The sequence below is a fragment of the Neodiprion lecontei genome, chromosome 4 (genome assembly GCF_021901455.1).
Source record: "Neodiprion lecontei isolate iyNeoLeco1 chromosome 4, iyNeoLeco1.1, whole genome shotgun sequence".
Lineage (NCBI taxonomy): Eukaryota > Metazoa > Arthropoda > Insecta > Hymenoptera > Diprionidae > Neodiprion > Neodiprion lecontei.
In genome coordinates, this window is record NC_060263.1 from 31,804,423 (window position 1) to 31,865,370 (window position 60,948).

General features: G+C 38.7%; 7 protein-coding genes across 13 annotated transcripts; 4 read left to right on the top strand and 3 right to left on the bottom strand.

Annotated features, from left to right (window-relative positions):
• Positions 1–101: 101 nt before the first annotated feature.
• On the top strand, positions 102–4,183 carry LOC107223274 (D-altritol 5-dehydrogenase). Its single transcript, XM_015662906.2, has 5 exons — positions 102–483; positions 1,229–1,486; positions 1,721–1,958; positions 3,350–3,531; positions 3,622–4,183. Exons 1-5 carry the CDS (start codon positions 346–348, stop codon positions 3,823–3,825), a joined length of 1,020 nt encoding a protein of 339 aa, XP_015518392.1. The 5' UTR covers positions 102–345; the 3' UTR covers positions 3,826–4,183.
• Positions 4,184–8,365: 4,182 nt separating this feature from the next.
• LOC107223278 (D-arabinitol dehydrogenase 1-like) lies at positions 8,366–11,049 on the top strand. Its single transcript, XM_015662909.2, has 5 exons — positions 8,366–8,754; positions 8,942–9,196; positions 9,362–9,599; positions 10,013–10,194; positions 10,486–11,049. Exons 1-5 carry the CDS (start codon positions 8,617–8,619, stop codon positions 10,687–10,689), a joined length of 1,017 nt encoding a protein of 338 aa, XP_015518395.1. The 5' UTR covers positions 8,366–8,616; the 3' UTR covers positions 10,690–11,049.
• Positions 11,050–16,429: 5,380 nt separating this feature from the next.
• Positions 16,430–23,657, top strand: LOC107223275 (D-arabinitol dehydrogenase 1). Of its 4 annotated transcripts, none has more exons than XM_046739075.1 (8): positions 16,430–16,727; positions 17,265–17,519; positions 17,889–18,126; positions 19,209–19,390; positions 19,474–19,931; positions 20,023–20,403; positions 20,591–20,844; positions 21,030–23,657. In XM_046739075.1, the coding sequence occupies exons 1-5, from the start codon at positions 16,590–16,592 to the stop codon at positions 19,675–19,677; spliced, it is 1,017 nt and encodes a 338-aa protein (XP_046595031.1). In that variant the 5' UTR covers positions 16,430–16,589; the 3' UTR covers positions 19,678–19,931; positions 20,023–20,403; positions 20,591–20,844; positions 21,030–23,657. The 4 variants fall into 4 exon arrangements, with proteins under 4 accessions (XP_046595031.1, XP_015518393.2, XP_046595032.1 ...); XM_015662907.2 differs by having other exon boundaries at positions 20,040–20,403; XM_046739076.1 differs by having other exon boundaries at positions 19,474–20,415.
• Positions 22,885–27,349, bottom strand: LOC107223282 (lachesin). Of its 2 annotated transcripts, XM_015662914.2 has the most exons (6): positions 27,016–27,346; positions 26,100–26,329; positions 25,758–26,014; positions 25,183–25,586; positions 24,529–24,646; positions 22,885–24,025 (listed from the first exon to the last, which is right to left on the bottom strand). In XM_015662914.2, the coding sequence occupies exons 1-6, from the start codon at positions 27,059–27,061 to the stop codon at positions 24,004–24,006; spliced, it is 1,077 nt and encodes a 358-aa protein (XP_015518400.1). In that variant the 5' UTR covers positions 27,062–27,346; the 3' UTR covers positions 22,885–24,003. The 2 variants fall into 2 exon arrangements, with proteins under 2 accessions (XP_015518400.1, XP_046595029.1); XM_046739073.1 differs by lacking the exon at positions 24,529–24,646 and having other exon boundaries at positions 27,016–27,349.
• A 2,443-nt stretch (positions 27,350–29,792) lies between these two features.
• On the top strand, positions 29,793–41,063 carry LOC107223273 (anoctamin-4). Of its 2 annotated transcripts, none has more exons than XM_046739072.1 (15): positions 29,793–29,897; positions 31,910–32,095; positions 32,732–33,134; positions 34,377–34,554; positions 35,865–36,147; positions 36,245–36,396; positions 36,661–36,906; positions 37,105–37,304; positions 37,510–37,647; positions 37,751–37,968; positions 38,046–38,354; positions 38,432–38,741; positions 38,858–39,063; positions 39,181–39,468; positions 39,565–41,063. In XM_046739072.1, exons 1-15 carry the CDS (start codon positions 29,808–29,810, stop codon positions 39,871–39,873), a joined length of 3,516 nt encoding a protein of 1,171 aa, XP_046595028.1. In that variant the 5' UTR covers positions 29,793–29,807; the 3' UTR covers positions 39,874–41,063. The 2 variants fall into 2 exon arrangements, with proteins under 2 accessions (XP_046595028.1, XP_015518391.2); XM_015662905.2 differs by having other exon boundaries at positions 34,386–34,554.
• A 157-nt stretch (positions 41,064–41,220) lies between these two features.
• LOC107223279 (protein son of sevenless) lies at positions 41,221–53,034 on the bottom strand. 2 transcript variants are annotated; one of them, XM_015662910.2, is made up of 20 exons: positions 52,427–53,034; positions 51,214–51,477; positions 51,012–51,095; positions 50,795–50,875; positions 48,260–48,436; positions 47,793–48,001; positions 47,323–47,506; positions 46,354–46,600; positions 46,042–46,272; positions 45,429–45,792; positions 45,108–45,300; positions 44,744–44,980; positions 44,472–44,627; positions 44,137–44,319; positions 43,923–44,040; positions 43,541–43,830; positions 43,240–43,468; positions 42,753–43,075; positions 42,427–42,682; positions 41,221–42,191 (listed from the first exon to the last, which is right to left on the bottom strand). In XM_015662910.2, exons 1-20 carry the CDS (start codon positions 52,532–52,534, stop codon positions 42,100–42,102), a joined length of 4,026 nt encoding a protein of 1,341 aa, XP_015518396.2. In that variant the 5' UTR covers positions 52,535–53,034; the 3' UTR covers positions 41,221–42,099. The 2 variants fall into 2 exon arrangements, with proteins under 2 accessions (XP_015518396.2, XP_046595027.1); XM_046739071.1 differs by having other exon boundaries at positions 41,221–41,986; positions 48,260–48,437; positions 50,793–50,875.
• Positions 53,035–54,084: 1,050 nt separating this feature from the next.
• On the bottom strand, positions 54,085–60,735 carry LOC107223285. Its single transcript, XM_015662918.2, has 4 exons — positions 60,156–60,735; positions 58,705–58,827; positions 56,185–56,308; positions 54,085–55,257 (listed from the first exon to the last, which is right to left on the bottom strand). The coding sequence occupies exons 1-4, from the start codon at positions 60,263–60,265 to the stop codon at positions 55,207–55,209; spliced, it is 408 nt and encodes a 135-aa protein (XP_015518404.1). The 5' UTR covers positions 60,266–60,735; the 3' UTR covers positions 54,085–55,206.
• Positions 60,736–60,948: the final 213 nt, after the last annotated feature.

Genomic DNA, 60,948 nt, shown 5'->3' on the forward strand with positions numbered 1-60,948 from the left:
TCGGTCAGAGTTGTGACACTTGAGCAAATCGAGGAATACGATCGAGTGGAGGGGGTAGGGAATACTCGAGTGACGGTTGTAATTTGAACAAATAGTTTTTACGCCTTAAGTGTAGAACGTGAAGTTTAACTCCCCGCTATTGTATTTATGTATTTTATTGGTAGCTGTCTTATCGAGGCCATCGCTCAAATACCATAAACTGTGTTGAGCCAGGGCTTCTCTTATAAAGCTTGATCCTTGTCGATCCACTTGCACTTCAGTTTATTCGCTGATTGTGAGTCAACGCGTTGAGCGGACCGGTTCTGCTTTTCCTTACAAGATCAACAGACTTTTCATTTCGCTAAAATGGAGTTCCTCAGTTTCGATTCAAGAACGAAATCGTTAACATTGAAGAAGGGTGAGATCCCGGTACCAAAGCCTGACGAAGTTTTAGTCAAAGTTGCATATTCTGGTATTTGCGGAACGGATTTACACATTGTTGAGGTACTTATGAAATTCAAATAAAACGAATCCACGACCGTGATATTGTGAACTACATTCGGAAACTTGTCAAAACCTTTATTGACTTCAGACGAATATACGACGCATATTCAAAATCGCAGAATTGAGGGGTATAGTTAACAGAGACAGCAAAGTGAGAAGGTTTGGGCTTTCCAGATTTGTAGGCATATGAACATCTTCGGAATATTTAACCGATTTTTCATCTCAAACGCGAACTTCTGATTATTTCTGAATAATTCTAATCACATTTCTTCAGATCAAGTTTTTACTTACCAAACGATGTGTAGAATTTTGTTAACCTCCATCACTCGTCGAACATCAGACCTAATTACGTATGCTATATTTTAATTAAAATGATGGATTTAAAACGCGCGATACTCTATATTTTTTAATATTAATTTCGAAACCAAAAAAATTCCATCGTGGAGCAGAACGTTCAAGTACGACCGGCGTATCGGCAGTCAGAGCATATATACAAGAAGAATGGCATTGAATGAAATTTCAGTGTATTTTTACACTCCCAAATGGATAAGTATTCGTTTGTCACGAATATTTATCCGTTTCTCTACACGCCTAACAAAGAACTCGATGTAGTCACATATAGATATAATATTTTAGGACAGATTCCGAGTGATATTCAGCCGTACTTACGCGATGGATTCGATTTGGAAATTCATTGGCCATGAAGAAGCTGCGATGTAATATCGGCTCATTTTTTTCCTCACAGGGTTCATTTCCCTGTAAAAGTGACGGTCCTGTGACATTGGGTCACGAGTTCTCGGGCGTTGTTCAAGCCATTGGTTCCAAGGTGACGGTGTTTTCGGTTGGACAGAAGGTTGCCGTTGACCCAAACAGCGGATGCGACACTTGCACGTTCTGTCACAGTGGCAAATATCATTTCTGTCAAAGTGGCGGAATACACAGTACGATTGGAATATTTCGCGACGGAGGTTGGGCCTCGCATTGCGTTGTTCCAGAGTCGCAGGTACCTGAAAAACAAAGAATTTTCTTTCACTACGCCATATCCTCGCCATCCATATTGCATCAACCAATTTCATCAAGCATATGAATTTTATTTCATTTCTGTTATTCTTACCAAATGATTTTACTTGGCAGTGAAATATTCGCACTAGGCTTAGAAAGTGTCCACTATTGACAAAATTCACTCATAACCATGGCTTTTCGAATTTCTTCTTCACCCTCGGCTTGTCTTTTCAAGGTTCATTTAGTTCCGGATGGTGTCGAACTGCCTCAGGCATCACTTGCCGAGCCATTGTCCTGCTTGGTGCACGGATGGGACATAATAAATCCAGTTCACGTTGGATCCAGAGTTTTGGTAATCGGAGCTGGTATTATCGGCTCCCTTTGGTCGTGTCTTCTGCATCTTCATGGGCAACGAAAATCTGTTACTGTCAGCGAGCCGCAGGCGAAGCGAAGAGAGCTGTTTGGAAAACTGGGTGAGCGCGTAGTTTCTTATTTTTAGATGCAAGAGAGCTTGTAGACTTGACTATTTGACACGATTTTAATGTGATATGGACGAATCCGTCGTTCTAAGCTATGCGAATTCATATTTGTCCTTAGCAACGAAAACAACAATAATAATAATTATGATAATAATAGTAATAACAACACAATCGCTCCAGTACCACCATACCCTTTCGGACATGTTCCGATAAAAAAGCATTAGGTCGAAGGTGTCACAATCGCCCGAATATTGCGAATGAACCTTTTACTACATTGTGGACTAGTATCGCTACTCCAAGGTCTCCCGTACTCAATTGTTGAAGTATTTATAGACCACGAATCGATCGTACGCTTTTCTATTTAGTTAAATTGATAGTATAATGTGTAACGGCTGGTCGCGTTAACACGTACACTGTTACAGATATATTTCGGATTATGAAACCTGGTGTAATTGTGGTCATATCGCTAGTGTAACGGTTTACATTCAACTTATGCCACTTGTTGGAACGCTGGGCACGATTCTTCGAATTTGTCATTCAGTCGGAGAAAAAAATATGACACATTCTGATCTACGAGAAATTCGAAGAGCGCAATTCAGTTTCGCAGTAACGATGCCTTAAATATTAATTGTTGAACCGGAGGTTTCTTTCTCGCCAAAAAATCTTTCATAAGAATCACTAAATAGAAAAATTTACAGTATTGCATCTGAGAAAAGAATCGTTGCCACGTTTCACAGTTAGACCAATGAGAGGTGTGGAAACCGCAGACTTCAAAACACACGTCAAAATCAGTCAACTTGAAATAAAATTTAACAGCTGAATCGACTTGAATAAATTGAGTGGAAAATTTTTCACGGACGAATAAATTCAATTCAACAAATAACCGATTTTTACATACGTTAATAGAAAATATCAGCGAATTACTATACCTCTAATTAAATATTGCCATTACTGAGTTTCGCTGCCGTACATATTTAAAACGGCAAAACGTGAATAACCGGTTTAAGTTTCTTTAAGATTTCAGGATTTTTTAGAGAAACGGTAAGCCTTAAAATAAACGCAGGGTTATCGCAGTTTGATCATAGTTTCTTTAAATAATAAGGAAAGAATTTGTGAAAATATTTCCGTATCTGAGGAGCCTTAGATTATACATGTACGTATGTACGTATACATACTTACACATTTTTTATCCGATAATTTTCTTGCTCGCTAATCCTGCATATAGGCAACCCGCATGTCTAATACGAAAGGCGGCGACATGTTAAAAATTATCAAGGGGTATATAGTGAGCGGCGTGTGGCTGCGACTTTCGAAAAACGAAAGACTGAGCATTTCTCAATTGAAATATCATGTTAATTATCGCGTGTGCGTCTTTTTACCTCCAGGTCTGGATTATAAGGCGGTCAGTCCGACAGATTTGAAAGGCCGAGAGTTCGATTTGGCGATAGACTGCAGTGGTTCTGGACCTGCTATCGAGTCGGCCATACCGTTGCTGGGCAGAGGCGGTCGCCTGTGTATATTCGGAGTTGCCAGTCCTCAGGCGGAAGTGAAATTCAAGCCATTTGAGGTGGGCTGATACCGATCGTCGCAGGTTTTACCCTGAAAAAGAATTCAATCAAGCGACGAATGAAATGTCATCGAACCGTTTTGATTTCAGGCTTACATGAAGGAGCTGCAAATCGTCGCCGTTAATATCAACCCGTTCACTTTCCCAAAGGCGTTGTTATTGCTGAAGGCTATGGCCGATACCTACCTCAATTACGAAAAACTGGGAATCGGTGTCTACTCACTGTCGCAGTACCAAGATGCTCTTGATGCTCTGAAAAGTGGTGTCATCAGCAAAGCAATATTTAAGGTTTAACCCTTGGGTGTAGTTTGAAATCGCTTCCTATACTTAAATAGCGTGATGGGTACACGCACAAGTACCTTCGAAGTATAAATTTACGGAGATAATTTTACGAGTCGTGCAGGACATAGTTTGTCCAAAATTTTCATACATGTAAAACTGCGCGTAGATGAGTTACTTGCGCAACTGGCGACATCAGTGATCTTGATCTAATTTAGTAGTAAAAAATGAATTATGTGGCAATATATTACGTGCGTGTACTATAAAAGAACAGCATTTAAATTAACTATGTGGAACCGTTATTGGCGGACTTTGTTGAGACTACATGCACTTCTGACAAATTTTGATGAATAAATTATTCTGTATCCTAGAACTGGTCGGCGTTTTCTTTTAGAATGAATCACTTTTTGCAATGGAATGGATCGACAAATAAACACACGATGAATGATCTTGGAAATCGACTTACTTTAGCAGATTTTCAAAGCATATTGGTGAACTATAAAGTTACTTTGCAAACAGCTTTTATTTAACGTAATTTACATTTAAAATGAGCAGCGACGAACCGTCGTGTTATGATTAATGGAGTTAAAATTAATGCAAAGCTGATAAGGAGCTTATTTCGTGGCTGTGAAATTATGTACAGGCTCGTCACTCTGCAATAATCACTCATGGATCCATTTGTTAGGACGAGCGGAATAATTTTGAATTTTTTCACTCAAATTTTCATTCCATTCATAATCGATTGCGATAGACAGCCAGTATAACGAAGAAATTCCTTACTGATAATTATTGTGTAATAATAATCGATGCAAAGATTCGGACTCAAGTGCTCAAGCACATTAAAGATGACCATATGAATTTGGTAAAATTTAACTGCAAGGGTCCATACAATTGTTCAGAATTCATCGTACCGGAATCGAAAACATAATTTTCGAGTAGTTTTCCACTTTTTCTTATCAATAAATGTTTGATCATCTTTATCTACAATCATTTACACGTCGCGTGCTAATATTACATACTTGTAGGTAAACAACACCAGCCACTTTGTATGTTTTATTGCATACCTTATTTAAAGATAATCAGTATCAATCCTGAAAGATTAAAGTACGCACACGTTGCAATGTTTGTTTACTGCGGCGATAACAGTGATTGAGGAATCATACGGTTGTTTTACGTAAATTTGGTGAAAAAAAATTCAAACAGATTATTTCTTTCTATCTTGTGTTTGCAAAATTTGCATCCAATGTAATTTCACACTAGATGCAAGTAGCCGTAGATAGGAAGGAAGGATTTTTACGATCTAAAACGAATCTTCCTGGATTTTGGATAAGTACATCAAGATTACTTTATGATTATAATCACGCCCATTTCACCCTACTCAAACTTAACATACCACTGGCATGTCAATAGATATAGGTATGTGCGTATAATTCAACGAATTTCAGCGTTGAATATATTAAGACGTCATCCTGAATTTCACGATCAACAGAAACGCCCCATAAAGAATAGAGTGTCCACTATCTGCAAGAATAATCTTATTGTATAATTTTAGGATCAGCCGATACTTGTTTTCGCAACGAATTCTCGCCAACAGAATCACTCAAATACACCCGAAGCTCCGTACCGTTTTTTTGAATATCCTACTCGAAGGCATCACGCTGAATAAACTTGCGCGAACGAGAAAAAAACATATTTATTATAGACAATTACTTTCCATGAATCCAAAAATTTTATTCACTAAATTTCCATTTCTAAAGAAAGTTACCCGGATACGCGGTTCCAACTTCATCACTTATCTAATATCGGATGCAAAAGTCTAACTTTGCACAGGAGAAGCCTCTATACGATACAGGAGTAGCAGAAATTTGAACAAAGGTTCCTTAAACTAGATCAAGTTGTTTTAAAAAAATTAATTTTTCTTAACATCTCCATTACTTTTTGTAACATCAAGACATATTCTTTGCAGCAATTCTGAATGCAACAACAATTACCGAGCTTTAGAGGTGCCTTTGAATTTTTATACCGGTTAAATAATTCAACTCGTAACGGCAGAACTTTGGTCAAATTTTTTCTAACCACCACGTGTTGTCTGACTATTTCTCCGTGTTTGTGTAGCATTCTTCCGCCTGCCAGATGACGGCATTATTTGCACTACTGTATTCCATGTTGCTTGCTGCCAGATGAAAGCACAGCACGTGAATACGTTTAAATTTTTTTTCGGAGAATGACCCGACAGCGCACTTTTTTAAGAATAAATAACGAACTTATTGTATCGTTTATCTCCCATTCTGATCAACATGTGCATGTCACAATTACTATTGTCGTCTAGACTCAGCAATCAAATATCAACGACGAATTCTCAGTTCGCTTTTCTGTTATTGATAAAGCGCGTCGATATTCGGCATGAATTTTTTTTAGCAATCTTTAGTGTTACATAAAATTGAAGACTTTACAGTAAAGGCCTGTCAATCAACCGCGATGTTACTGATACTGAAGACTCTCACGCGATGAAAATACACCGGGACTAAATGTAGCAACGCAGCGTAGAACCTGCAGGACATACTGTCTTTGCAAGTATAATATTTCATAAAAGACGTGCATTGGCCCGTGAATTTGGCCGATTTGGGACGTAAACGACGTAAAATATCATTCGCATTTTCTGTTTAGAATCAATATTGGCGCAACGTAAGTCTCATTTTAATTTCTCGTATTCCAAGCGGATAAACAGTGAATAATACAGAAAGTTAAAAGATGTACCTTTTTGCATTCGAACGTTCTTACATCACTTTGTGGGACTTTGACGTCATTCGGCAGCGTTTTTAGAGAAATCACATCGACTTGGGTGAAATATTGATTCCACCAATGATATTCTAATGAGTGAACACGTAATCATGAACGTTCATCCGTTGATTTCATTCGTGATTGTTAGCGAGAAGCAGAGTCACGTTGTGCAATTACAACTTCCGTTTGAAGATGATGTATTCCGTTGGAAATTCAACATAGGAGCTGCCAGGATGGTCGAATAATCATTTCGTATTTTAGAATTGATTTTACGTTGAATAGTAATTTATAGTATTTCCGACATTCTAATATAAACTGAGTTTAGTAGAGAGCGACTGATATACAGAGTGTCTCATTTTAATCAATCCCGTTAAATATCTTGAAAACCGATACTGCAAGTGAAAAATGTTTCAGACAAAAGTTGTAAAGGTCGAAGGGGCAAACAAGATGAAACTGTTAGATTTCACGTAAGTGAACCCGCCAAAGTCAGATGAAGGTCAACGCGTTTTTTTTTTTCAATGGAATGGTATATTTTTTCATTGGCATCTGAAAGGACATCAAATTTTACATAAAAAAAATACTCGTTCGAAACATTTTTCACTCAGAAAATTGGTTCTCGAGATATTTGACTGGATTGATTAGAATGAGACACCCTGTATAATATTTTTGGCCGCAGGTGTTCATGTAATTGTGGTTCCTGATATGATTAAATTTGATATCAAGCTATTTGTAAGTTAATATCAATGGAAAAAAAAATCCAGATAGATCTAATTATCCCCTATACACATTATGATTTCTACGAATTTCTTATCACCTTATCATAGAATAACAATAGGTAGACGTGGCCATTTAGCGCTTTCATCAATAGTTACGGAAATTTCGGGATCAGTCGAGAATAGTCAAGTTACATAACTTTTCCACGCTATTACCATCACGAAAAATAAATTGAATTCTATTTTGCCTCTGTACAATACTTTCTGAGAACAAAAACTTTACAATATTGCCTTCGAGTAACGAGTCAAGTCGGCGAAACGCTATTTTTCCGATGCTATAAAACATAAAATTGAGTGCAATTCCTCGCTGTGTTCTTCACCACTTCTCAAGTTTTTAAACTTTAGAAGGTCTTCAAGTGGGCAGTTTTTACGAAGGAAAACGACCCGATTCCGTTCACCTGATTCGTTCCAACATAATTGCACCATCTTTCATCAGTCACTTCAAAGAGACAAATCTCGAATTGATCAGAATTTCGAATACTTTTTATAAACCTTACCAAAACTTTCAGCATCTGAAAATTTTTGCTACTGTAAACAGCCGGTAATCTTGTTATTTTAATCAGCGCGAACTACTCGTCAACAGGATTCAGGGTGGACTTGACGAACTCCCCAATAAGATGCAGCTCTTTAATATTTTCATGATAAGACGTGCGTGAATGGCCACTCGATGTAAAACTTGTTCTACAACTTTCCAAATTAATTCTAATGAAATTATAAACAGTTCATATACAACCGGAACACCGGTAATCACAACGTGTTATTAATTGTTTGGCCAGGGAATAATATAGATGAGTCAAGATTTTGTCAAGGGAAACAGAGCTGTGAAATTCTCGATTACACATTATAAAGATATTGAGAACTACCTACTGAACACATTGACCTCTGATGTATAGCCAGCCCTCTCTCGTGCAGGCATTTAACGGTTTTTTGACCCCCACTTCTTCTATAATCCGTAGATTTCAACAGCTCGTATTTCGTTTACCATCCACGTCTGCGTCCGAACGCAAGATCTGTCTAAAGTTCGAGAGAGCAGTGGATCACTACTTGGGACATAGGACAGAAGTGTACAAGGTTCACGCAAACAATAATAATCGCGCGAACTATCGTGTACTTTATTGTTATCGGACTTATCAGTCAATAACAGTGTACTGATTTAGGTTTATAAGACCAAAATCTAGCCGAATCATCTCCACTTCGATTCATTTCATTTATTGCGATCAATTGCATTAACCGATAGTAACTACTGCGTGAAATGGAGTTCCTCAGCTTCGACGCAAAGGAAAAATCTTTGAAGTTAGAAAAAGGTGCTGTTCCTGTTCCGGGACCGGACGAAGTTTTGGTCAAAGTTGCATACGCCGGGATCTGCGGGACTGACTTGCACATAATTGAAGTATGGGTTATTAAAATAAAATAAACTAAATGAAAAGAAAAAAAAAAAAAAACGAGCAATCAAAACAGCCTGCGGAGCCAACTGCAGCAATGGATCTTTGTGTCACCGATTATTAACACCTTTGGCAAACAAGGTGTAGGCCACAACATAATGGCTTATAAACCGGGTTGTTTTTCTATCTTCCCAGGGTATCTTCCCCTGCAAATCAGATGGCCCAATAACACTGGGACACGAGTTCTCGGGGGTTGTGGAAGCCATCGGTACCAATGTGACAGTGTTCTCGATCGGCCAGAACGTCGTCGTAGACCCGAACGCCGGTTGCGAAAGTTGCGATTTTTGTCACAATGGGAAATATCATTTCTGTCAAAGAAGTTCACACAAAACTGTCGGGATCTTTAAGGATGGTGGCTGGTCTACCCACGCCGTGGTTCCAGAGTCACAGGTATTCCAGTTTGTAGTTTATTTTCAGAGGTCAATGGCCTTTCGCTTTCACCCAACATGCAAGTTCCAATAACTACACCGACATATCTGATATTCGACTCACTGCAAACGATCGAACCGGTCCAAGCCGCATACCATTTACGGGTCTTACTTTATTTATCTTAAGGTTTTCTTGGTTCCGGACGGGGTGACGTTAGCTCAGGCAGCCTTGGTGGAGCCCGTGTCCTGCTTGATTCACGGACTGGACTTGATTAACCCCATCAACATCGGGTCCAGAGTACTAGTGATCGGGGCTGGCATAATCGGGTTCCTCTGGTCAATCGTTCTGCACTTGCAGGGTCACCGGAAATCCGTCACGATGAGCGTTCGTCGCGAAAAGCGAAGAGAACTCTTCGAGAATCTCAGTAAGCACCGCGCTATTCGGTATGGTCGTCACAAGGGATTGAATCTTTTACAAATAAGAAATCCAGAATTTAGATTCATTTAGATTCGAATTTCTGATTTAGATTTTTCGAATGTCTGAAAAAGCTCAGATACATCAGTAATACTTTTTGATGATATTTTTATACTAAGATTTTTGCCTACAAAATACACAAGCAGAACATAAGGTTCGATTAAATAATGCACGTGAAAATTTCAAACACTAGATAGTCGGTGAACTTTCGAGTAAATAAATCAATACATCGGTTTTTCCCTTTTTCAATGCAGCAAAGTTTCATTAGTGGCATCGATATGAATTGTAGTTGATTAGTTTAGTGATTACAGCTATCTCAACGAGACGTCAATCACGCTACATTGTCGTCTATCGTTTTACCAGATTTGGGTTACCAGGCGCTTACACCAGCTGAATTGAAAGGTCGGGAATTTGATTTGGCAATAGACTGCAGCGGTTCCAGTTCGGCAATGGAGGAAGCTTTGACCCTTCTTGGCAGAGGGGGTCGCCTGTGTATATTCGGAGTGGCCAATCCCAGCGCAGAAGTTAAAATCAATCCATTCGAGGTGAGGCCGTACGAACGGAACTACGAGTCGATAATAATTTGCGTTGTCATTCTATGCGCTGCGAAACAGCGATGCTTGAGTCTTTCGGATAACTTTTAAAATTAACGTTATTGCCATTTATGCATCAATTACAATTTTACACCGCGATCAGTGGCGGCTGCTCTGTTAGGTTGAAATGAAACGTTGAATGCATCAGAAAACGCATTTTTTACACATAGCAAATCTTCTTACTGTCACGGAGAAAACCGTGCCCGAAAACGAATAATAAATAAGGAATCATCTTTCTTGCAGGTGTACGCAAAGGAATTGACTATACTGGGTGTGAATATCAATCCGTTCTCTTTCCCAAAGGCGTTGACGTTAGTGGCATCACTCGCCGATACATATTTGGATTACGAACAATTGGGAATCGGTGTCTTCAAATTGTCACAATATGAAGAAGCTTTGAAGACATTGAAGAATGGCCACATCACTAAAGCAGTATTCAAGTTTTAGATTATCGCATGTAATAATAGAGATAGCAGGTTCATTGTAGCAATTAGCAATATTTGTTTGACTGAACCAAATATGGTGAATCGATGTGTTATTTTGCGTCGAAAAATTTTTTTACACATCTCACCTGATTAGAAAGAAAGACAGCGTAGTGCTTTGCAGATCTTAACAATGAGAAATAACTTGACTCGTCAAGCAAAGCGTTATTTGTTCTTGAATCAACTGAATAATGATTAAAAGAAATGATTTTTTCGTCTCAATATACGTACAATATACGAATCAGAAAAAAAATCACTCTCTGTGTACGCGACATGTACAAACTTCTATAGGTGCAAGTGTAATAAAGACCATTGTTGACTGATACTAAAATATTCCAGAATCATTGTTATTGAATCCATGTAGGATTCGCACTCTATTCGCACAGCATATTCGAAATTCAATTAATTTATAACCTTCAAGCTTTTAATATTTGATCCTTGTCATTGCAGATTTCGCTCGATTCATAACGTACAGTTCGTGTTGATTCGGATAATCACCGATGATTATATCGGATGGGTCGTCGGTAGGGTCATTTAACTTCATTCCCTGCAGCAGAGGTTTGCCTAAGATCGACCAAGATCTTCTTTAATTAAAGAAATCACTAATTTTAACGTTCATTTTTCCAGTCAATTTTGTTTTGCCGAACGATAATGAAATTCGTTGAACGCATGGCATTCTCAACCATAATTAAAATATTAGGGCAGATTACTGTGTTACGCCTTAATACCGATTGCCGTATCTAGCTCGTTAATCTGACATTCGTTCGTGCAGATTAAAACTGCTTTGACCGCCTAATTGCGACGCCACGATCATCAAAGATTTCGATTTCTTCGATTGGTTACGGTCGAGGCGTCGCAACTGGCGTTACGCTCACTACACATTGTTTTACGCATGAATAGCTGAAGTGCTCACGGTGGTCTGGTTACAGGTATTGTACGCATTGAGCAATTCCGCGGTGTCACGATATTTGGTCGCATATAGATATCTTGTCAACGAGAATGAAATCGCTGGCTAATTTGCATCGTACGATTGTGTATACGAGAATCAAAGGGCACGTAAGATTCGGGAATACGCTACTCTGGTATTGGCCCGATACGATACCCACACGTGGATAGAACCAATCATAAGGTGACCCGCGTGTATCTCACTGAATTAGCTCGAATTTCACAATATAATATCGGCGAGTCCTTCGATCGAACTTTCAGAATCGATATGTCCGATGGATGTGCATGATCTTTGTCGTTTGACTGGTTACAAAGTAAAACAAATAATGTACTCGTTCTTCTTGATTGCCTCAATCTTATTTGGAGCGCATACGCCGATGCGAAATACTTTGTTGATTATTTTCAGAGTTTGATTGGTCGATAATTAATATTGTAATGAGGACCGAGAGTTCGCGTGGGGATTCAATCGCAAGACTGTGCATTTTACTTTACGTCTGGATAAAGTTGTAAAGTGTAAAGAGAGGATATTGTTATCCAAAGATACAATGGCACAATGATTTGATTTCGCATATACTTAGAATTTCTTTCGAGTGTTTCAAGCTCTTGAGAACAAAAATTTTAACTTATTATTTGATAATTTCGCAGCATGACTTCGTCTCGAATAGTGAGATGTATAATCGAAGCTTTTCAGTGCTCAAGTTAATCGCAATTGGTTTTATTGCATCAGTGTTTATTTATTTTATTTCATGTATACCAGCAGGATTAACAAAAGGTATATTCACCTTCGCTAAAGCGTACAAATGTTTGTTACGGACTGTAGAACCAGACTAACTTTTTACATTCCCAGCCTTCGATATTAACAAAGTAAATTTCTTATCAATAATATTCTCTGAATTTTCACATACACGTTTCACGCAGGTGTGCAAGCGAATAATACGTTTTTTATCATCCTTCATGATGATCACGTCCAAAAACAGAAACCAAACACTAACTGCGTCGTTGTGGCTGGTTTCGAGGTGACTGACCCCTAGCCATGAGCTTTATTTTTCAAGGAACCAAAACCATACGGTAGATGAATATTTTAGTCAACACGTCGCGTTAAGACGAGACACGAATCTGCCCATTAGTTGTAATCAAATATGCCTGTGTAACTATATCGTACACACGCTACAACATGCTCAGCTAGAATTGAAAACATATATATACCTATATCCTATGTACATGCAAAAGGAAGTGTGACATGGGCAAGATACGATGCAAAAGAAGTCTCGAGTAAAAAAAGCAATCATGTTGACCAGAATAGGTGTAGACGTAAATAGATCGGCACTAGAGAACGTAAAAAAAACAGACAGCCACGTGGAGATCTGGCTAAGCGATGTGGAATGTATGAAAAAGCTCACGGAGTGGCGGCAGCGCGAAGTTGAAACAATGATGAGAATTTATCTTTCAGTCGGGACATTTTACGTGCGATTTGAAGGTGAGGATTGCTCTCAACAGTTTTAAAATACAGCGTCAGCTGGACGTCGATATGTGTATATGACATAATTCGTTTTGAATATAGCTGTTAAAATTACTGGGCCGTTTAGCATGAAGTTAAACTTTTGGAAACCTGCAAGATTCATTCTTATTCACGGTTCAAACTTGTTGCTGAAGAACAAACCAATCATTTATTGTAAATAAAAAAAAAAAAAAATCAAAAAAAAAAAAAGACATTAAACAAACGTAAAAATTGCATATCCGCGGACTGTTACTGCCAGAAACTGGGATAAAAACTTTGCAGATAAGACGTGTCGCGGGATTCCGACGGCGTCAATTGGAAAAAGGTGTGCGCATCGGTCGACCAATGACAGGTGAGAGAGCGATGCGCGTAAGCGAACGTGTCGTGTTGAATATCGTGACGTCGATTGGGGCGCGTGTAAAAATAGGAAGATTTCGTGCAGTTCGGAGGTAATTTGGCGACGACGTCACGTCGCGTTTACGCGTTCTTTAACCCCTGGGAGTACATATTTTTCCTGCCAGTCAAACTCCTTGAAACTAGGTATACAAGGGTTCTCGAAGTCACTGATTTCAAAAATGGGGTCAGGTCTGAGAAATTTTCAAAATTCAAAACGACGGATCTAATATGAGCGAGTATGATCAATTTTATTGTATTTTCAGTCTGCCGTACTGGATCCGTCACATTGAATTTTGAAATTCTGACATCGGACCCGTCTTTAGCGACAACGAAAAATCAAGACTGCTAGGTTCCACTTTTCTAGTCCCCATAGTCTTCCGGCAATTACATTTATTCTGTAGACACATTTTCAACGCTTTGTTTATTTGTGGCGCTCACTATATTCGCGGAATCATCGTAATCCCTCTTAACAAAAAAACAAAATTACAGTGATATCTCAAAAATTGAATATAAATCTTTAATAAGCGATTCAGAAAAGCTGTCTCATATAAGAGACGCTGTGCCGCAAATGGTTAATACATAACAGTTAATATATTGATAAAAAATAGACGCTCCGTATTAAAAAAGTCAATATCGATTGACAAGCGAATCGTATCGCCCACCAGTGATAAAATAGTATACGAACACCTATATTCGCAGAAAGAAATCTTTTTGACGTCACATTGCACGGAACTCTGGGGCGCGAAGTTAATTGAATTTACGCAAATTTACATTTACGTAAAAGTTGAGGCCCTTGAGTATAATTATTGGCGGCGGTGGTATCGTTACACAATCGGGTGTTCCCTTGAACGCTGATTTTTTTATACTTTATTTTTCTTACTTTATACGACGTGTGCCTGTAATTATGAGTGACAATTACAATCAATCTGACTGTACAAAAAACCAGAATCCTGTTCTGCTATCAATTTTGGAATATATTTTGCTAGTTATACCTGCGGGAGTTTTTTGTCATTTTACGTCCTCTTCACCTTTGGAATGCTCAGAGTCACCGTGGTTACGTTAATTGCTTGTTTTTCAGACGTTTCTGAAAGACGGCCAAGATTTATGCAGAGCAATGAATCGCGTGACATATTGCGTCAAACTTCGTAATTCGAAATTACAATGTTGGCCAATTTTTCACCAACCATGGGAGCCGTTCAACTATCTTGAACAATTTCAAACAAAAATTCCAGTGCGGTTACGGAAAAATGTAGGTAAAAAATATTCGAGATTTGGTCATTGTCTTTAAGTTGTTCTTAATATTCAGTCGCGTTCATTAAAATCGACAATCACAAATGGTCTACTTTTCCTGCACGACGATGAAATTACATTTTTTTTCCTTGACACCGTGCTCCAGTTTCACACTGATAGTCAAGTTTGATAACAAACCGTAACAGGATAAACCATGTTCTAACAATGAAAGCTGCACTTACAGCACTTTGAGGAATGAACTCATAGTTTATTCATAGCATAGAATACAAATTATTAAATGATATTTTTGAAAGAGAACTTTTCCGTAATGACCAGGTAACATTACAACACATGCGTAATCCGAATGTCTGCACCGGTGAGAAGAAATGCATTAAAAAAAATTCGAAGTTTTTTTTCCCCTCTAAATATTTCATGTAAATATTTTTTAAGATTGCACGGGTGGTAAAAAAACATTTAAAAAGTCAAACCATTCGAGATAAGTTCAAGAAAATGTCAGCCTAATCCCGGCGTCTGAATAACGTACAATTTATTGTTTTATCTCGATTATATGAAGTAAAAACGGTAGATTTCTTACGGGGTTGTAGATCAGCAAAATAAAAGAGCGAACTATTTTTTGAAACATGGTTATCTGAATACACGTTTAAGCTCATCATAACACAACAGCGTATCAATGGCTTTCAGTAGTATTTGATATATATATATATACATATATATATATATATTATTTGATAATAATACGATATCTGCAAAAGATTTTCAAATGCATGCGAGAAATAATGCAAAACGCAACCAATTCTCAGTGCAATGACAAATAATACACGGAGGGAAAGGATTATTTTAGTGAAGTGATGTTCGTTTGATTCAACTAAATGCGGCGAACACAATATACTCACTTGATTCCACAAAATAATTTTGCTGGTTTAACAAAATTTAGCTGAATCAACTAAAGATTTTCTTAGACCGATAGATCTTGAATTGAGACAAATAAATATTTATTTCACCGCTCGTGGCCACACATTCAGTTGTATCAATTACTTTTTTCTCTCAGTATGATAAATAAGTGTGCCAATCGCTATTGGAATTCGTGCTGTAATTTTTCGCCATATTTCAGATTAACGGAATGAGGTTGCAGCTTGTTGCGGTTTCCCCGACTATGGCATTTGGGTACGTGGAATTTATGGAAAATCATAAATTTCGCGATTGTCTTACGATTCGGAGGTAAGCACGTGTTACCTCGTGGCCTGAGAATTGGACTCGGAGAAAGAAACTGGGCTGCAAAATTGTCTACGAAAGAAAATCTGATTGGGAGATTGACTTGACTCTCGATCCGTTCCGGAGATGCGAGACTCGTCGAATGACCGGAGCACGTATCGAGAGGCTTAGGAAAATCGCACGAGGGGTAATGGCGAATGATAGAAGGAGCGCAGAGCGAAAAACGCAGTGGGAGACGTGAACGAGGTGCGAATGAGCGAGCAATTCCTAACGGAAAGCAAACGAGAGTAAATGTGTGGGGAAGTGGAACGTGACTAAATAAGAGCGACGTCACGCTTCGCGCACCCGAGTATTGGGCCGTATAAATTGGCGCTGGTTTTGTCAAACTCAAAGTTCGCGCGTCAGTCGATCGTCCGTATTTCGCGCGTGTCGGAAGCCGCTCCGTAACCGAGAATAATCGAAAAAAAAAAATACAGAATAAAAGCATGGTGCTTGTCGATCTGCTCGCAGTTCGGTTGTTCATTCGTTGAGTCGAGACTTGTGACAATTTTCAAATTTTAGAAATGGAGTATTTGAGCTTTGATCCGAAAAGTAAAAAGCTGACGCTGGAAGAATGCGCCGTTCCTTCGCCATCCGAGAAGGAAGTTCTAATCAAAGTTTCACATTCTGGAATCTGCGGTACCGATTTACACATACTCGACGTAAGTGCTTACGTTTCGAATAACGCCGTATCGCCGATAATTCATCGTGTCGGTTGATAGCTGCGCATCACCCTGAAAATCTGGTAAAAACTAAAATCAACCGCAGCACACTCTTCCTGTCAGTCTGCACGAATTCGAGCGCACATTTTATAAATCCTTTACAATTCGTAAGTCATTTCACTTCGTTTCGAGTATTAAGAAATGGCGTTATGAAATTAACCAATGGCAGCCGAGTAAGAAATTGTGACATATTTTTTTTTTCCTCATTGTTACATTTTTAACCGCTGCGTCGAGCTTTTGCCTCTGCCTAACGTTATATTCATTAGAAGTATTTTCGAGCCTTGAACGAGTGGCCTAGTTTCTACGATTCTGTTATTCGCTCTGTTGAAATAATTCGAAAATCATCGCACCTCGTTCGGTTAGAAGAGAAAAAATAAACCTATCGAGTATCTGCGGTTTCAATGCATATATTTAATTTCAATGTGCAGCCCGAAAAAAACACTATCCTCGTATAATTTGATTTTATTTCGTTCACAGGGCGCCTTCCCCTGCAAAGATGGCCCGCTAATTTTGGGTCACGAGTTCTCCGGTCTTGTGCAGGCTGTCGGTTCGGCGGTAACGGCTTTCAAGGTCGGGCAAAAAGTTGTCGCTGATCCGAACACTGGGTGCAATACTTGCGACTTTTGCCACGGCGGTAATTACCACTTTTGCAGACTCGGCGGTATTCACAACACCATAGGAATATTTCGTGACGGGGGCTGGGCTACCCACGTCCTAGTTCCCGACTCCCAAGTAAGTCGATACCACGCCGTGACCCAAATAGGGTGAATAACGAAATGTACAGTCCGGCCGGAAAGTTTTCGGCACGAGACTCGAGTTGTGCATTTGTAAATTAAATTTCGTATATATATGACGCCGCTCGTGAATTTAATGGGAAAAAAAACTATGATATACGCAATCGATGGAGAGTTTAGACCGGTGATTTTATCATCGTAAAATGTTGCACGCTGCGAATAACTGATAAAATCTACTAGGCTTAGAAGGTGACGGAAGTATGATTGTGTTCCTGAAGCTGTGACGTTGCGAGTGAATGTCTGATCGACGGGTGAGCGAATACTTTTTTTAAATCTTATTTTAAAACATACCTTGTCTGGTCCGAAGGTACACTTAGTGCCCGAGGGAGTGAAACTACCTCAAGCAGCCCTGGTCGAGCCATTGTCCTGCCTGGTCCACGGTTGGGACATATTAAATCCTGTCCATGTTGGTACGAGAATTTTGATAATAGGAGCGGGAATAATCGGTTCGTTGTGGTCGTGTCTCCTCCATCTCTACGGTCAGCGAAAAACAGTGACGATCAGCGAGCCTCAGGTGAAGCGGAGACGACTGTTCGAAAATTTGGGTAAGTACAGAAGTGCCCGAAAGCCCCAGGTGGGTTTTTCATTTAGATTTTCTTCCCCCCGTAAACTAAATTGCAAATTAATCAGACGATCTGATACTTTACCTGCGGCGTAGAAGCCTCTGCTGCAATGTTGAAAAAATATCAAACTTTTCACGTGAATCTACAGTTTGAATAATTACACGGGAAAATTTTTGAGCTACCTGTTGAGACTTCTAGCGACATGAGGAACTAAATTACGAACGTACGCACGTTATACGAAGATTGTCAACACAGAGTCGATTATTTGAGGTCAATGTTAATCCTTCGACTCAATGACGTCTACGAATCACAGCGACTGGAACTACTTCGCGTAAATACGTATACACATACAGGCGATCAAGCAGGTGGGCATAAATATGCCGAGCACTGAACTATACGTCCCACGAACGCAACACACGATATCTACATAGGCTATTCGAATCCCTATTTACCGTTGAAATTTTCAAACTGCTAAACGTCTCGAATGTTGAGCGACGAAAAAACCGAGTTGATTTTTGTTGACAATGAGGTGTGTCTAAGAGCTGTATTAGGATGGTCTTTATTTAGGGTGTTTTCGAAAATTCCTGCGGACAAGGCGGAAAAAGTTTGCAAAAAAATCAAACAAAATGTACACAAAACTTGAAGCCTGTAGGTCAACTCTGAGAACTGCCTCGAAAGCAGTGAAATTTCCCATTTAAATAACATGGGAATTCGAGCTTACTACATCCTTTTTTTTTTCCCCGCCTTAATAATCCCGGCGGGGTTCTTAGTTCTTAGAGTTGACCTACAGGCTTCAAGTTTTGCGTACATTTTTTTTGATTTTTTTGCAAACTTTTTCCGCCTTGTCCGCAGGAATTTTTGAAAACACCCTAAATAAGGACCACCCTAAGCTGTATTCACGCGGTAGTTATTGTATGTAAACTAGGTTCGTCGTTAATCGCAGGTGGAATTTCGACTGTTAACAATACAGGCTTCAGAGGATTGCACACTCTGAGTCTGTATACTTACAGTTATATATAAATTTTGCTCAATTTTAATTGTTCTCTGTACTTATTTATTGCCAGATTTGGGTTTCAAGACTGTTGCTCCGGAGGATTTAAAGGGCTCGGAGTTCGATCTAGCGATAGATTGCAGTGGCTCAGGTCCCGCTATGCAGGAAGCCTTGACTTTGCTGGGCAGGGGAGGACGGCTCTGCGTTTTTGGAGTCGCCAATCCGAATACGGAAGTCAAATTCAAACCGTTCGAGGTGCTGCTGGAAGTGAAAATGGGCTTACGAAACAAAAACCAAATTTCAATAATCCAATGCGTAATAACACTATTTTTTTACAGGTTTACGCGAGGGAATTGGCCATTGTCGGCGTGAACATTAATCCATTCACCTTCCCGAAAGCTTTGTCTCTGATAACGGCTATGACCGACACTTATCTCGACTACGAAAAACTAGGAATAGGTGTCTACTCGTTGAAACAGTATCAGGAGGCTTTGACTGCTCTGAGGAACGGTGATATCAGTAAAGTAGTATTTAAATTTTAGTCATACATTATAATCCAATCGTCACATTGTATTATCAGTAAATTGTGATCAGTTATCGTAATATTAAAAAAACAAATTTTTATAATCGTTAATGTTATTTACCTATCCTTCTTTATCTCATCTGTCTCCTTCGTCCTGCAGATCAGCGTTAGTTTTCAACCTCAATTTTTTTTCAGGCATTACTGACATCTTCGCACAGTGCAAGGATTCGCAATGATCTAAGGAACTAAAGTTCTGTACACCATAATTGCTAGGTACTTTTATTTTTCCTAGCTGCCCCGGCACCTGAAACAAATATTCATTCGCAGTACGAAGTCTGAGGCAAAAAAATCGTGCTAATTTCAGTGATCAAAATTTCACAGCTTAAAGTCAAGCTCTTCAGATTCAGGGTTTCTCTCGATGACGTATAATTCTCTCGTGATATGTCCAATGATCTCTGAACTTGGATGTCCGCGTAATTAAAGGCTGGTTGTACATTCGTTCGCATGCATCAAGTTTGAACGGACTATCTATTTACCGAATAATATCTACTGGCACTATTTACGGATGTCTGATAACAATACGGTTCACAACGGCGATGTATGCAGGATGTGAGTTGTCCGGATAAGGCGCTCGCTTTCATGAAATTGTCACAGTGCATTCCTCGCTTCTCCCAAGTACCGAACACGACCTCAAAAATGTATACGTTCTACGGATTTCTGGTGATTTGGAGCGGGTTACAAATAGGTGAGTAGGCAGGTATGTCGGCTTGTTTTTACGTGCGAGAAAAAATAGACGAATTGAGAAATTCATCAATATTACGCGAATCAAGTTCAAGATCAGAGTTCCTTGACAAGTAACCACGAAATATGTGTTTGTCTACAAGGAATTGTGCTTCAGCGTACAGAGAGTATCCTCATCGTTTTTGTTCCAGCCTTTTCTTCTCGAGAACCGGGTGTCGTTGGAGGGGAACTATTAGCGGCAACGCCAATGGTAATTCAAAGTATCGGAAAAAACCTATCCCTGGACTGCGAGCTTCCAAATTATGGAAATAACCCTACTCGTTGGTCGATAGTTAACCGTGACGTAGTCACTAATTTAACGACCGAAGATGGAACGGAGCTTGTTGTCCCGAACAATCGATATGGTTTAGTTAACAACGCGGAACGATCAACGACGACATTTACGGTATGACAATATTTTTACAATCCAAATCCAATGAACCTTTGGATATATCAATTTTTCAAAAATCCAACCATCGAGTATGAAACACGAGTGTTTGCGACGTGCGACTCTCCCGTACAGGCAATGAATTTAAGATGCGAACCCTGAACATTTAAGACTGTGAATAATTTAATTAATTTTTTCTTCAGATTAAAAATTTCCAACAAGAAGATACGGGACTCTATTTTTGTGAGGTAGGGCAGCTAAATGGTCATGGATTGTTCTATTACATCAACGTGGGAGTTCGACAATAACGGAGTTCGTTAATGTTTCGATGATGCCGTTAATCTAAAAATGTAAAAAAATACAGTTACCTTTGCGCACAAGGTCTCGCGTACTGTGTTCAAGCACCGCCTGACTGATCGTGATTTACAAACTGAGGCGTCAATGGAGGCGAAGGTCCAACAATTTCGTTACTGATAAATTGAACAAACAAATTGGAGAAGACGCAATTTATCTCGATTCATTTTTACTGCCATTCACCTGTTTCCGATTCTTTTTCAAGATAGAATCAAATGCAGCACGTCTACGATACACGTAACATCAATGCCTCGAAATATTAGGTATCTCGGTTATCGTTGCTTTTCTCCAATAACATAATTCCACTTACAATTAGTGCAGTTGCAAAATCACGAGTTTTGTAGATCGCTCTGCGTACATCGACCTTCGTAACCAAACCGGTTGGAAGACCCATATACCGTAATTAAGCAGTAAAAGTCGTCGAACTGTTATCCGAATATATAGACTTGATCTATTCCTGTCATTTGATTCCATTTATTTAGGTCAATTTCTAGGAATTATCATATTACGTGCAGAGAATACATATAAATTTACGGTACACTGCAAATAAGCACTTTCATGTACATGAAATTATAAATACATTGATTGTTCAAAGTCAAAGTTCAATTCCTTCTACACACAATTTATCCATCCAGATAAGAGGCCCGATAAGATTTCTGAGAAAACAAATAGATATTAGCTATAAGCCAATAACTTACTAAATAGTTTGAAAGGTGGATGATTTTTTGCTTATTTTATACTTCCGAAATTTCAAGAGATCATCACTGCGATGGTTGGCGAACATTTAATTCCACATCGGCAGAAGGTCGGTTCTCAGGGCCGATGGATAATACACATTTATAGAGTCCGGCGTCTATTAATTGAAGATTAGAGATCTAAAAAAATGCGCAAATAGGTGAGTAACACGTATAAGAGCCAATGCCACGTTCGACTGACATAAGTAAAATACTTAAGATTAACCAAAATTGTACCGTCAATGTAAACTCCAAAGATGTTGCGTTACGGTGTGTAGCCACTGAATAACGGTTGTCAGGAACAACAAGTGCACTTCCGCTTGATATATATAGGGTATGTTCTGCAACCTTTGTCCAGAGAACAGGAATATCCACAGCATTATCAGCGACACATGACAGGCTCACAGCGTCTCCGACCGCTTTAATTTGTTTCGGCGAAATGTAAGTAATAGCTGGCCGATCCTGCAAAGTAGCTGTAGAAGAAGAGTGAAAATTTATCCAAAAAAAAAATAAATAACAGCGTTTGAACTTCTTAATTACTGCCGCGAAAAATAATTTCACCTGTTCGTAGCGTCACGGCTAGAAAGACCAGGTACACGTGAAAGGAATTCATCGTATGAAGCTGCAATCGTATACAGAACTTGAACGAGGATCACTTGCGAACGATCGTTCAACGAATGAGACAAAGTTCGCGTTCAGCCTGATATATGCTATCTCACACCACTCACGGTCGAAACTGAATTACACATATTCTTTAAGATGTTATAATTCGTCTGACATATTAACGGTCAACGGCCTATTTCGCAACCAATATTTCTTATGATTTTTACTCAGCGATGCGGCGTGGTACGATAAACAATTGTTAATAGATTGAGGGAATTTCTATTCAAGTGGTGTCGCTGGGAAATTAATGTAGTAGTAGAAGGTGAACATTTGTCAATACGGTAATACGTACGGTATGTTTCTCGAATGTTTCAAAAATGTTGTTTAATTGGGTCATAACAAGTTTTTCCGTATTCAGTATATATGGTCGAAATAACAAAATGCATAATTTAAGATAATTTATCTTAGTTCTTACGGAATACGCGGTAAAAAGTTTACAAGTGTAAAATATTGTACATATTGTAAAAAAGTCGTTCGTTATTCTACATTCATCACGATTAATTATTAAATTTGATGTTATTGCGCTGTACGTTACTAATTTGTAAAAATGTTATATAAAAACACCTAAGTACTAGTGAATATTATCGTTACATATTATTATAATTGCGAGTACGTTGGAATCCCAATAAACAGGTTCAACCCAACTAAGCAGTACTCTGTTAATGAGATTAAATATGTGACAATACTTGTAACGTATGTCTGGAGTACCTTGATTACTTGGTACTCAAATGTGTATTAACTTGTTTATTTCATTTTCACTTCTATTGCTAATTTGTATAAATGTTAGATTTAGCATAACGTTTACTCTATAATAAAAGTAACGAAGAAAAATGGACGCAAATAAAATACATATCGCAGGCGATATGTAAATATAATAAAATACCGCGACATAGGTACTTCCGATTTTTTGCTGCCTGGTTAATCACTTTACACGATAGATTCAACCTCGAGATTCGATGACGTGGCCTCTGTTAGGGTCCACAGAAATTAATAACATAATAATATTAGGTAACATTAGAACACGAAAATTTGTCATTTCTATTGTCGAACGCAACAATTCAGTTTGACTGATGATGCTAAGATATGCTTGAAAAATTGCTACAACCTTAGAAATCTAGATACTACTTTTTTGACTTTTCTATACGTGGAATGATTATCTACGGAGTGTAAAAAGTTTCGCTTAATTACCAGGTACTAGTTACCAAGGAAAAATGGAATGAAAATTCACTTGTTATAAAAAACAGAAGAAAAAAACTTATGGTGTAAATAGCTGTAAAAAAAATAATCGTATAAAATCGTTTTCACAATTATGCACAATAATCAATCGAACGACCATAAACTGGTACAAATTACAAGGCTCATAAAGGCCATCAACCATTTGGATAGGATGCATCGCGGTGCAGCGGCCCAACGTAGTCCTGGATAGTTAATGTTTGGTATGGAAATTTCTGAAACAAGAAACGGGACTTCATGATTCACAATCACTGCGGTTTGTGTTAGAAAGTCATCCACCAATTATTATTGCTTACCGTAAACGTGTACAAATACAAGCAATTAACTCGGAAGAAACACTTCGATTTTACTTCTTCACGGGTGGGTAATTGTAAGATACATACATAGACTCAAATAATACAAGCAGGGCAATGATTCATAACACAATCACAATACAGCAGTATTATTCAAAATTTTTCATAAAACGTTTTAAAATAATTGGTAAGATTATGAACGTGGTACAAATAGTAATATAAAATAAACTGATAGACAAATCAAATAAGATGTGCACTTACGAATTTGTTGTAGCATCTCCATTTCAAATGGGAATACAGTAAAGTGCCAGAAGCATATCAAACCGAATTCAGGGTACATTGTTTCCATTGCATAATTGTTGAGACATGGAAGTTTAATGCATTTGTCGATTCAGAAACAAAAAAATTTATTCAACAAATCTTACCGGAAAATAGCTGCTACAAGAATGGCAAAGGCCACCAATGGTCCTGATGAGAGTGGCATCACAGTAGCTCCATAATGTGCCTGACCACAAGCCGGTGGACAGACAGGAATAATAGTTTCTGTGTGAACAAAACAATGCACAAGCTACAACATGCTATCTACGAAATAATGTTGTCAAATAAATTTCGTAATTTCTTCTAAGTACTGCAATTACTTGACACCTAAGATAGACGGGTTCTAGCTAATGAAACAAGCAATAACAGATCATTAAGCATTCAAAAATTTTTCCGCTATTCCTAATAAAGTTCAACACTCAGGGACTGTAGCAGAGCATAGCATAAAAATTAACCGTCAATTTGCATTATGATATTGGAAGAAGTAAAAATAAGTTTCTTTTTTTGCACATCCCTGCACTTGAATGTTTCAGAAAATAATTATCAACACTAATTACGTCCAATTCCGTATAGGGCAACTTGATACTTGGTCACTGTTCGAAATAACAGATACATTTAAAAAAATTGATGACTTTTTCACGATATGTAAGCAGCAGAGTTTACCTCAAATTGCCATACTGCGGGAGCGGGTCTAAATTAATCAAAGTCTATTTTAAAAAGGGCTTACTAATATACTACAGAAAAAATGTTGACAAACTAACCGAAGAGCTCGACTTGGGTTTCAGATGTTCCCAGTTTATTCGCAGCTTTGCATACGTATTGGCCGTATTGCCGCTTTTCAATGGTGATGACCCTGATTGTTGTGTCGGTAAATTCATCAGCGGTAGCGAAATGAGAGATACTGTAGTGCTGATTATTTGACAGCGTGACCTCGTCTTTCATCCAGGTAATTGCAGGTGGAGGATAAGCTTCAACGTGACATTCCAAATCCATGTCGTACTGCAAAGCTTGACCCAAACGTGGACGTGGAGCAGTTATAACTGGTGCGAATTCTACTTCCACAGCAATGTTACGTCTCGCTCCTTTTCCCACTCCATTTTCTGCCACACAATAATATGTGCCACGGTCTTCTTTTCGAATTGCTGAGATTTTAAGAGTGTTGCCGCTGTAGCATGAAGAAAACAAAGTAAAGTTATCTTAGTCGTTGGAGATTTTTGAGCGCCAAGGTGCAAATGGCATGCCGACTATCTTCTTAATTACTACTCTAGAACCCACCCACTATAATATCATTAAACAACTTACAAAACTTGCATATGTTAGTAACTGTGTAATTTACCGATAAATAGAACCCCCGGTAGGCAATAGAGCGTTATTTTCCCTGCGCCAAGAAATTCTTGGATAAGGATGCCCCGAAGCATAGCACTGCAGCTGTACACTCTGTCCTTCGCTTGTGACCAGAGATCGCGTTGAATTATCACTAATAACCGGCTGCCTACGAACTTGCAGATCGACTTCTGCAGAGATCTTGTTACTGAGTGAGATGATTACTTGACATTGGTACGTGGCTGCGTCAGTTTCTTGTATATCCTTAATCTGCAGAGAACCAAGAAAACTAGTTAGCATCTCGATGTACAATTTCTTTCCAATCAACATAAAGAATCCAGAAATTCAACCATACCTGCAACGTATATGTTGAAGATGCAGTATCATATCGCAAGGAGAACCGACTGTCACGGATGATCAGCGTTGTCCCAGTAGAAATGGGCAACTGATCTTTGGTTGCTTTCACCCAAAGAACTGGAAAGTCTTGAGCATATTGCACCGAACATTGCAGATCTACTGTACCTCCGATGTCTCTTATTTGTTCCTGAGATATGTAACTGATGGTCGGCGTACGCTGGGCTGCCACTGGAAGAGTAATCAACCTTTACTCCTGAACTTACTCCGAATTAGCAAGGTGGACAGACTTTACCGAATTTAACTATTGGTCTGAAGGAAAGTTGAAAAGGGAATTAAATATCAAAAATATTACTATGTTGTTTAATGAGCTCAAAAATCAGATCAAGGTTAAATCAATATTTTCCAAAGATAGGTTGCATCAATTTATTCACATGCACGTTGCGTGAACTATTTATAGTAATGAAAACACCAATGTAATTGTTGTCCGAGATGAAGATTATGCGAATGTGCGAATCATGAATCACCATTCAACCGTTTTTACCCCTCCCTTCGAATAATTGTTACGTTACGTTAGACGGCAAGAAATTCATCAATAAATATCACGCAAGAAGATCACAAAAAATGGAGAAAACAGAAGAAAAACATACATTCGTTTCAACACGCCACTTTTGCCAAATACGACTCTGATTAGAACAGGTGCAGGGAAAGAAACATTTTTCGTCATTCAATCATTCATCAAGTCGGTGATAATTGTTGAATTCAAGAATTGAATACTACTGCATTTTAGCTGATTCCGCTCGACTTTGGCTCCGTTGCGCTTTGATGCACGAACGAAATGTGCGACTTGGCGATAATCTTGATCCGCTCGTAAGTTTTATTGAGTAGTACTGGAATAGAAAAATCAGCCGACTCACCCAGCTGTAGCAATGCGAATAACAGGTACACGCCAAAGGTTTCCATCGTAGCGACACACCCAGTAATTCGGATCTTAAAACGACGCCCGAAAATACTTGATCACACGCTACGTGCCTCGAATTTTGCTTACTTGGGCCCGTTCTATCTTTTCACAAAACTTTTACACACTGGCCAGCTTTAATACAGATCATTTGGTGAGATTCGACGTATATTCGATTGTCAATGTAATAATAACAAACCGTTCGAACGGGCTAAGAACGGGCGGTTGAATATTAAATCAACTTGTCAAACAATGCCCCCCCACACGCAACTGAGCAGGTGATTGTAGCGACTCTTTTCCAATATGGCGGACGTCCTAGCGGCCACTACTTGAATCAAGTTTCGCATTTCTCGTTATAATACCACAAATATTCGGACGCATTTCTAAACGAATATTCGTAACTGATATCATTGGAAATTATTAAACAAGTTTCGACGGCTCATTCACTCTGCACACGAATCGGCGGAAGTACTCATTCGACTACGAAGTAAAACCACCCCTAATTCGAACGAACGCGGGGTCAACCGTCAACGACTGGAAAGTTGTCGTTCTAGCAGAATGCGATTTGTTTTAGAAATACCCAATTCATTGTTATCAATCGATATTGACAAAGGAAAAAAAGAATTCAATTTGTTTAAGAGTTGAGGTAAGCTGTATTTTAAACCTTTAGAAATTCAAGATTCGTGATTCATATTCTCACAATACAGATTATGGGATATTGAAAGGGATTCGAAACTGTCGGACAGTTTTCTTATCTTCCCGCTATCTCCACTTTAAATAAATCAGAATATTCCGGATTCGTTACTACTGGAATATAAAAAGAAATCTGAAATATGGAAATATTGAATTCGAGTAAGATGTATATTGTACCTACAGAACTGATAAATAATGTGCGAACTATAACTACACTGATTCAACTGAATTATTAATTCTCAGTGACCTGCTGAATATTTTGATTAAAGAAATACGGATTCGTGTAAAATCTCGCAGCTTGTATGATAGGTAGTACAAATTAAATTGCATACTCAAATATCTTTTGAATACCGTGATGCCATTCTCATCATCCTCAGCACTAGAAGATCATGCAATCGTATACGGATCGATGAATCATCCGCACAGCGAATGAATTGAAATAATTAATAATCAAGATTTGAAAGGTGCTTGGTTTTTGATCCCGAGTATATTTATAGCACCAGCTGATAATACAATTCTCGGTGATGAAATTGGCATGAATTATTTCAACGAACTCCTTAGAATAGCTCACTGCACCATGACATCCAGGGTATTGGAGAGGGCGGCTAATTCTAGATTCGAACGTTAAATTATTAACCATTCAAGGATTTTGCCCTCCGTTTCTCGGACGTCATGTGGTGACGTATACCTCACACATCTCTAGCACAGCATACATGTAACGAACGACGTACGTAAAAAAATGAAAAGGGTGGCCCACTGCTGTCGATATGCGCACAAGGTGAGCACTGGATGACGGTTGGACTGCTGACATTATTCTGGCATATGGTTCTATAAATTAAATAACGTATCTTTTTGTAGGCCACAGCACGTTCCTGGGGCGAATAACATAATACAAGTAATGCTATAATTTGTGAATCACAGCTATTATTGATAAAGTATAACATTGTTCTTGCATTATCCGATACACATCTGAGCGTGTTATGAATCTACAGTATTCATCACTATTGGCATTTTGACACTAGATTTATCGTGATATACTTCCTTTAAGGCATGTCGGCGCTTTTTCCAACGCGTTGTACGATCAGTTCATTTCTCACTTGATGATATGCGCTTTGTTTTTCTTTTAACCACTGACTGATTCATTCATTACATACTATGTATGACGTTCATCCAGTACGGTCGCAATGGCGATATATTGCTGTGAGTGTTTGAAACACATTTCCTTAGAACAAAAAATCGTTCGAACGAGAGGGTTGTTCCGTATTTGTCATGGAACGTGCGTAATGGAGTTTGATTTGCCAACCTGAATCGAGCTGCTTTTATTTCACTGCTTCATCAAGTATTTATAGAGAATTTTAGTGCGAATACGGCTTAAGTACAATTACGCGAACGATCGGACGTCGGCTAATCACATGTTGTATCACTAGCTTTTCGTGACTTCCAATTAGAATTTAAAAAAACTTGCGAGGTATCCGAAAAAAGAAGAATGCTATACTGTTTTTTTTTTTTTTGTTTATTTGCCATGTAGTCGCATTTCCATTACCTCATCGCTCTGGGCAAATTGACTGTAACAAGTTTGAAAAAGGGAAAAGCCACAAACGTTAGAAGGTCATATACACGTATCGTTTCTCCCCCTGAATCTAAAATTATTGACAGACTATAGTAAACGTAACGAGTAGAATTTCATACCGAATAAGCGTGAATTTGGGAAGCGCAGCAGCGGCCAACTTCGGCAAGTTCGGTGCTTTAAAAAATCGTTTCATCGTAAGTCTAGTGACAATTTTGCTAGGCCAGGAGGAAAAACGTCTATCTGGTTGAGACTTTTATTCGGACATTATGTGTTGATTTAACCCTGTGCGTTATACGTGTTACGTGTCGCGAGGCATCCTTCATCGTCCAACAAGTGTTACAACGGAAGGAAGGACGCGCCGAGTGACCGAGCACTGTCCGCTGCACACATACAAGGAACATAGAGCGTGTTGTCCACTCGGTCACCATGGATATGATGTGGCTCATCGGTAGCTTTCCTGGGGCAGGGGTTGCGTATAGAGGGGTTTTATGCCCATACGGGATCGTCGCATCACTCGTACATCCACGCAGCAGTTTCCTTGTGTGTTTATCGTCAGTCCGTCCGCCCGAGTTGAGCTGGTATTAGTTTCGTCCAGCTCCCAAGATAGTTTATGCTCCGTTCCTCAGTATGCATCATTACACCAAACCCAACGCCGCAAACGTTCGGAGATTTCCCCCTCGATCGTGTGAAATAAATACACGAGTGATACCGTCACGCAATAACGGATAAACAAAACGTATAGATTACAAATTTTTAGGGCTGCGATTCGCGATGCGCCCATCGCGATCAGTTGTTGCTCCGTTTTCGCGGGATTCGACTTCTTCGCAACGAATTGACTCTTGACTGTAATTCTCTTTTTCTCAAATCTTACAATCTGTACGTGGTTCGTTGTCGTCGTCATGCTCCTACGTTTGAATTTACCTATTTTCATTCGAATTTGCCAGAATTTTTCAAAAGTTGCCTAACGCCTTGTCGGAGATCACTATATGATGATGTAAAACTGTTACCAAATTACGATTATCGGCTTTTTACTTTTTGGCTGTCAAGTAGACCGCCGTTAGTCGTTGCTACGACGACGACGATGACGCTGCGCGTCGAAGACGAGTTCTGAAATTGGTTTTAGCAAAAGTGAATGTCATAGTGTGAGCGGAATGTAAGTTTATTGCTCTCGTATTATTCAATGCTGCATCGTGGGGTGCCAGATTTAATTATTCCTGCCGTAAAAACCGACACAATCAAAAAAGACAGAATTTCAAGACTCATCCGCTTTTGGCAGTGCGATTGAATAAATTCGGTGACAATTTATACGCGGCGATCACGATCATACGAGAAGACTACAAGCTAAGCTCTTCGCGAAACACGTGTTGCGCTTAATTTCATTAATCTGATTATCATAACACCCGTGGTGTTTTAAATTTTCTTCAATGACGTCGAAACGCTCCGCGCGTAGTCGAGTATAATTCTTACAATGAGGGAGAACGCGGAGTACCTGCAGGTAGTGCATTAATAATTAAAAAAGGTCAAGAAAGGTTTGAAGAAAGCAATTACATCTGAAATGTTAATCGCGAATCTATTTTCGCGCCGGAGTCATGTGGCACTCGTTTTGTACTTTAGGGCTCGCTTGTACTATATGTATTATACATATTTGCGTTATGCCGTACAATTTATTTCATTGATTTTATCGGAACACTGAAACAGTGGAGTAGGATTTTGTTACCTGCGCGTATTTTTGTCTCCCGCATAATATAGACCTGTGTAAAACACAATCCGCGTTATAACGTGCAACAATTTAGGCATATATATCTAGTTCAAACGCGAAAAATTAAATTTCGAAAACATCGGAATGAAAGAATTAATATACTACCGTGAAATTGCAGACTCGTACGAGTTGAAAAGCCAACTTCAGCCAAGTATAATAGGGGAGACTGGGGCAAAATGGAGCAAGTCAAAAATTAATTGAGAAAAAAAAAAAATATTGTTTTTTTTTAATCGCAGCTTAGAAAGTGGTAAGTTTTTGTTGATTATTACAAGTTGTAAACAGACGTAGAAAAATATTAATCGAATGATCATGCAATCATGTTCCGTTCTTCACGCTTGTCCCATTTTTCACTGGCCCCCCACCCACCCCCCTCCCCCCAAACTCCAAAGCCTAAACCGACGAGTCGTTTAAATTCGGGATATCATTAACAAGAACAAGAGAAACTAACAAGAAGATGTGAATGAAAGTAAAATTGAAAATGATTATGCCCTTGGCAGCACGTGCATTCGAGACCTATTTTTATTTTATACGGTTGAGATTACTCATAAGTCAATTCGGTGCGAGAAAATTGGTAAAAAAATAATCGTGACTTGGTATATACTGTGGGGGGTAGCTGATTATCGAGACTCAAGCGGTACGCGGGGTCAGAGGGACCTTCTTGAAGAGAAAAGAGGGTAAAAAAGGGAAGCAAGGTCTGCCTACCCCTCTGAGCGTTTCGCCGCTTGGGGCTTGTGGTTAGCCATTTATAATTAACAAGAAGTCGACCAACGCCGGGTCTCCACGGCTCCGAGCGATCAAAATTGATCAATGTCTGTTTCGCGCTACAAGCAGACTGTCCGCGTTCCGGATCGGGACGCGTTGCAGTTACCCACACCTTCCTTCTCGTTACCACCCTCGCCCGGAAATCTTCCGGGGAGAAGTCCGAACGATACCGTGTCCTCTTCACCGGAAATAAAATTCAATTTCGTCGACGAGGCGATGGACGCCGACGCGATCCGCTTGGAGAATGAAACCAAGGTACCTACTGCACAGGAAAATCCGGCAGATGATGTTTGAAAACGAAGACCCGTGTGTCTTTCGATCATTAAACTCAGTTCCGCGGTAAAAGAAGTAAGAAGAAAGTGTTCAAGTTCAGTTGGTGAAATCCTCTGAAATTAGAAAAAGGAAAGATCATTATTCGTTATCACACCGACGACGTATGGTTGTAGATGAAGATTTCGAGTTCTTCGGACGAGTGATCCTCGCGAATCACAGCCACGTGGTGTTCGACGCTTGGCGGTCAGGAACATGAATAATTGAAAACACTTGAAAAGTTTTCAGAGAACTGTGCAATCTGCGGTAGCAAATAAGAAAGTAATAAAAAATATTTTGACAAGCGTCGAGTACCTCGTCGCCACATAAATAAATACGCATACGAGGTCTATACGTAGTGCTGCTGTCACATCGAATCGATACACGAGGTCGACCAGTGTTTTACAATTCTGGTATAAAACGATTTACTTTCCACTGACGCGCTGCGTAAAGGCGGAAACTTGTCGAATAATAAATGCTTCTCTAATTATCAACGGCGTTTGCACAGCGAGACGGGGATGGGTTGGAACGAGAAGAAAACAACCCCCGCGATCAGATTTTATCATGATGAAATTTCTGCAGGACACTCACAGCCGGAGACCGAGTCGAGCCGAGGGAGCTTCTCAAGTTATCCCAGAATTCAGCCCCAGCAGGTCACAGCTGAGCGATTTGGTGCATTCGGTCGGATCGACGGAGACGTCCCTGGTATCGTCGGCAACGCACACGCCGAATCGCGAGGGGAGTCCTGCGGGAAGGAGCGTGGAAAGACGTCCTGGAACCCCGTACGACGTGACAAAGCCCGTTCTCCAGAGGACGAGCGACGCCCTCTTCGAGCTGGCCAGAAATGGCCTTCAGCAATACAATCCGACGAGCGGCGAGTCGCCGTCGGGATCCGGGAGCCCCAGGATATCCAGGCGGTACTCGAGGGCGAGCGTTCATCCCTGCGTCGTCGGAAGCAAGTCCTTAACGGCACGCGACTTATTCGGTAAATTTGTCACGAACTTCAACAGCCGCCCCTTATTAGCATTAATTTCATTCTCACAACCGCCTGTTGCTGCGCTGCGTGATGAAGCGCTATACAGCGCCAAGGGTATTATTGCGATACTTGCGACGAAGAGTTTATTAGACGAGGTGTAATGGGGAGAAATCCGGATTCGTTGCAGTTGCCTGATCGGTCGGGAATTTTTAAACCAGTATATCTTTGTTTCGTCAAAAATTCCCCCTATTCATGCGATGAGTAGAAAGCTTTTTCTTGCAGAGAATTGAAGACCCCGAGGTAGGAATTTATACTTACAAACCAAAAGGGAGGGTAGTTCGAGAAAAAATAATATATATATATATATATATATATATTGATGTACTTATGATTACGAGATTCTGCAGACTGGAAATAAACTTTTTCCCGACTCAGTAATCCTTTCCAACTTGGACAAAAACGATAATAGTTGCAGTGATAAATGTGGGGATAAATGCATAGACAAACTATAGAAGCATAATTCGAACGTGAAGAGAATGTAGGACGTTTAACTGCAGGAACTTTGAAACTCGATGTAGGTACCCTGACCTCATTAGACAAGAAGTAACACACGAAACAGAAATCGATGGCTAATAGTTCCCATAGCATGGAATTGAATATCCTCGTGCCTATTCATATACGTACATGATATTTACAGTCTACTGTTTCGTACAAGATATATGATCGCCAAGTGGCCTGTTATCGCAATTGTCCACCGAGTTCGATATATCAGGAAAAGCTGATTAATTCGACCCTGCGCAAGTACCGTGAGTCGTATAAAAGGAAGATTCGCGGACTTTGCACAATGAGTTGAATGAGTACATTCGTAAAAAATCCTAGACTTGATACGATCACAGAATCCTTTTTCGGGGTGAGCTTACAGGCACTGATAGTTATACATAATTAATCATACACGATAATCACCTATCCATGAAAGATGTGAGATGCTGAAGCAAACTTGTGTAAAGTGATAAATCGTTGAGTGAAATTCTCACATTCGAACAATTTCCTAATATTACAGAAATAGAGGGATGAAACGTAACTAGTAGAAATCTTCTTTCGAATTAAACGATTCCATTCTGCGCGGAATATCGCGATAACGTTTACCGTTATACTTTAATAAATATTATAGATATACGCGATAATATTAGTCGAGGAACCGCTCGACTAGAAATATTCCATTGTTTATGAAATTCGTCAACATTTACTTAGCGTTTTTAGGACCAAAATTAACACCCGCACCACCGGACGCAAGCCCGTCGTTGCCTGGAACGCCTGCCCCCCAGGACTCGGACAGCGAACAGATGAGCAAAGAAGCGTTATCCCGAAAAGATGATGGATTGGATACAACGGTGGGACCGGAATCTGACCCTGAGACGTTATTTTTTCGGTGAGTTTTCATGATTTTTTATATTATACAGTTTTATAGTGTCGTAGCTAAATAATCGCAATTCGCATTTATGCATGAACTCATCATATATATTTCGCATAATGTACATGGAAACGATTACCGACTGTCAGCCAAATAATGTGGTTGGCAGTACGGTGCTAAAAATAATTCAACTATTGTAGAGTCTGGCTTAACTGCGTTGGAAGAAAATAAAAAAAAACACGGCGAAATGGACGAGATAGCGATTTTTTCAAATTTAGGCTCTAACCGTTGAACAATTCAAGAGGGGTTAAATTATTCATGCCACTCGTGACTATAGATATGCTACATACGTGCTTCGTGGCCGGCAGTAAGCTAACAGCTTTTCAGGAGTGAAAAAATTCGAGATAGTACACCTGAGGCTTTTGCGTTATATTACGTGCTCGAATATCGCTCCGTATTATCACGAGAATGTTAAATTTGTTTCCATCTGCTTCGGGGTAAACACAATGAATTTCTGAGATCTCGCCGTGTTAATAATCACAGATGTCTGTAGGTACGTCACGTCCACAAAAAAGAAAAAAAAAACAGAAAAAACGGGAACCCGTAGAAACAAAGTATTCACGTACAAAAAAAAGTATGAAATGAAGAATTTTTTTCAGTGGGGTGAAAAATTTAGTGGGTACCACTTCGAGTTATTAATTATAATGAGATAGGGGAGACTAAAGATGTTAGCCACGATATTTAGAAGAGCACCACGCACCGCGTTATTTTTAAAAACTATAACGATCACATGCAGTACTTATACTAGTCGCTTTGTTCACGTGGTTATTAAAAAGTATGACAATTCTTTACCGTTTCTAACGCCGTTGCGTACAATTTCGTGTTGTATTCTCTATTAGTGGATTTTCCATGCATATGAATTTATGATAAGTCCTGCAGATAATTCAGTCAAAAATTTGGTACCGAACAATAAAAGGACTGAGACTGAAAATTACTGGCATTGCAAGAATCCGTCAAACGGTGACCGTCCGGAATCTTCCTGCGACAAAATCACCACTGAAAAAATCCCCCCGGATAAAATTTCCCAAAATAAATAAATAAATAGATAAATAACTGGGCGGACATTAATAAGCGTATAATAATATTCGGGAAGGGGAATTTTGCTCAGGGAAGATTTTGGAAAATGAGATTCTGGATGGGAACCGGTGAAACTTATATAGCTTGAGGTAAATGGACACATATCGATAGGGTAATTATACCAAACTGACTACGAATTACTAAGAGTGATTATTGAGAAATCATTTATTGTACCTTTTACCTTTGCGCAGCGACGGTCGCCGTCGAATAGACATGGTGTTGGTCTACCGGGAAGAAAACGAGGGTGTGATGACGGAGACCGAAGCCAGAAGGATAGAGCAGCGGAAAGTCTTCGAGCAGAATCTCCTCAAGGAAGGCTTACAACTGGAGCTTGAACACAAAAACACATCGTTCGACGGCAGAACGTACTTTTTGAAGCTCCACATACCATGGAAGACAAAGATGCAGTACGCCGAGGTGATGAACCTGAAACTACCGACGAAAAGGTTCATCACGATATCAGTAAAAGCCTGGGTGAGCTTTGCTCGATAACTGTTGTTCGTCGTTTTTTGGAAATCTCTGAATATTACGTACTATCTGTCCTTTCTTACAATATCATCCGATGTGACAGGGCGGCGAAGGTGGTAAAGAGAAACCGAAATATTGGGCAAAATGGTCGCCGTGGATAGAGTGGATCCAGAGACTCCACTCCTGGGATACGAACAGAATCCCCGAGGAGCCGAGTTTTTACGCCAGTGCTGACGCCGGCGACCGGGAAGAAAGGTATAACAGTTTATACACTGATACACATACCAGCAAAAAATTTCGTCAAGTGGATTAAAAATTGCTAAGATCTGTCGGCTTTGATTTTTTTTAAGGAGGAAGGGCCTTTTCTACACCACTGCAATTATTTTTACATGCTTATGCTCTTTGCAAATTAGATCCTTTATTATATCAAGATCTATAAAAATTCTACTGTAGCTGCAATCAACTCTAATTATTAAATGGACTGTCGCACTTACCCCTTTACACGTTATCTGATATCAGGTTCGTAGTAAAGGACAGAGACACGGCTTTCACCCCGGCCCAGAGGTCGTTGATCGTCATGCAAATTTTGTTGAGGGCACGGTACGATGACAACCACGAACGAGCCGGGATCCGACGTCTTCTGGCGGACGGTACTTATCTCGAATGTTTCCCACTCCATGAAGGGCCTTACGATACTCCCGGGCCCAATGGCGAACTCTTCGACAGACATTTGTTGTACCTGGAATGGGCTCGGCCTTCTAAGTGGTGAGAAATAATGTCGAGACCAAGCTGTGGGAATCGGATCTAATCGCAACGATGTATTTTTTTAAATATCCTCTTTCATCATCAGGCATTTGCAAAGCTCGTTGATAGCGAAAAATTTGTTCGTCATATCTGAAACAGAGTTAAAGTTAAAGAGCAAAAAACATGAATTTCTTCCCCAGTCTTTAACTGACGTTTCAGGTTCAAGAAGCAACCCTTGTGGTTGGTCAGGAGATACTTCGGGGAGAAGGTAGCCCTCTACTTTGCCTGGTTGGGTTTTTACACGAAGGCGTTATACCCACCAGCTGTTGTTGGTTTGCTCTGCTTTTTTTACGGCCTTGGAAGTATAGAAAGCGAAGATAACATACCCAGTAAAGAAATCTGTGATCCCACATTGGCTGGTGAGTTGTAAAATATAGTGAAAAAATTAATTCTCATAAAATACGATATTATGTGTGTATTTTTTGGTAGAGTGTATAATAAACTTGAGGGAAATGATTACGTATGCGGGTGTTCGGATTGATATTATTGATACTATTATTAATTACTATGTATTAATAAATAATGTGATATTATGGATTACTTGATTTTAACCGATCATTGCAGGAAATATAACACTTTGTCCTCTCTGCGACAAGGCGTGTAAATATCAAAAGCTGAAAGATTCCTGTCTTTTTTCTAAACTGACATACCTGTTCGATAATCCAGCAACCGTCTTCTTCGCAATATTTATGTCTTTTTGGGGTGTGTACGAAAACAATATAAAAGAATCAGTATTAATTTTATGCCAAATTACAGTCACGAAGTAAGAAAAAATGATTTTGATAAATTAAACGTTTATACACAGCGACGACGTTTTTGGAGTTATGGAAACGTCGACAGGCAGTGATAGTTTGGGAATGGGACCTCCAAAACGTGGACGGTGATGAAGAGACCAGACCAGAGTTCGAGACCACGGTGAAAACGTATCGCGTCAATCCTGTGACCAGAGAAAGGGAGCCTTACCTTCCAGCATGGTCGAGGGTTCTTCGGTTCACGGCAACCGGATCCATGGTATTTTTTATGGTGAGCATGGGGGGTTACTTTGGGTCTCTTTTCTTCATGTGTTCTTCATTTCACTAACGGACCGAGCTCTGTTCCAGATTTGTGTTGTACTGGCTGCGGTTCTCGGCACAATCATATACCGGATATCATTAGTGTCAGTATTTTATAACAGCGGCGGTGAATTCTTGAAGAAACATGCAAAAATTTTCACTTCCACGACCGCCGCCCTCATCAATTTGTTCATCATAATGATCCTGACCCGGGTTTATCACCGATTGGCAAGGTGGCTAACGAACATGGAAAATCCGAGAACTCAGACTGAATACGAGGATAGCTATACTTTCAAGATATTTCTATTTGAATTTGTCAACTTTTACTCGTCGTTGATATACATAGCTTTTTTTAAGGTAAATGCCGTTTCCGAATTATCGCAAGCCTGATAACAAGAGGTACAAGTTTAATATACGGAAGTGATTCGTTGCAGGGAAGATTCTTCAAGCACCCAGGTGACCGGAGTGCGAGATCTTCAGAATTTTTCCGTATTAAGACTGATGTTTGTGACCCAGCCGGTTGTTTGTCAGAACTCTGTATCCAACTGGCAATAATAATGATTGGCAAGCAATGCGTCAACAACTTTCTGGAGATTTTATCTCCAAAGATGTGGAACTGGTGGCGAAAGAGAACTCAAAAGGCAGCGACGAAGGATCGAAACAGACCTTATACTCGCTGGGAGAAGGATTATCAGCTTCAGGATCCCGGTAAAATGGCACTGTTTGACGAGTACCTTGAGATGGGTGAGTGTGAAATAATTTCTCAACATTTCCTGCCGAATGTGTCGAAGGGACGGCGAATATCGACAGATAATTCACTTTTCTCACGCATCCCCCTCGTTTCTTGGTATACTTTTCAGTCATACAATACGGATTCGTCACATTGTTTGTCGCGGCGTTCCCTTTGGCTCCGTTATTCGCTTTGTTGAACAACATTGCCGAAATACGACTTGATGCTTATAAAATGGTGAAGGAAGCCCGAAGGCCTCTTGCTGAGAGGGTGGAGGACATCGGCGCCTGGTTCGGTATTCTCCAGGGTGTTACTTACGCAGCTGTGGTATCCAACGTAGGTGAAACGGACGTTACAAAGTTCTCTGACAAAAAATAAAATTAAAATAAACAAATAAATAAACAGGAATTTTATGATTTTATTGCGAACCAACCACTCTCTCTCTGCTTCCAGGCGTTCGTGATCGCTTATACTTCAGACTTTATCCCCAGAAGCGTGTACGCCTTTGGATACTCGGACTCGCACAACCTGACCGGGTACATAGACAGTTCATTATCGGAGTTCAATACTTCTGATTATAGGGAGGACATGGGAAGTGCTGACGAGGATCCCGATCCCCCCACATGTCAGTACCGAGGTTACAGAAACGGTCCAGATCACCCGGACGCTTACGAACTCAGTCCACACTATTGGCACGTTTTCGCAGCGAGACTCGCATTCGTCGTGGTGTTCGAGCATGTGGTAAGTTAATTGCTGTAACATACATCCATTCATTATTACAGAGTTTCTCACTCGGAGATAACAGAGACTGATGACGATAACCGGTTGAACTTACAGGTGTTTGCACTGACGGGTATAATGAGCTACGCAATCCCAGCGGTGCCAAGGGCAATTGCGACTCAAATCCAGAGAGAACGGCTGTTGGCGCAGGAAGCGAAGTACGAGAAAGGTATCACGGGTCGGGAAGACGAAGACGAGCTGTTAACAGCTCTGCGGGAAGCCGGAAGTATCGGGCGACCGCAAGGAGGTCGAGGAAGCTGGGCGAGGCGTTTCAGTAAATTGAGTGATGGCCTCGACGCCCACGTGGAGGTGGGCCCTCGGGCACACAGACAAAGTAATTCGTCAACGGTGTGGGAAGTGATGTAGATCTCTTTGATGCGTACCGTTATCTGAAAGATACGAAAGAGTCACGACGTTATAAGTATATAGGTGACAGGTTGGATAATTAGCAGTACAATACCTACCGCGATCAAATAGGTCAACGTTTGACGTCAAACAGACTGCAAGATCGCCTGTTTACTCAAGTCCATTCATATACCTAACAAGTACAAATCATCGTTTTAATCAAAAGAAGACATAATGTTCTTTTTTCCACACTTATCGGATACAACATTGCGATTACTTGTATATAGAAATGTAGTAGAAATAATGATACCTAAGTGCGCTGTGTATACATACCTTTGTTTATGTAAATAGAAAAAGGCCACAAGATGTCCGAAAACTCAAAACATATCGTGAATCGTAATACGATTATATTAAGGTATATGAAGTCTGGTGGATAAAATTTATGAAATGTCAGAGAAATTGGTATTATGTACATGGAATTTTTTTGAACTCTCATTTCTAATTTGTACAAAATTTTTCATATTTAAAAGCAACATGGAATTTGAAAGATTTTCACCAGTTTTATACAGATGGAAAATTTTACAACTTCCAAATTCCTGTGGAAATCAAATATCAACTAGAGAGAATATTCAGGCTTTAATGTTTTATTTTACAATTCAAATTTCACCCCGAGGCTAATGTATTTTGTCCAATGAAAATCTGAGATTGTCTTGAAATCACTGTTTCAAATTTATGTAATTCTAAGCGTAAAAAACAAAAATTGTATGCCATGTTCAAGCATCGTTATCATTCTTTAAATGTTACGCTTATTACGTCAATCCAGTAATCTGTTAAGACTTAAAAATCATGCCTGCATCATGTAATATATACAATATAACATAAAAAGAAATGATTAAATTCGTATTAAATGAAATAGGTTGTTGAACATAATTTTTCAAACAACTTTCCGAATAACAGAGATCCGTTGCACATACTACACAATATACTCTTTATTTTACACGACCTCAATATTTCAGTTTTTTGTCTTACGTGCGTCTGACATTATTACAATAATAACTATCAATAGAATATATTTATAATAATATACATATACATATTCATTCTTCCAATTGATTCAATTTATATATGTATAATTAGTTAGGTATATTGGCCTATCATTCGTTCAATTCTGTACTTTACTTACGCCTGAAATTTTTTCTTCAAATATTATCGTATGATTTTTAAAAATTTTTTTAAATTTTTCTCTGCGTGTGTATTATTTTTCTTCAAGTCTAAACGTATAGTTTTACATAACATACATACCCACGTTTACAGTGTATCACAGTTGTATTGGGGGGAGAGGGAGGGAAGGAGGGGGGGGGGGGGGGGGGGAGTAGACAGGGTTGATTGGGAATTGGAAAGGGGGCCAAAGCTCGATTATAGTCTAATCAGTAAAATTCTAGGAAACATTTCATACCACACTCAGAGGTTACATCAATGTTTTGACGTTTCACGTGCTTCTGAATTCCATTTTTTATAGATATTTTTGGACAAAAATAAAATAATAATTTTTGACATAAAATGACATAATTTAAATGAATTCAAATAACAAAAAAGAAATCCTTTTTGAACACATGTACGTGACACAACAGGACTTTTTCCAACAGTTAACCCTAGAATTGTACACTGGGTGTGCAACACTCAGTACTTTTTCGCCACCGTGTGGTCCTTTTATAAATCAGTGTTGCAGAATTCGACTTTATCCTACTTCTCAGCATTCTTGACCGTTCAACGGAAAATTCTTCGTTGAGTTTATAAAGAAATCTTCATTGCAGCCGCAACCACCGCTTTTTGAAGTCGGCCACGTGGCAAACACCCAAGTGTATCGTTAATGATCGGCTGCGAAAGTGCGCCGTTCTAGGGTTGAAGGTCGTTCTGTCTATTATAATTAACACTACACACTTTTTTTACGAACAGTACTACAAAACACACTGTTTTATCTTTTCAGACAGTTGAAAACCAAGTTTAACAAAGTTAGTAATTGTTGGAAAGATGTGAAAGCTGTGAGAGATGCTGTAAATAATGTCGCGCTGTAATACTTATGACAATAACGTGATGCGTGTGATCGTTCTTGCAATCTCTACTCAATAGCTACCTAGAAAAAAACAAATAAAAATTTACAAAACGTATAACTGTCTTCCATAAGCTTACTTAAAAGAGTACAAATCAGCCTTGTGGAGTTCATTAATAGGGAATGGGAGAAGGAGCTTAACTAGGCCCAGGCGGGGCGCTGAAATTAAACATTGTCGTCGGTGGCCTTCCAGGTAGCGGCTTTGGTGGTAACCTAGGAGTCACTGATCCTGAAAATTAAATGCTATTTGTTACGAGGTTATTCAAAATTTGAGGATTATTAAAATATGATGGATTTGTTATTTTTGTTAAATGAAAGAATCGAAGATCTTTCTGGATGTTCTGTAGTATTCTCACTAACATTTTCCAAAGAAAACAAGAGGCTCTTGCTGTTTGAAAAATTGATATCACATCGCACACGAGAATCAAGATTAACATTCCAACAGAATACTTTCATCTATATACCGTTGGGTTGAGCAGGGGGAAGTTTGGTGGGACTAGGCCCGTTGAAAGACATGTGCCGCCTAGGGTGGGAGGGAACTGGTCCCGTTGCTTCCAGAGTGGAATTCCGCCTTGCCAAAAGTCCTGAACTGCTAGGGTTCAGAGTAGCCGAGAGTCGAGGTGGTAGCATAATGGGGGGTACATCTCTCCGTGGGGGTAAAGGAGGCGGAGAAGTACCCTCTCGTGGTGGAAGTATTGGAGCATTTGGAGCTTGTCGAGCCTAAAAACAAACGGGGAACACAAAACTCATCACTGTGTTAGCAATTTTCAGACAAAACGAAAAAACACACCTGCTGCGGTGATTCACTGACAGAGCTGTCTCGTCTCCGGTGAGATCTGGGGGGTAAGGGTGGTGGCGGTTGGTTCGGAGGTAAGTGGCTAGGAGATAACGGTGGAGGCATAGAAGCCCCAGGACTCCCACCGGATGACAAACCCGTCAAGGCGCCAACGACGCTAATTGTTCCCGAGTTGAAACCAAAGTGGGTTGTCTGAGATTGGTGATACGGTGGTGGAAAGTGACCGGGCGATCCAAGTTGCGGACTGCTACCAGGCGAGCCAAGCGAAAGACCTGACATACTGAGAGGACCAGGGGATCCAGGTGGAGGGCCTGTTCCTAGAAAAGGCCAAGAAAAAGCAATCATTGATGGGCAAATTTGAGTATTAAGTTTATAACTCCATGGGATTGTAGAATAGTTTTATTTCCAAATATTTAGCATGTTTCCATAGCAAATATCTGGTATTTTCAATTTGATGTAATATAAAATGAGGAATGCCCACCTCCTAGTAGTACAGGAGCAAATACGCTATGATCTCCCGTGTGCGGAGGTGCCATTTGAGAGGTGTGCGGGGGAGTTTCAGGCAACTCAGGAGGAGGTGGAGCTTCCGGCGCTGGATCATGTAATTTGACTGTAGTCGTCACTGCTTGCAAGGGTGCTGGTAATCTGCCACTTAGACTCCTTGCCTTGATGCCAGGCGACTTCAAATTTAGATCCGGCCATTTACGTGGCTGAAAAAACGAACATACTTGTGATCAGACAATTTATTCCGTCGTTTTGTCAAGTTCAATTGAGACACTTACGACTCTGGGTGGTTGTCTACAACCTCGGGGCTCCACTTCCAAACTCTTGTTATACAAATAGTTGCCTATATCGGCGTCTTTCATATTGGGGTCAAAAGGAGAAAGGTTTTCAATAAAATGTCTTATTCTAGGTTCTACGCTGAGACAGTAGGGCTGATTTTGATACTGCTGAATTTCGCCTGTGATTTCTGCGACTTTCCGTCGCTTACTAAAGTTTATCAGCTCTGGACTACCCTGAAGATAGTCAGAATTTCCTTCCTCAGTGTGTAAAATATTTGTCAGGTACATGCCTGTGAACGGTTTACAAATGTATTCAATTGTCAACAGGTATTCCAGATATTAAAGGTACAGCAGTTATGAAATATTGGGATATCATAATTACCGAAAAAAGGTACGCAAGGTGGATTAATAGATCGTAATTTTTCTTGGTACTTTCGAAAGTGATCACTATTCAACTCTCGGGCGTCTTCCAGTGCCTTTTCCAATCGCGCCGGTATTTGCTATGATAATGTAATTCACAATTTATTTCTCGTCTTACTTTGAGATGTGAGTTAAGAATCTTAGGTATTCGAACAACAGATAATCACATGATTTACCTGAAAAGTGAACTTCAGCCGATAAACAGACGCGGAACCCATAGCACTTACAATAGCTAAAACGCCATTGAAATTGTTCAGATCTTGTAGCACCATCATAATTTCAATTGCCCGAGACACAATGGCGACACGCTCTTCCAAATTCTCGGCTTCCACTATAGTTTTTTCAAGCCATCGTGTGACCTAAGGAGTATAGAGATTATTTATTTATTTTTTTTTTTTTTTTTTTTTTGAGAGAAAATTTCACAAATTTTACTATTCTAATGTACAATTCAATTTAGTATATTTAGTATGACTAATAAAAAAATTATACAGTAAATAATCATAAGGCTTACATTGTTTGTGTGCTTAATCATCTTAAGTAGATTTGGTGATGTCTGTTCTTTATCTTTCTTGGTCCAAACTGAGCCGACTAATTCTGAAGGCTTTACTGTTCTATACAGTTCGAATTCTAATAACGTTAATTGCCTCGCTAATTCGATAGGGTGTAACTATAAAAAACAGCAATATGTTGCTCAAGTGTTTGTAAAGCAATATGATGTGATATACAATGATCATGAACGAAGGTTCAGCAAAATTCTATTTACGATTACGGAAATGCACTCACTGTGAGTATTCCCCACGTTTCTTCAGGAACTTTAAGGTGCCACTCAATTGCAGGTGGGGAGCGTTCAAAACTGAAAGTAATTGGCCTTTGTTCGGATGGCTCGCATTTTCTCTGAACAATTTTCATAACTGAATCCACCCATTTTCTCATCGATTTTCCGCCTACTGTGTCTAAAAAAGCCTGTAACTTTTCCAAGAGTTCTCTGTCGCGTTCAAAGTCATAAAAATGATGGTCTACCTGTGAAAATAAATGCAAATGAAGATTAAAGGGGTATAGAAAATTTATTGCACTTTATTATTGGTTTTAAGATCGGTTTAAAAATATCAAAATAGCTATTATTAAACTTGATACTTTGTACACATACCCAATGCCTCAAAACATTGAGAACCCTGAATTGAACAGGTTGACAGTACTCCTTTTTGTACCTTTTCCAGTCTTCTCTAGCCCCAGCTTTACACCCTGGTGCTTTGTCCTCATCTCCATACACTACCGAAAGCTCTGGTATGTCAAACCTCTTGATGAGTAAAGACAAAAGCTTTTGGGGCGAGCAAAAACTCCTATTGAAATATCAGAACACAATCTTCGTCATTACAAGATAAAATTGTGAAGCCAATTCATTACTCTGCTGAACTAAACGCAATCACTATGTAACATTGTCATCCTTAATCACTTAAATCCAACTTACCTATAAGTAGTAAGGAATGTCCGTACAAAAGCTGGATCTGCGTATATATGGTAAGTTAACCTTTCAACCAGTTTGATCAGTGTAGCACCTTTGATCAGAGGCACACCTCCATTTTCTCTAGCCTCCAGTACTATATTTTCAGGGGAATCTTGTTCGGAAAATTTGTACAAATGAGGTGGAGGAAGTCTTAAAGGATGTTTCGTTTCTTCATCCAACAGTATGCTGTCAAGCGTTCTCTCTAGCATGCTTTTAGTATTAAGCATTACAAGATCGGCCATCCAGCTATTTTTGTCTTCGAGAGATTTTGCAACGAGTGTAACATTTGGGTGGTCTCTTGGAGCAATTTCGAAAGTGTTTTTCAATTCTGTGAAGATTTTTGTTAATGAGTAAATGAACCAGTGAAAAATTGGAAGTGTTACCAGAAATAAATGTTTGATCAACTTATTTGTAAAATTTCAAAAAATTAATTTTAAGGCTAACACCATTCAATATTCAACAAACAGAAAATTTCAGTCATTTTAACGTATCGTATTTGTTGGATAATTAATTTTACATGTTTCAATAATCTATTATTATTGCATTTACGTTTACTCAGTAAAGTAACGTAACTGACCATCAGTGTCTTCTCTGTCAATGATCTCCACTTTTCTGATGAAAAAACGCTCTTTCAGGCGGAGTTCAACTTGGTGCGCCGGATGTCCCCCTCCTACCGCAACCGGTCCGACACTAACGCTCACTCTTTTTCCTCCAGTTGGTTTGCAGAGTACCAAGAGCCCATCGAAAAGAAAAGCTCGCCTTTCGGTTAATCTTCGCCCGCCGCTTCCAACTTTTCCTAGCATATCCTCTGTCATCGGACACAATCACGTCAAAATTACAGTTCGGAATTTTGCCCTGGTATTTACGACGAATGTTGCGAACTAATCACCTCTTATAAACTCGTTGCAGCATTGCCCGATATCCCTTTGGTCCCAACCATCGACAGTCTTTTGCAATTCACTAGTCTTCTCAAGTGCAGCTTGCCTTCTCGCCCTACTTTGCATCCGTAGGCCTGTGTCTTTTTTTGGAAGATTTACGACGGATTTCATCAGTTCCATTTGCAGAGGTCGCAAAAGACCTTGCACTTGTTCTAAAGTCTCACGATCGTCTGAATTTGGAGTCAAGTTATGTAACACCTGTAATTGATGAATAACGAGTATGACATTAATTTAGTACTTCTGTCGCGATGCAATAAATAAAATTGGTAACACGTCAATTAACAGTTGTGACAATGAGGTATGAGTATAATGTAACTAAACAATGACTAAAACTGTTTATACATCAGTGTGTTAAATCCTAGCTTAGGAACCTAGGTAGTAGTTAACGAAAGAATAAAAATCAACTCTGTAGCGATATCAAGTGATATCGTGTAAAATATGAATTATGTGCTGGACTAGTGAAAAATAATAACCATAATTTCGGCGTCGGTAGAATCTGCACTTGAGCAAATCATAGGCATAATATACAGTCATTGCCACTAGACCTATAAGAAGACTCCAATAAATGAATTTTGCTATAGCTGAAGCACACATCAAAGCTATTATTCCCATAAAACAACACAAAAGTCTTTGCATTCTGGTCGTTTTTTATCAAGGTTATCATTTGTAGTACTGGCGAATTTTGACAGCCGAAATAATTGAGCAGTATTTCAGTGCAAGCTTTGTTTCATACTGAAAATTTTGACAATCATGAAAGTCGCATTTCCCTTAATGCTTCGAAGTGAATCAAACCTTATGATATTGATATATGATGATTTCCAAACCGTTTTATATAAATAATAAAGTATAACGTTATCAAAGGCACGTTTAATTTTCATAACAATTTCTCACAAACATAATATCATGTCTATGTCACTCACCTTAATGTAGTCAAAGTACAAGAAGCAATGCCACACAGGTTGAAGCAATAGTTTTGGTAAATAATATTTTACAGCTTCCTTAAACCCATGACCTGCTGTCCGCAATGCTTCGTTGGACTCTGGTCTAGCTAATAACCTCGTCAGGACTTCCCTACTGGTCGGACTGTTCATGTCCCTCGCATATCTGTATTAAGATTCATTCAAAGTTGATCATCTGTAGTGTTATTTTGAAAATCTGTGTTCGAGTTTGAAACATTCGAATTATTTTTTATTCAATTCAGAAATCTTTTTTAGAAGAATTATGAGAATCATATTTATGTAAATTTATCTTCGGTCTCAAATCGTTTTTTTTTTTTTTTTCTATTATAAGAAGCCGTTTATTTGACACGTAAATAAAAGAAGAATTTATCGATCACATACCATTTTCTGTAAAACATTCTAATAAAATATAAATATTGTAACTCACGTACTTTATGTACACATCAAACTCTGCAGCCTCAGCCAATTCTTCAAAACAGGATCCAACCGTAGGAGTCTGTTTCTCTTCCGTAATTTCCATAATATCCTCTAAACTTCCCAACAGTGTTACCGTTACTTCATAAATATCCATTATATTACTAAATAGTGCATCGAGTTCGTGGGGACCTTGAGCCATTTTTTCTATCTCTTCACGAAACACCTGCGATAAACAAATGCTTACTAACACTGAGATTGTTAGTAATTAATGCTAACACGTAGATTTCATTATTCACTTTTTGGACTCGACATTTGCGATTGTTATAAAAGATTCTAAATACTTAACATAGCTCAAATCAAAAATACGGAACTGAAACATTTGCATACAAATGTTAGGGAAATAAAGAAATCGATTCTTTGGAAAATCTAAATAACAAAGATCTTTCCAAATATTTTTATGTTACATCAATAATGTACATACTTTGATTATCATGTGGAGATCACGTAGATAGTGTCGTTCATCATGTATAAGGTCACGAACAAAATCTTCGTAAGACGTTCGTGGGGATGGTCCTGGATCATCGACTGATACAACCGCACCTAAGCCACTTTGGGGACCTTCGGTACAGTCATCTTGATAGAACATATCCAACAGGACCTGTTGAAGGATGGGAATTTATGAGAAACGATTGAACAGTGCTTCCGACTATATTCCATTAAGAATATGTAAATATCCAAAGTAGGTATGAAGGAAATTTGCAGAAAAGTAGGCATATACTCAATGAGAATATAACAGACAGGATGTTGAGATTGTCGGAACAAATTTTGTCGCAGACAGAACCAACAGCTTATGAAAAGCAGACAAAGACAGGATCACCTTGTTCGCACATTGAAATAATGACATAGTTGGAATACAGTAAAAATATATCACTGAGTTTTGAACATTATCCACATGTGAATTAGTGAGCCAACTGCTGTAGCTCAGCCGCTACAGCACAGGCCGCGCGGCAAAGTAAGGTTCATAGTGGTAGACGTAACAGTAATTAAATTTGAATTGAATGGTTAAATGCAGACAGCCAAGAGTTGAATAGGCAATACGTAGGCTGAGGTGTCCAATAACGGAAAACTGACTGCTTAAAGAAGTGGCAAAGACTCTACCAAGACTCTGTCTAGAATAAATATTATAAGAACATTTACTTGCGGTCGATGGTTTTTGAAATGAACCCACGCAAGATTGAATAAAGGCTCAACAACATATAGACAGGTAAAAGATTTAAATTTAAATTGATTTCTCAGTCTAAGTGACAAATATGAAAAAGAAACAAAATAATAGGCACAAAACATTCATTAGCTAATTTATAAGAATATATACCAGCCATGGGTAAAAAAAATTTTTTAAAATAAAAGTTGTACACCTCAAATCTATTACAGATACAATATAATAGTAATCCAGAAATATCAATGTTGAGCATTAGCATAAACCTTGAACGTAGTCCATTCCAAGTGTGCCAATTTTCATGCTTGGTATTCCAGAAATGGTTACTCGCGCATGCTAGTTTAATGATGAACTCGAGACAAAGAATTTCAAGTAGAGTTGATCGTAGATTTTTCTAATTAGTATACAAGTATCAAACAGCAACAACGTGAGCTAATTAATGTCGTAGCATGTGATAATTCACTAATGAATAGATACGATAAGCCCGCTTGAGTTGTGGGCTGTGTTGTAGGGAAGAAATTTACTTTCATTACCTATTTTGACACAAATGGAGTACCATGTTAATTATTTTGAAAAACAGTAAGCCTGCCAAATTTTTTTTTTTCAGTAATTTACAGTATCATAAAAAGTTAGTTATTTAGCTCCGTTGTTCACAAAATTTCACAAACGATTAGAGGATCATGAAAATGTAATAATTACTGAATGTGTTCAAATAACTTTCTACAGGGGCGTCGCAGGTACGTACCACCTATAACAGCGTGAGTAGAGGGCGAACATTGTTGGTGTTGTTTTTAGTTGGTGGAAAGCATGTAACCAAGCAGAGAACATTTGCAGCCACAATTACCACTTAGCCTGTGTCTAATCTAGCATAGCCAGTCAGTGGTTTTTGGATTACAACAACGGTTATTACTAACTTCTAAGATTTGTTTGCAATTTATAGCCCCCTTTGACGAGTCAACATATGTTCTGTATTATGTATACTAAATTGCAATGTGAATTTCATAAGGGAGGGGGAAAAGAAAACCAAGAGAACAAAACACGACAAATAACCACATCTCCAGAAAAATACTTTTAACGAATGTCATATGTGATTCCTGATAACTTCATTTCTGTAAAATCCGTACTTTTTCAAAGTCAATACACATGTACAGATAGCAAATTGAATTTTTGACATACGAAACATTTTTAAATAACCGTACGAATACTTAATAGCGATAAGCTGATGCAAATGAATTACATTTATTTCAGAACCCGTCTATCTCGTAACACTAATTGTTCTCAATCCAACTTATTACCTAGATAAAGCTTATAACTATAAGCTATGTTACATTGGATGAAAAAATGATAAGTAGGCCCAAAGTTCCACAAAATCTTCTGACACTAAGGTGACGTAGAAACGTATAATTAAACAATTCATAGAAATTATTTCGATTTTTGGGGTTGCAATAATTTTATTGTAGCTGTTCCATGTACAACGATAAACTTAATCTTGAATAAATTAGTATTTATTAAACGAAAAGAAAGAATTTCAGTAAATATGTTTGGAATTTTCAGAAAATTTTTCCGATTACTGACATGGAAATAACTTGTTTAAATTTGTTCCACTAGTCTACTTACTTGAAAAAAGTAAATAAAAATGATCCCTCATATATTTAGGACGGACTTTCCAATTCAATTTTACTAATTTAATTTACTAATTAATATTTGATGTACAACAGGAATGTAGTGAATGTTGAGCCAAAGGACACAGACAAATTAAATATAGTGTAAATGGCAAAATTTCAGTAAGTCATATGTTACCTTGTCAGCGTACATCGCCACCCTGATGTCTTGACAGGAAATTTCAACATGGCGTATATTCTTAACATAGTTTCCAGCCAACTGAACAAAAACATTGTTGTTCATTAATTGAAACAGTTTAAACCTAAATACTAAAATATCTGCGAGGCGATTACGGCAATAAGGTTTTCTGTACTACGACTCTTAGTAGGACAATGTAGTGTTCAAAATTACAAACCTTCAGAATATCAGCCGAGATGTACTCCAGTACGGCTACAACGAACAAACTGACTTGCGAGTCAATTTTGTGCTGCAATACTTCCTACAATTAAAAATAAGAATTCAGAGCGTATATTTAAATAGTTCAATCGCCTGAGGACAAGGTTACGTTTGAAAATGTAGATTCAAGTAAGAACCTAAATCTAATCTGTACTACAAACCTTTTGTAGCAGCTGATGTATTTTATCCACAGGTAATACAAGAGGCGATTTTTTCTTTCCCTTTTCTAATGCTTCCTTGGCGTCGCTTAAAGCCCACCTATCAATTGGCGTTGGAAAAGTGCGCCTAACACGTTCTTCAACATCTTGAGGAGTGTGTGGTGGAGGTCGGCCACACAACATTCCTAGCATTCGAAGGATCAAACTTTCCACATAATCAAGTGCGTCTTGCCTCGCTTCCAAACTCGGGTGAACCTGTTCCAATACCTGCAATAAAAGAGATCAATAAGCGAAGTCAAACGTAGCAGTGAACACGAATGATTGGTTGCCACACTGGTCTTAGGAATTCTGGCTAATTTAAAGATTAATCAGATTTTGCTAAAGAAAGCTGTATGTTTCTGTGACAACGAAAGGGCAGATTGTGTTTTTTACTGAGGTTAAAATTAATACCATTAATGTAACAAAATATTGTTGCAAAAACCATGAGTTTGCCATTTTGTTCATGATTCAGAAGCAATTAAGTTATGAAACAGTGTGTCTGTGTTGCTTCGTAATGATTTACCCAAGTTCAGTCAATTCTGATATTGTAAGATTGATTTTTCTTTAGAAAAAAAATACATAGTTACATTAACATTACGAATTTCAACTCCATTTCTTCGAAGATATCACTTTTATAAATTACTACAAATAACTTTTCAATAACTCTAAAATCATCATCCTTGTCAATAAAACGACACTAATGAATAAATAATGGTGGAAAATTTGCGCTTTATTTTTTACCAAACGTTAGCGATGCATATATTTTAATTTAATTATTTGTAGATTTTCATTGTACATTTTATGGTATAAATCGAATCCATATAAATGAAGTTCTGTAAGCTGAAGATTTGACGATAAAATGGAAATGAGAATATTTCGATTTGTTGTTCTACAATTGAATAAGTTACTTTACAAACGATTACCCGAAAGGTGATACAAAGTTGATAGAATACACCAGCTGATTGAAAAGAGTAAATGCGGGGTGTCACCTGACTTTGACAAGGCTGTACGTGTGCATACGAGCGAACTGGTGTGTAGTAACATCGCCAGAGAAGTCTGAAGGTAGTAATAATTGAGGAAAGAGAGCCGTGAAGGAGGCTCGGAAATTGTGGAAAGTGCGCGTGGCGATCGTTTAGGGAAAAGACGGATCGTGAATGAGGATCCGAAGAAAACAAACCTTGCGTAGGGAGTTGACAAACACCCCCTTCCACTTGGCGGCGTTCTCTTCTTTCTCAAAGTCGTAGCCCGACGACTCGCCCACCACAGACGCCGGCGTTGAAAACATCTCACTTGATTAACTGGCGGATTTGATTCAAGTTGAACAAATTTCACATTCGATATACATTATTTTCTCTCACAAATAGACTGAGTCTCTCTCTAGTTCGCGAGACACGTTTTTAGAAAAATCACAAAAACTTGACAGAGACGTTCGTCTATCCGTCCGTCGTTCGGGGCGCAGACATCTCTTCTTGTCTTTCTCACTCTTTCTTCCTCTCTCTCTCTCTCTCTCTCTTTTTCTCGCTCGCGCTCTCTCGCTTTCTCTTTCTCTCTCTTTCTCTCCCTCTCGTTCTCGCTGCAAAGATGCGACAGCTAAACCTTTTCACCCATTTTTCGTCCACTTCTCCGTTTTCCCGCACTGTTTAACCTCGATATCACTTTTCGCCGATCCCCTAGCTCCTTGTATTCCCTGTCTTTGCACATTTTTCACCTCCTTTCAACTATTTCTTATCAAAACGTCGTTCAGAGAGACCCACCAGTATCGAGAACTGCCATTGCGCGAGCTCGCTCTCCGCGTTGCGATCGATATTGCGATACTCGTCGACTCGTCTCACTAACGCGATATATATCGAACAACGTCCATACCCCGCGAAACATATCTTTACTCAATCTTGCTGGAATTTTTGTCGATGACTGTATTCGCGCCTCCCGGATAATACGTACTCGTACCGATACTATTACCCATTACCACGCGGGGAACTCATAGTTGGACATTACTGTACATAAATACGTATATTAGCATATTTTAAACGTCGTTTATGCGCTAGGCGTTCCTATTTGATTCTTTCTTCAACCGAAATATGCCGTGTTATTTTGTGTAGATTTTTTTTAATTAAATGTAATTTATTCCAATAATATTATAAAACATTGCGGTGAATTAATTTCAAGAGCAATTTTATTTTAATTTGTATATGCACCTCTGACATAAGTATTAACTTGTCTAACTTTCGTATTCACGTCTAGTGCGTGGTAAAACCCACGAAGTAGTTAGTATTACCTCGTGGTAAGACCGTAGGTAAAAGGAATTGAGCAGCCTACCATGCACATCGATATGTATGTCCGGTGGCCTATAACCAGGCATGGGAACATCGTGACGCACATCATTGACATTGATCATTATTTACTGTACAGTTACGTAAATAATATTTTCATCAATTATATTATGCATTACTGAGAATCAGTTTATCCATTAAACGAATTTCAAGGTTGTCACAGCAGTTCGCATGAATCATATAAAACAGTAAATACTAATTACTTTTTGGTGTCTTTTCACAATTATCGTTTGAGACGAAATTAAAAAAAAAAAACTACAGTATTATAATTTGCATACACGATGCATACAGTCCAAAGTCTGTTAGGTAATAGATCTTATAGTACAGGAATTTTTTTGCATAAAATCCAATTAATAGTTACGAGTAGGAAAAGCGACCAAACTGCATTCGTTTTCGGTACCCGAAGCAACGGTTTCGTTAAAATTAAATGTTTTTAATTTCGGTTTTAATTTTCACAAACTGTAACAGCATGTTTGGGAGGTACAGACGAAGAGCTTGATAAATGTATTATGTGGATTAATTTTATTGCGTACGCACTCACGTACAGTAGCAGGTTGTCTATGGACATGAAATTAATATATTTTCACATTCCGGCGAATGCGGTAGACAACAACACGTGCATAATTTGAATAAATAAAATGACAAAGCAGCCGTTAACAATAACATCTTAAATATATCACATGTAATTGAGATACAATGGTGAAATGATAATAAATAAATCTCTCTTTACGGAACGTTAAATACATAATTTGATCTTTGCTGTCAGTTTAGAAGTGATAAAATCTCATGGTTTTACCGAAACGTTCTATTCAAATATGTAGCACATATGGACTTACGTAAATTCTTAAAATACTACAGCTTATAAATCACTCTAACAGTAATCACTAAAATTAGATACTGTCTTGAATGTATGTTATTTCGAAGCAAAGACTGTTGCAATTTACTGAAGTACTAAATATCGTAGAAATAATTGAACAAATGGATTTTCAATAGTTTCATCATTATTTTTTAATAATTGAGCTGCAAAATTTTATCTTATATATATCATACGTATATACGATTTAATTCGGCATGTAGACGTATCATTCATTTGAGCATGAATTTTTCAATTAAATAAACGGAATAGAAAACGGTAGAAAATTAGAAGTAAGAATATATTATATTTATAATATATGTATACTTAACGTCAATAAATTAGGTAAATTGAATAAATAAAAAAATTTAGCATACATATTAAATATAAATTAAATAAATTACTAAAATTTATGACATGTACGAAATACTTTCGGAAAATACCATCAGTTACACACACCGTACACTACATCTATTCGCCGGTGCAGACCATATTACGCTCGGAATCTTTGATATAAATTCTTTTTTTTTTTTTAATATATAGAGAATGGAATATCAAATTTTCGTAGCGCAGTTCTTGTTACGATTAACGCACGAGACGTATAGTCGAATCGTTTGATTCATCTTAAAAAAAAGGAAGAAAAAAAAATTTAGACTAAAGCATAAAAATTAAACTAAAAATCAGACGGCAGAGTTTTTCCGCTAATACTGTAGAGGGACGAGGGCTGAGAACCTCTCGGTTGACTTCTTAAAACATCTCCGTAAGTTTTTCAAATTATACTAATTGTTCCTCCGTCTCCTCCCCTTGTCGATGTTGATGGTTGTTCTGGAACCAAAAAAAGGCGAAACATGAGTTGACATGAATATGCCAAGATGAATAAATGCTAACACGGTTCACATGCTACAAATTGCGTAAATCACGAGTGTAGTTTATTAGAATTCTAAATTATTGCTACAACTCTAATTAATTAATAGGTCAGTCAACGGGATGATAAGTCTCGCTGATGGAAATTCCCTAACGACTGAATGCACCGACATTCGCTATGAGCGTGTGTGATAAAGTAGACGAAATAGTTGAATCAAACTTTATATTATAACGCGTACTCGTAATTAATTTCACCTGTGAATGAGATCATTCAAATTCAATAAGTAAAACGCGTCTAATTGGTTATGAAGTGGTACAAGTTGCTCTACCCGAATATAAATTGCGAAACTGCAAGTAATTATATGAGTCAGCTGATGTTTCAGATCGTGGAACTCTGAATTCTGCCTGACTTCAAAAATTGCAATATTCATTTGTATTTTCTGGCCAGATGCAGTCAGTGAAAATGACAATTAGTAAGTACTGTGAGGCGTATTACAATTATTAGTTCGTTGAAGCGGATGCATGTGCCACGTTAACTAAATGGAATCTGTTTTTATCAGTCTATACCCGATGAAATCCTACTGTTGTGAGATATGAAATCAAGGTCCATGTTTGCATAGTTTTCTCATTAAATAGAGTGCAGTAGTGAGGGAGGTAAAAGATCGACATTTACGAAAAAATTTTATCACTCCTTCCACGAAGAAGAAAACAAATTCGGTGTTTTCCTAATTAATAAAAGGTTCAGCTATATTTTGCAATAAGATATGTAAAATCGGTTTTAAAGAATAAAAGAAATTCTCCTGAAAGTCGAGTAGTATGAACTGCGGTAAAAATTATTATTATATACTATGTACTGGGTATAAAGCAGCGAGCAGAAACTGAACTTACAAAATACGATTGAAAAGATTCGTCACTTTCTTGACCAGCGGACAGAGAGTCTCGTTCTTCAGCTTCTTGCAGAAGCCGTTGAAGTCTTTGAAGCCCACTTTCCATGGATCGCCGCCTGCGGCCACTAAAACAGAGAAGAGACAAAGATAAATTAACGCGCGGGTCAGGATAAGGTGCGAAAAAAAAGAGAAAAACAATTAACAACAAACAATTACTGAACCGCACTGAGATTGTGGTAAACAATTCAAATATGGTTCGCGCCATTCTCATTGCGTGATGAATTCTAAAACCCGAAAGTGAACGCGAACTCACCGGCATCTAATTGTAATTTAGAAGAATAAGATGCGTTTGCATTTGCAGCGAAGCACATGCAAGTGGAGGAATAAATCGTTAGTTGTGCACAAAAGTGTCGTTTCTTCTTTTTTTTCTTTTTCATTCTCTGCGGCCCCGTTTTATAAGGCAGGAAGATATAAATGCAAAAGACTCGAGAACGATAACCGAGTTAAATGCTCCATTACCGGGACAGTGACAAATTGACGGGGTGTAGGTATAAAGTAGGTATTATTGCGTCAGGCTTTTGCCCGCTGCAGATTTAATTACCGTAGGAACTTCTTTGGCATTTTTTATATTTCTTAATACATTAAAAGAGAGCGAGGTAAGACAGGTAACGGAATATACTTAAGCAGGTACGTGTTTCATCTGAAAAGCATCCCACTTGTTCCCCGAAAGGACTGCATAGAAAAAAAAAAAATATCGTATCAATTCAATTTCACACGTACGCGGTAGATGTGTGTAAATATTTTGCGGAGCGTTCCGAAAAATGAAATTATTCCATCATGAAGTTTTGCAATGTTTCGATCTCCGCGAATGATTATCGTTCGATTCAAATGTTAAATTTAATTCTAAGAAACGATTAAAGTATGTCTTTTAATCGACCGACTGAGATTGGTGAATAGTTCGAAAAGCGACTTGAAAGGGATTATTATTGGCAGCTGAAGAAGTTAATGCGTGTAGTGATCACTCGGTCTGGAATGTCGGCACTTCTCATTGTCAGCTTATCTTTCACGTAAACGACAAATGCTCCGGTACGCATACGCGCGTGATAAAATTTGATAAAATTTCGAATCGGCCACTGACTCACTAGACGGTAAAATGGTATAATGTCAGGTATGAAATATGATGACACATTTTCACCGATCAATATAGTAATTACAATGCTTTACATTATCGCGTCTGGACTTGTTAATTGAATATCGATGCTCGTCGATTCGCAGAAAATCGCTCACACCCGTGCCGTGTATGCAAATGTACATATAATGTTACTCATCACGCCTGTTGTTTTTTTTTTTCCTTTTACAAATTTATTAACCTGTGGTTTCAACCAGTAAAATTGAAGAAGGCGTGCAAGGAGTATAAGACGTGTGACCTGGAGGTGGAATTAGACCCCCGAACGATTGAATGACGTGAAGCATTGATTGAAAAAAAAATCAAGCGTATTTCAAATTAAAATAATACTAGGTAACGGAGTAATTATCGACTATTTATAAAAATCGTTGAGAGAGAATGAAGAATTTTTATTCTTCGTATTCAAACGCGCAGAGAAATACCACCCGACAATCTCACGTAACAACGCGTCATTAGAATCGTTTGTCCGATAAGCGCCACGACCAATCCAACTTGAATAAGGGTAGACCGAGATCAATTTTCACGCGTATCGGACAAACATATGTATCAATATAGGGGATCAGAGGTATGAATATAACGTTTAGACTTCGCACGTAAGCTTGAATGGATTTACGGGTGGACGTGTTTCAAATTGCAGCAAAGTGTATAACTCTTTCCAATTTTCTAATTGATAAAACGTGCACAATTGAAGTAGACACGTATTAACGAACACAAGATTAGGTGCAAGTGGACGTGCAGCCTAAACTAGAAAATCCAACGGAGGATTGCCACTCTGCACGCCGTGCACGACTTATTATACCTGATAAGAATTGTATCCAGTTTTTACCGGTTTTCTACCGAACACTTTGTCGTTTGCACAGATACATTAATAGATTATTTCAGTAGTGGATTGTACATGCCCACGTGATCGTTTTGCACGTATATTACATACGCACATGATGGGACATGTAACAATCACGACTCGCGCTCACGTCGACGATGGTTTCAGTCTGTACAATCGGTTAAGAAATCGTTCATAATTTACGGTCTGGCATATTCGGGAGTTCCCTTTGGTTAACAAATTGCGAGGTTAACGTTGTCATCAATTTCGTCTGGCACGTCAAGTGCCTGAGATCCGGAAGCACCTCAACGAATAACGAAACTATAAAGAGTTTTCAGGTTACTATGGTCCGACTGCGAGACGTTCAAAAGCCACTCTCTCTCTCTCTCGCTGTCTCTTTCTCTGCCTCTTAACGAACATCAAGTTATAAGAAATGTTTCACGCGGTAGAAGATTGGCAAAGTTCATCCGGGAGAAGAAGAAGCGACATTAATTTGGAATACGTAATATACTTACATTATAGTCGGATCTACTTGGCCGAATGCAACGGGTACGGTAACCAGCCGCCCACGTAATTTCGACAGTGCCAATAACGTCTCAAGTTCCGCCAGACGCTGATCGGATACTCGTTTCTGCCTGCTGTAATCATTGCGAAAGAACACAGGTTCAATTAAGCCTTCTAATTCGAGTGACTTACGCAAGCGTGAGAAACCGTCCCAAGCTTCGAACATTATTTCCGTATTTTCAATTTTTGGATCATGTCTGTTTAAAGATTCAGCATTATTGTCATCTGACATATTTCACTATGCCAATAAATCACTTGACTGCGTGCAATGTCTAGAGAAGTAAGCTTAGCGTGACGAAATTTTCGTTTGAATGATCGGTAACTTCAATCTTATTGCATCACTTTACACGCATAGACGATTCTACGTACAGCTCGTATACACCAATGAACTTTTACGTCAACGAAGATAAAAAGTTGTTAACGATAAGTGGAACAGAGATCTGTCCGCGTGCGTACGCGTGTCTCGTAACATAATTGCACGAGAGTGAACGTACTGCGTTTTAAATGTTCAACACACGCATGATGGAAGCGCATGGTAATAATGTCGATGAATCTCTCATTCACTCTGCGTGCATGTCGTTCAATTCCGTATATACATACATATATACAATATATATGTACGTATATATATATATATATATATATGTGCGTATGTATGTATAATTCGTATGGGAGAAAAATACGATAAATATGTGATACATTCGCTCGTGCAACTTTGATAATTATCATTCTATGTGTAATATACGTGGTGACACAGCAATGTTCAAGATTATCGTTCACCGAGTTGTCATATTTATAACGTATACGCATAGACGCGGAAGTTGAGCTTTAAGTGAAACGAAGTTTGGTAAAATTAAGTAATTTTATGCAACAACATGGGGAGAAACTTTCGTCTTTATGATAATACCAAAACTACACAAGACATTGCTATCCCTTATTATAATTTCGCGTGTAAATATGTACATATATTCTTGAGGATTAAACGACCTCGCGCAAAGTATGCCGGTTGCGAAAAGTAATAATAAAATGGCGGAAACCGCGCCAGGCAAAACTTGTTGAATTTAACTGGGCATCTTTGCGACGCGAGAGTTCAAGTTAGCTTCCATCTTTTATTTCTCTGTAGAAAAGAAAAAAGAAAAAACAAAACGCTAATGCAAAAGAAAGGTGAAGAGAAAAACCAATCACGATCAATGAATTTCTATATGATTAATAATTTGTAAAGATCAGTATGAAAGTTGCCTTCTCAAATTCTCAATTCTCAATCCCAGGCGTGCAATTATCAGGCAATATTCAACTCTTCACAATGGGTGAAAAAATTGACAATTTTGCTAGCCGATGTCTCGGCAAGATGATCAATTATACGATGATTATTAAAAACTCGACGAAAGAAGTTTGTTCCAACCTGAGAGGTCCCGATGGTCGAGCATCGGTGTCTGTAGCCAGCAATGCGAGAACCAGAAGAACGGCACCGGCGGTTGTGAAAATGGTCATCCTCTTGACTGGCGAACTCATTGTTTCACGATATGGGAATGTAATTACACTTGCGAAGAACTCGGCGAATGTACGAAAGAAAAAGCAAACAATAATAATCACTGAGGGGGTTGACGACGATTGCGACACTTGCAGGTTTGTAATCTCTGCTGCACTGCGATCACGAAAAGTGGGCACGGATACGAATAACGAATAACGAGTAACAGTAAAAGTAGCAGTAGCAGTAGTGGTGGTGATAGGCAGTGACGTTAACGAAACGAGGGTTTGTTTAACGTCGAGAAGATCGTTCGGCGTTTGCAAACTTTGCTTCTTAAATCTTTTTTTCTTCGATATATCTTCGCAACGATGTTAATAACGACGTTTCTTTTCTTATACAACTGTTTGTTCAATTTTTCTTCTTCTCCTTTTTCCTCTCCTTCTTCTCTTCCCTTCTATGTAGGTATAATATGTCTTTATCTCTCCGCTTGTCTCTTGCGAACTCTTGCACGGTGCTGACTTTGCTCCGTATATATACTCGGCGCCCAACCGACGCTCCCCCCTCTTCACCCGCTGCAGGTCGGGTATAAGTCTAACTTGATCCGCGATAGGGAGACACCCACTCTTTTTACCGAAGGAACTTTTCCCCGAGATTTTCATTTTCCTAGGTTTCCTGCAGGACAACTGTTTCAAAAAAAAAATAAACAATATAAAACTACAGTTTATAG

Bases quoted from the DNA above. Each gene is read 5' to 3' on its own strand.
- LOC107223278 (XM_015662909.2), top strand. From the start codon at position 8,617: ATGGAGTTCCTCAGCTTCGACGCAAAGGAAAAATCTTTGAAGTTAGAA. The intron at 9,600-10,012 runs GTAAGCACCGCG...TCGTTTTACCAG, and splicing joins AGAACTCTTCGAGAATCTCA to ATTTGGGTTACCAGGCGCTT. The intron at 10,195-10,485 runs GTGAGGCCGTAC...TCTTTCTTGCAG, and splicing joins TTAAAATCAATCCATTCGAG to GTGTACGCAAAGGAATTGAC.
- LOC107223282 (XM_015662914.2), bottom strand. From the start codon at position 27,061: ATGGAAACCTTTGGCGTGTACCTGTTATTCGCATTGCTACAGCTGG. The intron at 26,330-27,015 runs GTGAGTCGGCTG...TTACTCTTCCAG, and splicing joins ATTCGCATTGCTACAGCTGG to TGGCAGCCCAGCGTACGCCG. The intron at 24,026-24,528 runs GTAAGATTTGTT...TTCTTGTTTCAG, and splicing joins CTTGTAGCAGCTATTTTCCG to AAATTTCCATACCAAACATT.
- LOC107223275 (XM_046739076.1), top strand. From the start codon at position 16,590: ATGGAGTATTTGAGCTTTGATCCGAAAAGTAAAAAGCTGACGCTGGAA. The intron at 16,728-17,264 runs GTAAGTGCTTAC...TTTCGTTCACAG, and splicing joins CCGATTTACACATACTCGAC to GGCGCCTTCCCCTGCAAAGA. The intron at 17,520-17,888 runs GTAAGTCGATAC...TCTGGTCCGAAG, and splicing joins TCCTAGTTCCCGACTCCCAA to GTACACTTAGTGCCCGAGGG.
- LOC107223274 (XM_015662906.2), top strand. From the start codon at position 346: ATGGAGTTCCTCAGTTTCGATTCAAGAACGAAATCGTTAACATTGAAG. The intron at 484-1,228 runs GTACTTATGAAA...TTTTCCTCACAG, and splicing joins CGGATTTACACATTGTTGAG to GGTTCATTTCCCTGTAAAAG. The intron at 1,487-1,720 runs GTACCTGAAAAA...TGTCTTTTCAAG, and splicing joins GCGTTGTTCCAGAGTCGCAG to GTTCATTTAGTTCCGGATGG.
- LOC107223273 (XM_046739072.1), top strand. From the start codon at position 29,808: ATGCCCATACGGGATCGTCGCATCACTCGTACATCCACGCAGCAGTTT. The intron at 38,742-38,857 runs GTGAGTGTGAAA...TATACTTTTCAG, and splicing joins TGACGAGTACCTTGAGATGG to TCATACAATACGGATTCGTC. The intron at 39,469-39,564 runs GTAAGTTAATTG...TTGAACTTACAG, and splicing joins TCGTGGTGTTCGAGCATGTG to GTGTTTGCACTGACGGGTAT.
- LOC107223279 (XM_015662910.2), bottom strand. From the start codon at position 52,534: ATGTTTTCAACGCCGGCGTCTGTGGTGGGCGAGTCGTCGGGCTACGAC. The intron at 50,876-51,011 runs GTTTGTAATTTT...GTTTTTGTTCAG, and splicing joins TCTCGGCTGATATTCTGAAG to TTGGCTGGAAACTATGTTAA. The intron at 45,301-45,428 runs GTAAGTTGGATT...ATATTTCAATAG, and splicing joins ACATTCCTTACTACTTATAG to GAGTTTTTGCTCGCCCCAAA.
- LOC107223285 (XM_015662918.2), bottom strand. From the start codon at position 60,265: ATGAGTTCGCCAGTCAAGAGGATGACCATTTTCACAACCGCCGGTGCC. The intron at 58,828-60,155 runs GTTGGAACAAAC...CAATGATTACAG, and splicing joins CGACCATCGGGACCTCTCAG to CAGGCAGAAACGAGTATCCG. The intron at 55,258-56,184 runs GTAAGTTCAGTT...TTTTGGTTCCAG, and splicing joins AATCTTTTCAATCGTATTTT to AACAACCATCAACATCGACA.